Here is a 62,234-nt window from a genome sequence, read left to right on the forward strand (position 1 = left end):
TGCCTGCAACTATCCATCTATGTAACAGAGCAAGGGTTTAAACCTAGGCAATGCAGATTTAAAGACTTAACCATTACTCTATTCTCTCTCTAGTATATGACAGTTCTTACTATTATGATCCATGTGGGCACATAAACAAGGTAATTTATTCATTACCTAGCTCTGTTTATAGGAAATAAATCAGAGAAGATGGAGGAGAGGTAGGACTAATTGCTAGATTAGCAATGATAATCCCATAAATTAGATGCTGAAGCCAGTCCAGACATGGATCTACTTGGAGAGAGAATGAAAAACACATAAAGTAGATCCACTCTGGATGCCACAGATTTAAGAGAACTAAGCAGAATAACTGTAATCCCAAAGAGACTGACAGAGAATAATAACGAAGCAGATAAGATACGTGGATTCTTTCTGATGTAAAGATGGCATGGGAGAGAGAGCAAAGCCCTCCACATGTGAATGATGACCACCTTTTAAAACTACACAAAAATATACTGCTAATGCTTTCACAGCAGTATATTTTGTCTACACTATTATTATGACCTACTTATATAATATGACATGGATACTGTTCTACTCTATTAATATCCACCCATCTATCACTGTTCTCAAATTTTATAACTAGCAAAAATTTACATATAACTAAGAGAAAAAATTTGAGGAGAGTACATGTTTTGTCCTTTCCTTTTATCTCCCAAAAGCTCCTGGAACAGCATCTTGGCAATAATAAGCACTGAAGATGCTGAAGTTAAATCTATTAAAAACGTAGATGCCTTTCATGGGAGGAAATATTTTCCCAGAACTTTTGGGAAGAAATTACATGAAAGAGGAAATGGAAAAGTTTCTTTTAATTAACTCAGAAAAAATGGCATACAGCAAAGAAATGAAAGATATTAATAATTCTAAAAATATTAAGAGAAAGTTTTAGAAAGGAAAAGTGTCATCATGAAATAGGAAACGAACCAGAGAATGCAAAATTTATTTCAGATGGATACAAAAGAGATGGATCTTTAAAATGCAAAGTTGCTTTAGAAACAAAATGACTTTTTTTTTTTTTTGAGACGGAGTCAAGCTCTGTCGCCCAGACTGGTATTCAGTAGCACGATCTCAGCTCACTGCAACCTCTGCCTCCCAGGTTCAAGTGATTCTCCTGCCTCACCCTCCCGAGTAGCTGGAATTACAAGCATGCACCACCATGCCGGGCTTTTTGTATTTTTAGTAGAGACAAGGTTTTGCCATGTTGGCTAGGCTGGTCTCCAAGTCCTGACCTCAGGTGATCCGCCAGCCTCGGCCTCCCAAATTGCTGTGATTACAGGCGTGAGCCACTGCACCTGGCCTAAAGCTTCTAATCTTTAACCCCTGCCACAAAATCAAACTGGAAACTGGTTTTGGGGAGAGGATATCTCTTGGCATCTATGCTGTTGTATTTTAACATTTTTAGAGCTACCTGTTGTATCATGCACCTGTCTGCTCTCAAGTGATTTACTGAAATCAAGAGTTTATGTGTATTTTCTAGCTGCCTGAATTTAGCATCCTCTTCTCAAAAGATTTGAGAGAGAGGAGAGAGAGCTCTCCATTCCCATTCCATGCCCCATGCCCCATGCCCTCAACAATGATTGCTTTCTCAATTTCATTCTACAAATTTGAAAGTAGCCAATGTAACTAGCACAGTGTTAGCAATCTGTTCTCTGAAGAGAAAAATTGCCCTAGCCAGATAAGTTGGCACACTTGGTTGGCTTTTGTTCCATCATCACATGATAATTACACCGTGTATCTCTAAGAGCTTACTTTGTAAAATGAACTTCTTATCATTGCACAGCAAGCATAGGCTATCAATTGAGAGAAAACAAGACTTTTCTGGAAAACAGTGACACTTCTTTTGCTTTGAAAGGAAATGGAGGATATGGGAAATAATTACAAGTAAAATTACAAGTAGAGTATGGATTATTTATATCCTTACAGACAAAATATAGGCCCACCCACCCTTCTTAAAATTATCATTAGCATTTGTTAAGTAAGGATATATATCAAGCTAAAAAACAATGTTACAAATTATTTTCAAATGCCTTTTTAAGAATTAAAACATTGTGATACCAATGCTTGTATTTTAAAAGGACAGTTTGAACTATTTCAGGGCTCATCTTAGGAAATTGCTGTTTCTAGTTTATGAATGGTAAAGGCTAACCAAACATACGGCCCACAAGGACCAGCAGAGTTCCAAAGTGTGGGATTTATTGATTTAGAGAAGGAATTTGCAAATGCCTGTAAAAGACCAGAGAATCTCTCAATGATTACTACAACTATACTAGTTAACATTTCTGAAAAAGAATGTATTTTAGGCTTTATAGGTCATAAATTCTCTGTTGCAAGTACTGAATTCTGCCATTATAGCACAAAAGCAGCCATAGATAATACATAAACAAATGGGTGTGCCTGTGTTTCAGTAAAGTTTTATTACAAAAATAGATGGTGAGCCAAGTGTGGCTCATGGATTATAGTTTGCCAATCTCTGATTTAGAGTCACAAAGACAGCTGACAGAAATTGGACATCAATATCACCATACATGGCAACAGAGAGGATATTCCCTCTGCAAATAATAAAGGGAAAAAAAGTGGCACATAGAGTTTCTAAGCTGAAGTTAATATATAAGTGGTATCCTTGGTATATTTCTTAGATTTTACTTAATGCTATCTAGATAGGCAATAGTTAAATGATTTATTAAAGGTCAAAGTAATTTATTTATATGAAATGCCATCACCACAACAAAAATTCAATAGGCATGGTATTTGCTTATAATGCCGCTCACTAAAAAATAGTTGGAGGGAGGGGGACCGTGGGAGGAATCTCTCAGCGATTACTATAACCATAACATTTCTGAAAAAGAAAAATTTGTTTTTATTTATTATAAGGACATAACTAGGCCGGGCGCGGTGACTCACGCTTGTAATCCCAGCACTTTGGGAGGCCGAGGCGGGCGGATCACGAGGTCAGGCGATCGAGACCACGGTGAAACCCCGTCTCTACTAAAAATACGAAAAATTAGCCGGGCGTGGTGGCGGGCGCCTGTAGTCCCAGCTACCCGGAGCGGCTGAGGCAGGAGAATGGCGTGAACCTGGGAGGCGCAGCTTGCGGTGAGCCGAGATTGCGCCACTGCACTCCAGCCTGGGCGACAGAGCGAGACTCAGTTTCAAAAAATAAAAAAATAAAAAAAAAGGACATAACCAATTATGTAATATAATCTAAACTATTTAACATAGTCCCATCAGTCTTCTGAGCAACATAACAAAACCAAAAGTGCGTATGTGTATATATATATACCCCTATCCACACACACACATATTCTTTGTAACAAAGCAACCAATTACAATGATGCTGCTAATGATGATGATAGCGATGAAGGTCCTAACCATGTAGTTATCAGTGAGAGTACTTTCCTATCACATTTTGGGAATTATGCTAGACCATTTTACACAATTATTTCTAATCACTGGTATTTCTTTGAAGTAGGCACTACTACCCCAACTTACACAGACGAGGAATTGCCAACTCTAGGTTACAAATAATAATAAGTCAGCCAGGCATAGTAGCATGCACTTGTGGTCCCAACTGCTCAGGAGACTGAAATAGAAGGATCCTTGAGTCTGGGAGGTTAAGGGTGCAGTGAGTCATGATTGTGCTACTAAACTCCGGTCTGATTGACAGAGCAACTCTGTCTCAAAAGAAAAAAAAAATACTAAACATAAAAAGACGCAGATAAATGTAACATGTAAGTAGAAGAAAACTAGTCAATAGAAATAGACCTAGGAATGACAGAGCTTATGGAATTAGTAGACAAAAAGTTTTGGAAAGCTATCATAAATATGTTCAGAATTTTTTTAAGTGAAGATAATGAGGAGACAAAGGGAAGATTAAAAAAAATAAAACGTCTAGAGATGAAAACCATAATATTTGAAATTTAAAAACTACTGCATTTGCTTAACAGATTGTATACTGCACAGAAAAGATAAATACAAAACACTGCTGAAAGAAATTACATATGACACAAATGGAAAAATATTCCACGCTCATGGATTGAAAGAATCAATATCATTAAAATGGCCACACTTCCCAAAGCAACCTACTGATTCAAAGCTATCCCAATCAAACTACCAATGGCCTTTTTCACAGAAATGGAAAAACTATGCTAAAATTCATATGGAACAAAAATAAGTACAAGTAGCCAAGGAAATCCTAAGCAAAACAAACAAAGCTGGAGGCATCACATCACATATATACAAAACTTCAAACTATGCTAAAGAAGCTACAGCAACCAAAACAGTATGATACTGGTATAAAAACATATATACCAATGGAACAGAACAGAGAACCTAGAAACAAAGCCACACACCTACAATCATCTGATCTTCAACAAAGTTGACAAAATAAGCAAAGAGGAAAGGACTCTATTCAATAAATGGTGCTGGGATAGCTGGCTAGCCATATGCAGAATAAAGCTGGACCTCTACCTTTCACCATATACAAAAATTAACTCAAAATGGATTACACAATTAAATGTAAGACCTCAAACTATAGGAATCCTAGAAGAAAACCTAGGAAACATCATTCTGGACGTCAGCCTTGGCAAAGAATTTATGACTAAGTCTTCAAAAGCAATTGCAACAAAAACAAAAATTGACAAAAGGGACCTGACTAAACTAAAGGGCTTCTTCACAGAAATAAAAACTATTAACAGAGTAAACATATAAGCTACAGAACAGGAGAAAATATTTGCAAACTATGAATCCAACAAAAAACTAATACCCATAATCTATAAGGAACTTAAACAACTCAACAAGCAAAAGCCAAACAACCCCATTAAAAAGTGGGCAAAGGACATGAAAAGACACTTCTCACAACAAGACATATGAGCAGCCAACAAACCTGAAAAAACGCTCAACGTTACTCATCGGCAGAGCAATGCAAATCAAACCCACAATGAGATACTATCTCATGTCAGTCAGAATGGCTTTTGTTAAAAAGTCAAAAAATAACAGATGCTGGTGAGGCTGCAGAAAAAAGGAACACTTATACACTGTTGGTGGGAATGTAAATCAGTTCAGCCAGTGTGGAAATCAGTTTGAAGATTTCTCATAGAACTTAAAACAACTACCATTTGACTCAGCAATTCCATTACCGGGTATATACCCAAAAGAAAATAAATCACTCTACAAAAAAAAAACATGCATTCATGTATTAGTCAGGGTTCTCTAGATGGACAAAACTAAAACTGTGTGTATATATATACATATATATGCCCTTTTATATATATATATATATATGAAGGGGAGTTTATGGCTGTCATATGCAATATATATATATATATTTTATATATATAAACAGGAGTTTATTAAGTATTAACTTACATGATCAGAAGACCCTACAATAGGCTGCCTGCAAGCTTGAGGAGCAAGGAGAGCCAGTCCAAGTCTCAAAACTGAAGAACTTGAAATACGATGTTCGAGGGCAGGAAGCATCCAGCACAGGAGAAAGACGTAGGCTGGGAGGCTCGGCCAGTCTCCTTTCTTCACTTTTTTTTGCCTGCTTTATATTCACTGGCAGCTGATTAGATGGTGCCCACCCAATTAAGGATGGGTCTGCCTTCCCCAGCCCATTGACTCAAATGTTAATCTCCTTTGGCAACACCCTCACAGACATACCCAGGATCAATACTGCATCCTTCAATCCAACCAAATTGACACTCAGTGTTAACTATCACAACTCATGTTCATTGAACCACCATTCACAATAGCAAAGACAGGGAATCAACTTAGACGGCCATCAGTGGCAGATTGGATAAAGAAAAAATGCGGTACTTATGACAAAATCATGCCCTTTACAGCAACATGAACACAATTAGGGGTCCTCGCAACTAGTCAAGGTTCTCCTACCAAAAAAGACATTGGTAGTTTGATTGTGAAAGCATTGAACCAGTAGGTTGCTTTGGGAAGTATGGCCATTTTAATGATATCGAGTCTTTCAATCCATTATCCTAAGTGACTTAATGGAGGAACAGAAAAACAAATACTGCATATTCTCACTTAGAAGTGGGAGCTAAACATTGGGTACACATGCGCATAAAGATAGAAACAGACACAGGGACTACTGGAAGCAGGAGGGAAGGAGGAGTGCAGGGACTGCAAAACTAACTATTGAGTACTGTGCTCACTACCTGGGTGATGGAATCATTTATACCTCAAACCTGAGTATCAAGCAATAAACCCATGTAACAAACCTGCACATGTACCCTCTAAATCTAAAATAAAAGTTGATATTATAGTACTCTAATGTACACTCATGACAATCCTAAGGCATAAGTGATTATAAATAAAAATAAATAAACACGAAAGCAATAAAAAATAAAATACATAAGCCCTAAAAAAACCCTATAAACCCACAGATCCTCAAATATCAACAAACCTCAAGCTGGATAAAGAGATAATCTTAAGGAGCCAGAGAAAAAAAGATACTTTAAATACAGGGAATAAATACAAGAATTTATTTAAACAATATAAGTTGGAAGAAAATAGAATAACACCTTTCATACACTAAAGGAAAAGAAAGTCGGTAAGCCAGTTTAAAAAATAAAAACTCTCTGGAAATTAAGGCAAATAAAGATATTTTCAAACAAATAAAGACTTAGAGAATTCATTGCCACCACACCTGCACTATAATTCGTGTTAAAGAAAGTTCTTCCGGTTGGTGGAAAATTATACCAGATAGAAATTTAAATGTGCACAAGGAATAAAGAGTGCTGAAAGTGGTAAGTACGTGAGTAAATATAAAATATATTACTCATTTTAAAATTTACTTAAGTGATAACTGTTTAAAGAAAAATCTATAAGTCATGTTTATAACTTGTGTAGAAACAAAATAATAGCACAAAGGACAGGAGGTAAGAATGAAAACATATTGTTCTTATACTATGAAGTGCTAAAATATTATGTGAAAAGTTAATATTACATTATAAGTTAAAGATGTATATTGTAACCCTATAGAAACTACTAAAAATAAAACATATAACTATAGCTAATAGACCAACAGTTGCTATAAAATAAAGTACTGGAAGATACTGAATCCAAGAGAAAGCAGGATAACACGGGGGAAAGGAGACAATGTTGGACAAATCAAAGCTACCAGCAAGATCAAAACTTTATCCCCACTATTTTGATCATCCAATTAAATGTAAATGGTCTAAACACCCCAATTTAAAAAGCAGATTGTCAGGCTGTAGAACAAAGCCGGACCAACAAACTACATGCTATCTACAAAACAAACAAACAAAAAACCCATACAAACACACACATTTTTAAAATAAGCAAATAATAAGGTCCGATGATATTAAATAGTCACCTCCAGAAACCCTAAAACCAACGAAAGGACTCCATCCTTAATACTCTGTTCCTCTAAAACCACCCCTGGTGCCAAAATCTGTATTAGTCAGGGTTCTCTAGAGAGGGTTATCTAGTTCTCTAGTTCTCTAGTCAGGGTTCTCATAATTAGTCTGTGTAAAGTGAATTTGAACATTCATTTTATAAATGAAGATATACAACTGGTCAATAAGCCATGAAAATACACTCAACACGATTAGTCATCAGGAAAATGTAAATTAAAACAATAATGAAATAACAGTACACACTTATTTTAAAAGACTGACAATACCAATTGATAGAACTAAAATTCTGATACATTGCTAAGTAGAATGTAAAATAGTAGCATAACCACTGGAGAAAACAGTTTGCCAGTTTCTTAATAATGTTGAAAATATACAAACCATATGACCGAGCACTTTCATTTGAAATATTTCCCCGAGAAAAATGAAAATCTATTCCCATAGAAATACCTTAGCACTAGGCCTGGCACGGTGGCTCACGCCTGTAATCCCAGCACTTTGGGAGGCAGAGGCGGGAGGATCACGAGGTCAGGAGATCGACACCATCCTGGCTAACACGGTGAAACTCCGTCTCTACTAAAAATACAAAAAATTAGCCAGGCATGGTGGCGGGCACCTGTGGTCCCAGCTACTTGGGAGGCTGAGGCAGGAGAATGGCGTGAACCCAGGAGGCAGAGCTTGCAGTGAGCCAAGATTGCGCCACTACACTCCAGCCTGAGCGACAGAGCAAGACTCCATCTCCAAAAAAAAAAAACAAGAAATACCTTAGCACTAATGTTTGTAGCAGCTTTATTAATAATAGCCTAAAATGATAAACAACCCAAATTATCATCAGCAGATAAATAAATTAGCAAACTATGATATATTCCTACAATGGAATACCATTCCATAAATAAAAAATAAAAATGTACACAGTACTGATACTTACAAAAATATGGCAGTATCTTAAAACATACTTAATGAAAAAGCTATACACAAAAGGTTACATACTGTATTATTTCAGACAGGCAGGATAATTTATAGGGACAGCAGATTTGCAGTTGCCTATGGTTGGGGAGGGAGTGAAGATCAAAGCAAAGGGGCATGAGGAAACTTACTGAAGTGATGAAGCTGTTCTATATCTTGATTAGAGTGGTGGTTATAAGGGTACAGTTGTTCCCTTTTATTCACAGTTTTCTCTTCTGCAGTTTCAGTTACCTACACCAACTGTTTTCTGAAAATTGTTAAGAATGTATAAGATATTTTGAGAGACATAAACCATGTAATATAGTATATTGTTATAATTGTTCTTTTTTAAGTTATTGTTAACCTCTCACTGTGGCTAATTTATAAATTAAACTTTATCATAGTAAGTATGTATAGGGAAAAAACATAGTATTTATATGGTTTGGTTATATCTGCACTTTCAGGCATACACTGGGGGTTTTGGAACATATTTCCTGTGGGTGAGGGGGGAGTACTGCATACTTTCGTTAAAACTAATGTACTACACACTTAAATATCTTGGCTGTATGCAAATCATAGTAATAAAGTTGATTTTAAGAGAAAAAAAGAGATACCATTATTATAGAAATCCAATTGCTTGCTAAATATACAGAACCTTGGACAAGTTTTGTATTACTATAAGTACCCTCTTATGTAGTATTATGTAAAGTAGGTCCAATAATAATCCCTAATTCTTATATTCTCCCTCTACCACTTGTTAGTTCTCATCATGGTTATACTTTGTACTTTTTGATGAATGCAAGACAGATGGAAGTAATTGCCAAATTCATAAAAAGCTGATATACATCCTAACCATCCCCCACTTCAGAGCTTTTTTTTAGACACAGTCTTGCTCTGTCGCCAGGCTGGAGTGCAATGGCATGATCTCGGCTCACTGCAACCTCTGCCTCCCGGGTTCAAGTGATTCTCCTGCCTTAGCCTCCTGAGTAGCTAGGATTACAGGCATGAGCCACCACACCCAGCTAATTTTGTATTTTTAGTAGAGACAGGGTTTCACCACGTTGGTCAGGCTGGTCTTGAACTCCAGACCTCAGGTGATCCACCCGCTTCAGCCTCCCAAAGTGCTGGGATTACAGGCATAAGCCACCACACCCAGCCTAGAGCTGTTAACCGTAGGGATCTCATACTAATAGTAGGATCCAAAAAAGTAATGTAATGTATGATGGGACCCAATATTAGACAACAGAAATAGACTGGGGACTGATATCAAGATAACTTTTCAAAAAATTTAAAAATAACTTACATGCTGTCCAAAATAAGGAGGTTTTTTTTCAAATGCTTATAAGAAATTTAATATATAAATTCCATTTTAAAGCCAGATTTTCAGGAATGATTAGTCCAAAGAAAATGTATACATCTAAAGTAACCAAAAAGATTCCCTATAGTTATATTAACTTACGGATTTATAAGTTATTAATAAAAAATGTGAATATTTAACTATGCGATTATGAGAAGGAAATGAAGTCAGGTGACACTAAGGAAAATAAGGGTTGAGTCAGCCTATATTTGAGTTCTTCATAAAAGCAAAGTGAGGAATAGAAGAGAGACAAAATGCAGGTGAAAAATTCAAAACAAAAAAGAGACATTTTAAGCTGGGCATGGTGGCTCACACCTGTAATTCCAGCCCTTTGGGAGGCCAAGGCAGGAATCACTTGAGGCTAGTTCAAGACCAACCTGGACAACATAGTAGGACTCCATCTCTACAAAAATTTAAAAAATAAAAAATTATCTGGGCATGATGGCACACAAGCCTAGTCCCACATAATTGGGACACTGAGGCAGGAGGATCACTTAAGCCCAGGGTGCCCAGGCTGCAGTGAGCCATGATAATGCCACTGTACTACTTCCTGGGTGACAGAGTGAGACATCGACTCAAAAAAAAGAGAGAGAGACATTTTTGTCCTAATTTTGAACTTGGTCTAAATGATTTGGACGACTCATCTCTCTCATCTCATGTCTCTTTATATCACTGCAGGAAGTATTCATACAAAAAACAATAATAGTAAGTCATCCTTCCAAGTATACCATGAGTCTAGACTTCAATTTCCCTGTGATCTCTGATTCCCTGCTGCTGACAACGGCCACGTCCCAAAGTCCTGTTTCATCCACAGTAGGAGGGCTTAAGTTGCATCGCTTCGTTTTCAGAAACTGCAGTGCCTTTGTAGAAGCAACTAACACAGAAAAATTAAGTAGAAGTTCAAGGTTACATAAAAAATAGGTGGGTGCTCTGGAAAAAAAATACTGATCTATTAAGAACTGAAAACAAAACACTGCAGGTAAAAGAGAAATCTTTGTTAAACACCCCAGGTCAAAAAACTAGCTTCCTTAAAAATAACAGAAGATTACATACGTGTTTGCTCCTACGTGATCTTTCTTGTACCTAGATCTTATTTATTTTGCACGATGAATCTTTTTGGAATTCATTTATTTGACACAATTATGAAGCCATTTGCTAAATATTTCAATTTTAGGCACTGTACTAGACATAGGCAAGAAAGAAATGAATATGAAACTGTGGCTTCTGTGGCTTTTGTGGCTTTTGCCATTGAGAAGCCAGGAATAACCACTGGCAGCCCTGCTTACCTAGTGCAAATTCCACATGCTAACATTATCAATATGACAGGAACACTGAAATCAGTCTTTTCAGTTTACAAGATTTGGGAGCTGCCAGAATATCCTGTTACACCTTGGGCTGGTGACTGTGAAAGAGCACAAAACCCATTGCACATGGGTAGGAACTAGGAATAATTAAGGTGCCTTTTCAGACCCTAGCAGGAAACACTGATATGACCTTAAGGACAAATACCCACCAACTCCTGCTGAGATACAAAAAAGCATAATATGTTTTAGGCAAGGCATCAGCACTCAGCTGTTGTTACAGGCACATACTCCTAACTTAGGTATTCAATCTTGTCTGCCTCTTAAGCTAAGTTGCAGTTCACTCACGAGGACTCAAATATGGAAGTATGGAGTCCTTCTCAGGCCATATTTAGTTTGCTTTAACAGTGGATTCAAAGATTTTCTGATTGGCAATTGTCTGAAAAAGTTAAATTATTATCTAAAGACCTGATTCAATAGAAAGGAGTGTCTGGGTTAAGACCATGGGTTGTGGGCTGGGTGTGGTGGCTCATGCCTGTAATCCCAGCACTCTGGGAGGCTGAGGTGGGCAGATCACCTGAGGTCAAGAGTTCGAGATCAGCCTGGCCAACATGGTGAAACCCCATCTCTACTAAAAATACAAAAATTAGCTGGGCATGGTGGCAGACACTTGTAATCCCAGCTACTCAGGAAGCTGAGGCAGGGAAGTGGAAATTGCAGTGAACCAAGATCGTGCCATTGCACTCCAACCTGGGTGACAAGAGTGCAACTCTGTCTCAAAACAAAGAAAAAAAAAATAGATAAGGGATTGTAGAGACCAAAGTCTTTATTATATAGATAAAGTCTCACAGGTGGCTGCCCTTAGAGGCAAGAGATACCAAAAGCTTCCTATTGCGACCTTTAAAAAGTGTTAGACTCTCAGCTAATCTCTTCGGGATAAGAAAAAGACCTGGGAAGGGGATTCTCTACAGAGCATAAATATCTCCCACAAGAGAGTTTTGTGAGGCCATTTCAAAATATGTCAAAGAAATATATTTTGGTGTAAAATACTTTGATTTCTTTCAGGGCCTGCTATCTGTCATGTGGTGCTATACTAGAGTCAGATTGGAATTTTTTATCTTCTTAATACAAACAGTCAGTTTTGTCAGTCTAAAGATCCCTGTTTCAATGTTAGTGCTGGTTGATTGTGTTTGAATTCCAAAGGGAGGAGAGTATAATGAGGCATGTCTAACCCCTTCCCATCATGGCCTGAAATACTTTTGAAATTTCTTGGGAATCCCGTTGGCCAAGACAGGAGTCCATTCAGTCTGTCGGAGGGCTTAGAAATTGATTTTTGGTTTGCAGAAGAATGGAGAGAAGCTGAGTTCCCAGTTAAAGGGAGGATGGAAGGCGTTGGGAAGTGTGTGACAGGAAATACAAAGATAGGCTTCTGGATAAGTTACGACATGTAGCAAGTTAAGAGTAACTACTACTTATGTTGTAGAAAATCAGGAGGGCAAGCGAAACCTCAGGGTATAGCAGGAGAACCTTTTATTGAGCGCACTCCAGCCCAGCTGACTCAACGTCCAAAAACGCAGGCCCAGAACAACAAGGTTTTGCTTATATACCTACTCCTAAGTGGTGCAAATGCGAATGTACAAAGACAAGCCAAAGGCCGTTAATCAAACTAAGACAAGCTTATAACTCAGGTTTAGTATATGCCTTACTATGCAGCCCAAATGGTCGTTATCTGGTTAGTTCAAAGGAGTTTCACAAAGACTCATCTTGTGACCCCTACCATGGCCCCTAGCTGGCTACAAGCTAGACCTGCTCAGGCTGTACTGCTGAGATGAAGGAGCAGGAACCTACAATCATTAACTATAGGAAAAACAGAAACTCATAAAACTTACAGAGCAAGGAGCAAGTTACAGTTTACATAGCAGAGGGGATGGGATTCGAGGGGGAAGTTTACTTACACTAAATGAGAGATAGGAAAACTTATCTCTTCACATCCTTATGTTGAGAGAGTGTTGGGGGAGTCTTCAGTGCACATTCCTCTGAGCTGTGGCTCTTAGATAATGTTATCGAAATTTGCCTGTTACGGCCTTTGAAATGAACCAGCCTAACACAGGCAGCATTTTTCTCTTTTTTAATCTCTATTTCCTTTCTTTTTTTTCTCTTTTTTCCCTCCTCACTTACTAAATATTTATGACACTGTTAGAAATGCAAAATGCTTGCTCCTCAGTGCCGTGAAGAAATAGCACTTGAACGTAAATTTAATTCTCTCAGCAAGGCAATTTTTACTTCCACAGAAGGGTTTGACTCATGAATGGAGTAATGGTGACAGCACACCTGGACAGGGGAGGGGAAGGAGTTCTTATTTCTGATGCAGGTAGCCCCTACTGCTGTGTCATTCCCATATTGGCTAGGGCTGGACGGCACAGTCTTGGCTAACTCCGATTGGCTATTTTAAAGAGGGCAGGGGTAAAAGCCAGAGTGGCAGGGTGAGTAGTTTGGAGGGAAGGATGGTTAGGAACAGGTAACTAGAGGTGACTTAGGTTAGAGCAGGTGACCAGGAGTGACTTGGGTCAAAGCAGGTGACTGGGATGAGTCAGGATGGGGCAGGTGACCACAGGTGACTTAGGTCAAAGCAGGTGACCAGGATAAGTCAGGACAGAGCAGGTAACCAGGGAACAGATGTGAACTACTGATTAGGACTGGCAGGAAAGCTGTTTACTGAAACTGGAAGCAAGGAAGTTAAACTTTAAAATGGGGAATCAAAGAATAAGAGAGCTGAACATACTGACATACTGATTCTTTGAAGAGAAACTTGAGGTTCATTATATTTAATTGTCATGCACGCCCATGTGAAGAGACCACCAAATAGGCTTTGTGTGAGCAATAAAGCTTTTTAATCACCTGGTTGCAGGTGGGCTGAGTCCAAAAAGAGTCAGCAAAGGGTGGTGGGATTATCATTAGTTCTTATAGGTTTGGGATAGGTGGTGGAGTTAGGAGCAATTTTTTCGTGGGCAGGGGCTGGATCTTACAAAGTACATTCTCAAGGAAGGCAAGAATATTACAAAGTACCTTCTTAAGGGTGGGGGAGAATATTACAAAGTACCTTCTTAAGGGTGGGGGAGGATATTACAAAGTACCTTCTCAAGGGTGGGGAGGGTGTATCAAGTAAAGTACATTCACAAGGGCGGGGGAATATCACAATGTACATTATCACATTATTGCAAGGGCCTGGAGGGTGTATTGTCACAAAGTCAATTGACAGAGTGGGGCAGGAACAAATCACCGTGGTGGAATGTCATCAGTTAAGGCAGGAACTGGCTATTTTCACTTCTTTGGTGGATCTACAGTTGCTTCAGGCCATCTGTATGTATACGTGCAGGTCAAAGGGGACATGATGGCTTAGCTTGGGCTCAGAGGCCTGACATTAACAACACTGTGTTTGCTGAGCGTTATATACTCAATACATCCCCTGAGGAAGGCACTATTAATTATTACTATTGTCAAAGAAACAAAGCTTCTATCATGTTTGGATTTGAATCCACTGGAAGTAATTTATGTTGTTACTGCTATTGCTTGCTGAAGGCCCTCAGGGAAACTCAGGTTGGAGCCCATTCTGCTTACCCAAGGCTGGTAAGTTCATTTACAGCTCAAAGGAAGAAACGTCATTTCCTAAACCAAATTTATTTGATAAATTAAATGAAAATATAAGGCTTCCCAGTGCTTGCCTACGAAGATTAAGTTCCAGAAAAATTAAACAGGGAATTTTAAATGTCTTAAGAAGTGAAAAGGAAGCATCTACATTCCTTCTCAGGGTTATATCAAGAGACGGAGTCCATATATATTTAAAGCTAAGTACGGCCTTTTCCCCACATGTCTGCTCTTACAGGAGTAATCATCTGTGATTGTGTACCCCTGTGACATTTGAAATACCTGTTTGGTCTGTATCCCTGTTTCCTGGTATACAACTTTAAAAATCCTTGGAATCTCCAAAGTGCCGTCTTTTTGCAGGCTAATGTTGGCTGATAGCTTCAGGGTGGGGATGATCACCTGAGACAAAGGCATAATTAAAGGGTTGGGACTTTCAGCCCCAACCCCCAGACTCCTGAGAAAGGTGAAGACTGAAGGTCAAGTTGATCAGCAATGGCCAATGGTTGAATTATTTAGGCCTACTTAGTGAAGTCTCTATAAAAACCCAGGAGGACACAGTTCGGAGAGCTTCTGGATAGGTGAACATATGGAGGTTTCCGGAGGAGGGTACGCCCAGGGAGGACATGGAAGCTCTGTGCTCCTTCCCCCATACCTTATCCTATGAGTCTCTTCATCTGTATCCTTTGCAATATCCTTGACAATAAATGATAAACCTAAGTGTTCCCTGATTTCTGTGAGCCAATCCAGCAAATTAATTGAAACCAAAGAGAGGGTAATGGAAACCCCACATTGAAGACCATCAATCAGAAGTTCCAGGCCAGGCATGGTGGCTCACATCTGTAATCCTAGCACTTTGGGAGGCCAAGGCAGGTGCATTGTCTGAGCTCAGGAGTTCGAGACCAGCATGGGCAACATGGTGAAACCACGTCTCAACTAAAATACAAAAAATTAGCCGGGTGTGGCAGCGTACACCTGTAGTCCCAGCTACTCGGGAGGCTGAGGCAGGAGAATTGTTGAACCCAGGAGGTGGACGTTGCAGTGAGCCATGATCGTGCCACTACACTCCAGCCTGGGTGACAGAGTGACTTGGAGGACACCCAGTTAGTGTCTGTTGTAGAATTAGTTACTACCTTGGTGGTGGGGAAAAAACCACACAATTGGTCACAAAAGTCTTCTTCTGTGTCGATGGTTATTGTTATGGTGGTGTGACAGGAGAAGAAAAGCAAGGATTGAGAGTTTTTCTGAAACTACCTGTGATCACAGAATATAATTTTTTTTCCACCCCTTGTTCCACCCCTTGTGGGATGAGGAGCACAGGTGAGCAGGTGCAGGAGTGAGGGCAAGCACTTTTGGGCTCTGGCAGGGGCAAAACTCTGTGCATGCCCTGCAGCAGCATCTAGTGGGTTGCTCATGACCCCTGAAGCCCCAGAAGGAGTGTCACATTGCCTGTTTCGCTTTTCTGTCCGCAGACAGCTTAAGTGTTAACAGCTCGGTGGAGGGTTAGTGTGACAGCCTTTTGCACCTGCACTCGTGGCACCCAAGTTCTTGGGCAGTGTCCAGGAGGAATGAAGTCGCGTGAATAAACTGAAGATGGTAAACACAGGGGATTTTATTGTTGATGAGAGTGGCTCTCAATGGGAAGAACAGAGCAGGAAGGTAATCTTCCCCTGGAGTCCCGCCATCCCTGGACTCCTCTCTGCAGCTACACCAGACTCATCTCTGAAGCTACACTGTCAAGCTGTCCCTCAGAAGTCAAACTGCTTCTCTCCAATGTCCAACCATAGTTTCTGTCATCCGGCTGCTTCTCTTCTCTCCTGGCTGAGTTCTGGGGTTTTTATAGGCACATCATGGGGGCAGAGTGGGCTATGGGTGGTATCAGAAAAGACAACATTCAAGCAGGAAAATAGGGATGCACGTTCTCACTTTGGGCCGCAGTATTAGGCTTTTCGGCTTGAGGGTGGGGCCCTTGTCCGGGGCCAGCCCTCTTGTGCCCAGGATTTCCCTGCCTCCTGTCTCTGTCATTATCTCATCAGCACATTCTTTGTACTTCCAAAATTATTTCCTCCTAAACCTTATTCATTAGCATTATTTGTGAAATGTGGTTTCTTTTCTTTTCAGCCAACAGTGAACCAAGTTTTCTGTTTCATAAGTTCTATTTTCTCAGCACATTACATATGAAAAAATTGAAGCACAGAGAAGGTGAATATACCAAAATTCACACATATCTTAACTTCCAGGTTAGAAGTGCAACCCAGACCTGAGTCCCAAGTGATTCCCTGTCCCATTATATGACTCTGCCTCCCTCAAGTGCTGGTAGAACAGCTGAAGCAATGGGAAGTTTAATGTGAGAAAGAAGTGCAAAAGAGCCAACAGGCTGGATATGTTTCTACATGGGAGCTGGCTGTTCAATTCCAAGCTTTGGAACACAGGATATGCTAAAGACTCCAAGTTTGTTTCTGTACCTAGAAGGTACATGAAAAGTTTCAGCAGCTCTGCAAAAATATCCAGCATGAGAAAGCTGTGCCACTATGACTCATCTGAATAATGAAAGCCCATTAACAGTATAGTCAGGGCACATCTGCCAAGGTGAGGAAATGATCAAGAATAAATATATCAGTGTCCGTCATAGGCAGCATTGTGTAGTTGTTAGGAAAGCAGATCTTGAAATCAAACTACCTGGGTAAACTCATTGTTCACATCATTGTATTCTTGTGACCCTGAGAAAATTATCTAATATCTCTCTGCTTCAAATTATTTACAAGTAAAATAATAAGAAGAATAGTATCTACCTCACAGCTTTGTGTGAGGATAAGTTAATATATCTAAATTGTTTATAAACCTGCTTACTATTTAGCAAGCCCTCAATGTGAGTTATTCTTATCATCAATGAGGAAAATGAAAGCAGAGATTCATCTACCTTCTATTCTGCTTTTACCATCTTAGACTATCACACTTGAGGCACTGTAAACGGGTACACTGAATAATCAATAACGTAGTTAGCAACAGGAAGTGGTTTTAAAAATGCACAGATGCTATAGCAGGTAAGATAAGTATGGAAAGGCAGAGGCCCACAACCAAAGTCTTTACTCAAAGCCTGGAAAACCTGACAGGTAATCTACCGAACTTAAAAAAAAAAAAAAAAAAAAAAAAAAAACCGGCACATTCTGAATGTATTTCCATAACGGATTAGGGTCAGAATAATTCAATGGTCACACAGGTACTTATGCTGAGCAAGCTGAATACTTGAATTCAAGGCAGCAAGACTCATCCAGTGTAGACTGACAGCATTGAGGCCACTGAGAATCACTCAGACTCATTTAGGATACGCTTAGTTCAATGCACATTTGCTATATTTCCCACCAAGCTTTTACTGGTGTTATTTAGGGTACCACAGCCTGAATTTCTTTAGAGAATGACACCCAACTGATTCTCAATCTATCTGGTTCCAGTGGTGATCCAACCTCAAAAAGGGGGCAGAAACCCATGCCCTACTAGTTCTTTAGTTCGAGGTTAGACATGTACCCAGGTTGTTCCAATCAGAATGAAGGCCAGGATTTCATCAGAATACTCAGAAAAAGACGCTTTCACTTCTGTGGGATTTTAACCCAGGAAAATGTAGGCTTAGAACTTCTGTGTGACAACTTCCTTCTCCCACCCCTGAAGACTAAGAATGAAACCGACAGGGAAAAAGATAAGAAATAAAGAGGAGAATAAAATCGTATCACATTGTTTGAGCCTATAACCAGGCCACACTTAAAGTGAAACTATCCTCTGGATTTTCAAGTTATATAAGCCAATAAATCCCCCATCTTTTTAAAATGAGTTAGAGTTAGTAATCTGTCTTGTGCAACAGAAAGAATCCTAGCTGATACACTTAGGAACTGAAAGGGAAGACTTAGATGAAGACTGATTTCTGTAGCTGGCAAAAACTAGAATAGAACAGTCATGGAATGACATCAGTGAAATGCCAACTAGAGTTACCTGGCTTTCCCCACCTCAACAAAAAAGGACCAAAACAATTAAAAAAAAAACTATATTTTGAGTGGAGTGACTAATCAAGTACCCTAGAGAACACCAGGGAGTGGTAAAAACCCTGTGGACCACAGACACTTAGGATAACACCACAGAGAGGGGTGCAAGCTACCCTGCCACTTTACAATGTCTCCCCCACCAGGATAAGCTTGGAGACAGAGGGATTTCTTCTTACAGGAAAAAGAAAAGTTGAAGACACTCAGGAGTCCCATTCTCATCACAGATGCTGGTGGTCCCTTCTATAGAAGAATCCCCTAGGCCTCACAGGCCCCAAACCCACTTTGGAGAGTTGCTAGAAGTTGGCACAGCTGCATTGCTCCACACTAGGAACCCACACTGTGAATCCCCCACTCTTGTGATGTAAACTGCTACTACCTAGCACCATCTTAACACCAGACCAACTGCTAGAGTGTGTTCTGCCCTGGGGGCCAGAACACATTGCCTTTATCCATTGCCTAGGTCCCAACATCATTCTTTCATGTTCACATGCATGCCTGAAACACTATGACCCGGGGTACTAGGAGTATAGGCTGGACAAAATGATTAAAACCCCAGTGTCTGAAACCACATAGCAACCAGCTCTTCTGGGAAATAAGCAGACTTGCACAGCAGGGACACCACCAAACTCTCAGCCAGGTTACTGCTCCCACATGTGCCCCCGTCAGGCAGCCAGGCAGTTTACAGTACACGTGAGAGCCTGTGGATGGTTTAACAGCCACTTCAGCAGAGTCCTGCTTTGCCAGAGGGTCCATCACACTAATAATGGCCTGCCACATCTGTGCCCACACTGACAGCCAATCTGTTGGTAACCCAGCTCTGGGAGAGACTGCCACACTGCTGGCCGACCAACCATGCCTGCATGTGTCTGGCCCTGCAACCGGCTTGGCACCCCTTCCCTCAGCAAAAATGCACCCTGGTTGTTACAAACTCCCACAGCTAAGGCACCGAGGCAAACACAAATATCAGCCAATGAGAAATACGTTGAAGAAACTACACAGAGACCACATTACTGAGTCCACACAGACACAAAGCCAATGCACCATACCCAACTGACACCCAGGATCCTCTACAGAAAAAAAAAAACTTTCCCCCTACTAAACCATTCCATAAAATTCGAAAAAGCAACCTGTTCCACTAGATGTGTAGATATCAGTAGATATCATATCAGCGGATATGAGAAACAAACAAACAAAAAATCCAGGAAACATGACACCCCAAAAAACACAATAATTCATGAGTAGTAAAACCCCCACAAAGGATATTTACAAAATGCCTGAAAAGAAATTCAAAATAATTATCTTCAGGAAACTTAGCAAGATACAAGAGAATACTGACAAACAATTCAGTGAAATCAGAAAAGCAATTCATGATCTGAATGAGAAATTCAACAGAAAGAAAAAAAGCAAACAAAAATATTAGAGCTGAGGAATTCAAAAAGTATATTAAAAATACAGTAATACAATTAAGACATTCAACAACAGACTAGATCAAGCAGAAAAAAGAATTTCTGAACTTGAAGACAGCTCTTTTCAAATAACCCGGAGGGAAAAAAAAGAAATAAGAATAAAAAAGAATAAAGAAAGCTTATGAGACTTTGGGAACACCATTTAGCAAACATATGTTCACATTACAGGAGTTCCAGGGGAAGAAGAGATGAAAAAAAGGCACAGAAAACCTATTTAATAAAATAATAGCTTAAAACTTCCTAATCTTGTAATAGATATGAATATCCAGATCTGAGAAACCCACAAGTCCTCAGTTAGACTCAACCGTTTTCAAGGCACATAATAATTAAACTTTCAAAAATAGAGAATTCCAAATGCTGCAGGACAAAACTGTCAAGTTACATATAAAGGAATCACCATTAGACTATCAGAAGATTTCTCTGCAGAAGACTTACAAGCCAGGAGAGAATGGGATGATACATTCAAAGTGCTGAAAGACATAATTGTCAACTAATAATACCATATTCAGCAAAACCATCCTTCCAAAATAAGAAGAAAATAAACGCCTTCACAGATAAGCAAAAGCTGAGGGAATTCATCACCATTAGACTGGCCTTACAAGAAATGCTTAAGGGGCCAGGCATTGTGGCTCATGCTTAAAAATTCCAGGAATGTGGGAGGACAAGGTGGAAGGATTGCTAAAAACCAGGAGTTCAAGACCAGCTTGGAAAACAGAGTGAAACCCTGTATCTACAAATAATAATAATAATAAGCTGGGCATGGTGGCATGTGGCTGCACTTTCAGCTACTCATTAGGCAGAGGTGGAAGGATTGCCTGAGTCCAGGAGGTCAAGTCTGCAATAAGCCATGATCACACACCACTGCACTCCACTGTACACTCCTGGGTGGCACAGTGAGACCTTGTCTCAAAAAGAAAAAAAGAAAAAAAGAAAGAATGAAATGCTTAAGGGAGTTCTACAACTGTAAGCAAAACAACAATAATTGCTATCATGAAAACATGTGAAAGTATAAAACTCACCAGTAGAGGAAAATTCATATTCAAACTGAGAATGTTCCAGTACTGAATGATGCTTTATAAATCTTCCAGTTTACTAGCACGAAACGCTAAAGACACAATATTTAAAAAAAAATAGCTAGCAGATAAAAATGTAAATTTTAAAATTTTAGGGCAACAAAAACATAAACTGTGGGCAGAGGAAAAAATTCTAAAGTATTTTCATGCAACCAAAGTCACGTTGTTATCAGTGTAAAATAGCCTATTATAATTACAAAACTATGTTAGTCCATGGTAACTACAAATTTAAAAAATTATAACTGATGCACAATTCAGAAAGAGAAAGAAAACAAAGGGCAGCATCACAGAAAACCTACAAACCAGAGGAAAAGAACAAAGGATTTTAAAACAACCAGAAAACAATAAAGTTGGAGAAGTCTTTACATACCAATATATTTCTAAATGAAAATGAATTAAATTCACCAATTAAAAGATAGAGAGGCCAGGCACAGTGGTTCATGCTTCTAATCTCAGCACTTTGGGAGGCCGAGGGGGGTGGATCACGAGGTCAGGAGGTCCAGACCAGCCTGGCCAACACAGTGAAACCCCGTCTGTACTAAAAATACAAAGATTAGCTGGGCGTGGTGGCAGGCACCCGTAATCCTAGCTACTTGGGAGACTGAGGCAGGAGAATCGCTTGAACCCGGGAGGCAGAAGTTGCAGTGAGCTGAGATCATACCACTGCACTCCAACCTGGGCAACAGAGCTAGACTCCATCTCAAAAAAAAAAAAAAAAAAAAAGAGAGCGGCTAAATAATTTTTTTTAAATGCCCAACTACATGCTGCCTACAAGAGACTTACCTCATTCTTAAAAACAAAGAGTGAAAGTGAAGAGATGGAAAAAAGACATTGCTCATACATGAAAACCAAAACTGAGCAGGAGTGACCATAACAGATAAAATGAATTTTAACTAAAATACTGTAAAAATAGGCAAAGTCATTTCACAATTATATAAGGATCAATTTAATAATAGGATATAACAAATGCAAATATATATGCACCCAACACTGGAGCATGCAAATATGCAAAGCCAACATTCTTAGTCTGCAAATATAAGGTGTTATGTTCAACTTAGTGCCCCAGAACTGTTTTTTCCCTAGCTGAAGCATATGCCAGCCCATTTAAATAATGGACAGATCATCCAGACAGAAAATCAACAAAGAAAGATTGGACTTACACTGCACCATAGATCAATGGGACCTAACAGACATTTACAGAACATTCCATCCAACAGCTACAGAATACACATTCTTCTCAACTTCACATGTAATGTCCTCCAATATAGATCATATGTTAGGTCACGAAGCACTCTTAACAAATTAAGAAGATAGAGATGATCTCTGATATGATTTGGCTCTGTGTCCCGACCCACATCTCATCTCAAATTGTAATCCCCATATGTCGCGGTAGGGGGCTGGTGGAAGGTGACTGACTCATGGAAGTGGACTTCCCCCTTGCTGTTCTCATGACAGTGAGTTCTCATGAGATCTGGTTGTTTGAATGTGTGTGGCACTTCCCCTTTCACACTCTCTCATTCTCTGCTGCCACCAGGTGAAGAAGGTCCCTGCTTCCTCTCCACCTTCCACCATGACTGTAAGTTTCCTGAGGCCTCTCAGTCATGCTTCTCATTAAGCCTGTGGAACTGTGAGTCAATTAAACTTCTTTTCTTCATAAATTACCCAGTCTCAGGTAGTTCTTTTATAGCAGTGTGAAAACGGACTAACACAATTTCTTCTTTTCTGAGTAAAACCATGTACATCTGGAAATCAACAAGATAAACTTCAAAAACTTTGCAAATATATTAAAATTGAACAACATGCTCCTTAATAAGCAATGGGTCAATACAGGAGTTATAAGAGAAATTTAAAACTTCCTAGAGAAGTGAAATGAAAACACAACATACCAAAACTTACAGGACACAGCAAATTCAGTTGTAAAAAGGAAGTTTATACCAATAAACGCCTACCTATAAAAAAATTATAATAAAAAAACCTAAAGATGCACTTCAAGGAACTAGAAAAACAAGAACAAACTAAACCCAAATGGTAAAAGGAAATAAATAATGAAGCTCAGAGAAGACATAAATAAAATAGAGACTTAAAAAATTCAAAAGATCAATGAAATAAAGAGTTGGTTTTTGGAAAGATAAAAGGAATAAATTTTTAGCTATGTGAAAAAAAGAGAAGAGGCAAAGAAATAAAATCAGAGATGAAAAAGGAGACATTAGAACTGATATGACAGAAATACAAAGGATCATAAGATACTGTTATGAAAAACTATACACCAACAAATTTGATAACGTAGAAGAAATGAGTTAATTCCTGGACACATACAGCCTACCAAAATTAAATTATGAAGAAATAGGAAATATGCACAGACTAATAACAAGTAAGGAGATTGAATCAGTAATAAAAAGTCACCCTTCAGAGAAAAGCCCTGGACCTGATGTCTTTACTGCTAAATTCTTCAGAACCTGTGAAGAACTCAGCAATTCTCCTCAAACTATTTCAGAAAACTGAAGAGGAGGAAATTATTCCAAACTCACTTTACAAGAATAGCATTACCCTGATTCCAAAACCAGACAAAGACATAACAAAGAAACAAAACTACTGGTGAATATCCTTGATAAAACATAAATGCGAAAATTCTCAGCAAGATATTAACAAACCATATTTAATAGCACATTAAAAAGATCATTCGTATGATCAAGCGGGATTCATCCCAGGGGGTCAAGGATGGTTCACCATACACAGATCAATAAGTGTTATATATTACCTTAACAGAGAGAAAGGCAAAAACCATGTGATCATTGCAACAGATGCAGAAAAAGTGTGTGACAAAATTCAACAACCCCAACAACACTTCATGATAAAAACTCTCAACAAACTGGGTAGAGAAGAAATATACCTCAACACAATAACGGCCATATTTGACAAACCCACAGTCAATACCATACTGAATGTAGAAAAATTGAAAACTTTAAGATTAGAAACAAAACAAGGATGCCCACATTGCTATTCAACGTTGTACTGGAAGTCCTAAACAGAGCAATTGGGCAAAAGAAGGAAATAAAAGGCATGCAATTTGGAAAGTAGGAAGTCAAATTGTCCCTGTTTGCAAATGACATTATCTTATATGTAGAAAACCCTAATAACTCCACCAAAAAAAAAGCATTAGAACTAATAAAGGAATTCAGAAAAGTTGCAGGATACAAAATAAACACAAAAAATCACTGCCATGATAAAAATAAAATACCTGAAAAAGAAATCAGGAAAACAATTCAATTTACAATAGCTACAAAAAATAATCTAACTAGGAATAAAGGTAACTAAGGAGGTAAAAGATTTTCACATGAAAAACTACAAAATACTAAAAAAAACTGAAGAAGACAGAAATAAATGGGAAAAATATCTCATGTTCATGTGTTGGGACAATTAGTATTGTTAAAATAACTACACTACCCAAAGCAATCTACAGATTTAATGCAATCCCTATCAAAATACCAATAACATTCTTCACAGAAATGGAAAAACAATCTTAAAGTTTATATGGAACTACAAAGACCCCAAATAGCCAAAGCAATCTTTAACAAACAGAAAAAAGCTGGAACCATCATACTACCTGACTTCAAAATGTACTATACAGCTATTGTAACCAAAATATAGTACTGACATAAAAACAGAAACATAGACAAATGGAACAAAACAGAGAACTCAGAAATAAATTAACATGCCTAGAGCCAACTGGTTTTCAACAAATGTGGCAAGAACATATATTGGGAAAAAGACAAATTCTTCAAAAAATGGTGCTGGGAAAATTGGATATCCACATGCAAAAGAATGAGATTAGACCCCTATCTCTCACCACATACACAAACAAACTCGAAATGGGTTAAAGACTTAAATATAAAGCCAGAAGCTATGAAACTATTAGAAGAAAATATAGGAGAAATGCTTCATGACATTGGGCTGGGCAAGGATTTTGAAATAAGAACTCTAATGCACAGGCAACAAAAGCAAAAACAAACAAATGGAATTATATCAAATGAAAAAAGCTTTTGCACAGCAAAGGAAACAATTAACAGGAGAAACAACCTACAGAATAGAAGAAAATATTTACAAACTGTACATCAGAAAAGGGGTAAGTTTCCAAAATATATAAAGAATTTAAACAGTTCAACAGCCAAAAAGAAAACTCACTAAAAAATGGTTGAAATACTTTATGAGACATTTATTCAAAGAAGACACACTAATGGCCAATAGCTGTATGAAAAAAAATGCTCAATATCACTAATCATTAAGAAAAGGCAAATCAAAACTACAATTAGATAATCACGAATCACTGGGATGTTGTCACATAGTACATTCTTGTTTAATTATGCATAATCAAGTTTTCCTTTATTTTATTATAGCATAGTTTAATATCTCATTTATAGATACTTATAAGAAGAAATTTTTTTTCTAATCTCCCCAAAGCCTTGCAGTGATAGCACTGAGGAAAGCCGGTAGACCTAGAGGCCACTACCAAGTTCCCCTCCATGTGATTTGTTGAATTCCAGGTGGGTGCTCTAACTTTTGGACCATACTCTGAGACATGCATCTCACAACGCCAAGATGGTAGTGCCTGTCCTTGTGCCTGATATAGACTTTGGTTTTGCTATTTTATATCAATTATTTTAGACAATTAAATATTGCAAGATACGTAATCTGTCCGAAATCTTTTCTTTTTTCTTTTTTTTTTTTTTTTTTTGAGACAGAGTCTAGCTCTGTTGCCCAGGCTGGAGTGCAGTGGCACGATCTCTACTCACAGCAACCTCCGCCTCCCAGGTTCAAGTGATTCTCCTGCCTCAGCCTCCCAAGTAATTAGGATTACAGGCATGTGCCACCATGCCCAGCTAATTTTTGTATTTTTAGTAGAGACGGGGTTTCACTGTGTAGGCCAGGCTGGTGTCAAACTCCTGACCTCAGGTGATCTGCCTGCCTCGCCTCCCAAAGTGCTGGGATTACAGGCATGAGCCACCACGCCCGGCCTGCAATCTTTATATGCCATAGGATGTTATATTCACAAGACTATTGAATTTGATAATTAATAATTTATGATTCTGAAATTTCTAAATCAATACAACTAAAAGAATCAAAATGCAACCTTGTCCAGAGATAGGAGGCAGTTCCAAATTTGAAAAATCCTCAAAAAGCAGACAAATGTGCTTCTCAGTCTGAAATTTAGATAAGACATATTGAGGCAGACAAATAGGGTCTTCAGGCAGGGAACATAAGGCCAATTCACACTTCAGCTATGACAGGAAAATATCTTCTCCATAGGGTGTAGGCCAAGTAAATAACTTTGTAACTTTACTTCATCCTCATTTACATTTACTGCATATCCCAAGTAACCAATGGAATCCTCTGGAGGGTACTTAATCTCCCCAAAATTCTGTAACAGGGCCCTTGAGCCCCTATGCTTGAGCCCACTCCCACATTGTGGAGTGTACTTTAATTTGCAATAAATCTCTTCATTCCTTCCTTGCTTTGTTTGTGTGTTTTTTCCAGTTCTTTGTTCAAGACGCCAAGAACCTGGACACCCTTCACTGGAGACAATATGATGTGCAGAGTTTGAAAGTCAGCATATTAGCTTTTATTGAAGCATGGGATCACCTAAAGAAAGCTTTAAGGAGAGATCAAAATGATCACCTTATGTTGGGTTTCCTAGAAACAGTGTCTGAGATGGAAATTCTTGTTCAAGTTATTTATTGAAGGAGTGCTGTCAGGAGATGGGGAGTGAGGAACAGGAGTGAGGAAAAGGTAATGCAGGAAAAAAGCTATGCAAGTATGTGGTCTTAGACAATGCCTAGCTCCATGAGGATCTCTGAATCTGCAAGAAATTACAGAGTCGGCCCCACCTTAAGCAAGGAGGCCAACCTTTTAGAGCCCCTCTCCCATCAGAGAAGTGTTAGCTGCAGGCTGCACTGGGAAGGAAGCAGGTCATGGCTCCCAGGTGAGGTGGCTCCTTATTCAGACAAATATTTAGAGAATATTTGCTCAGTTGTGAGGCATTGACAGTAAACATCAACAGCAGCTGTTGAATTGAGTGCACTGGCAGTTAAAGAGAACCTGGATAGAGCATGAACTGTATCCATGACAAAAATTTAAAAATAAACTTTGGAGAATCGAAATGGAAAAATGCCATATGAATGAGGGACACCAAGGTCCACCATATGAATGAGGGACGCCAAGAAGTCTAAGAAAGACGACAATAATGAAAGGGAATGGTATTAGTAGCATCCATAATAGGTGTTTCTGACCATTGCAACAGAAATGGCAAAACTGAAAATAGAGCAAGGTGGAGTAGTTACAAACAACTACCTGTAGTCAATTTATTGTCAGATATATAAATAGAATACAGAAGTCCCCACTTATCCACAGGGGATACATTTCAAGACCCCCAGTGGATGCCTGAAAACTCAGATAGTACCAAACCCTTTATATGCTGTGTTTTTTCTTAAACATACCGATCTATGATAAAGTTTAGTTAGTAAATTAGGCAAACTAAGACATTAACAACAATAACTAATAACAAAGTAGAACGATTTAGTAAAATAAACACTGTAAGAATTAAAGAAAGAGGAGAGAAACACAAAGGGTGGCTTTTTAGTCAACAGGGACAGGATTATTTTAAATCAACCTGAGAGGGGCGGCTAGCCGAGTTAGGTCAGAGCCACACTCTCTTATAGATGAAGAGTTTTTAAGGATTCAGGGTGGGAGAGTTTAGCAGAGGCTTGGACTGCTTCTGTGTCTCTTTGTTGTGCTTATCTGGGAGGGAGAGTTGTGTGTCTGTTCCTACACATCTTTCTGCAGCTGCAGTCACGTCCCTCAGTCTGCTTTTGGCCTACCTATCTTAGTGCACCTGAAGGGAAAGGAATGTGCTTATTAAGGCCCACTGTTTTACTTGGGCCCATTGTATGAGGGTGAAGTTTGGCCGTTACACAAGAGACTTTCCCCCCACCTCCCTCTGTGCCCCATCTGTCTTACCTGTGTTTTACTGTCTGCTCTTTCTGGCTGCTTGTAATAAGAGAAGTGATTTCCTTGAAATGCATGACGCTAGAAAGGGGGCTGGAACTTAAATAGGCAGTGTTTGTCCAAGGTGATGGTCCTCCTGGTCTGTCAAACATAAGCATTATAATATCACAACAGTCAATCTGATAACTGAGAAGGCTACTAAGAGACTAATGGATGTCTAGCATACACAGCATGGATATGCTGGACAAAAAGATGATTCATGTCTCAGGCAGACAGAATGAGATGTGAAATTTCAACATACTACTCAGAATGGCATACGACTTAAAATTTATTATTTATTTCTGGAATTTTCCACTTAACATTTTCAGATCATGGTTGACCGTGGGTAACGATAACCAGGAAAAGCAAAATCAAGGATAAGGAGAGACTACTTTCCTTTTTTACGATTACATATCTTGCAATATTTAATTGTCTAAAGTAATTGATATGAAATAGCAAAACCAAAGTCTATATCAGGCACAAGGACAGGCACTACCATCTTGGCCTTGTAAGATGCTAATCTCAGAGTATGGTCCAAAAGTTAGAGCACCCACCTGGAATTCAACAAATCACATGGAGGGGAACTTGGTAGTGGCCTCTAGGTCTACCGGCTTTCCTCAGTGCTATCACTGCAAGGCTTTGGGGAGATTAGAAAAAAAATTTCTTCTTATAAGTATCTATAAATGAGATATTAAACTATACTATAATAAAATAAAGGAAAACTTGATTATGCATAATTAAACAAGAATGTACTGTGTGACAACATCCCAGTGATTCGTGATTATCTGACCCTGAAAAAAGTCATAAGTATTTGTGTTTAGAATGTAATACTCTATTACATGAAGTAGATAAAGAAATGTACTGATTGAAAATTAAGGCTTTCAATTGCCTTAATTTTCAATTCAATGAGGGGCCTTCCATGTAGAAAGTGGGGTCAGGAGGCCAAGAAAGGGAATATGAATGTATATCCAAGTCACTCAGGAACTTTTATGCAGGTGCTAGAAACATGTCAAAGTGGCCACAGGATTGTTTAATAGGAGACGAACGAATGTAACTCCATGTTTACTGCTAGAAACCAAAGCTTTGTGTAAAATCTTGAATTTATGGGGAAGGAGGGTAGGAAAGCCTTAACTGTCTGTTTTTTTCCTGATCCTTTTCCCTCATTCCTGAACTGCAGGAGACTGAGCCCCTTTGGGCTTTTGTGACCCCATCACTGGGCTGTGTTTATTTGATGGTCGATTTTGCTGTACTGGGTACTTCCTTTCCCATTTTCTAATCATTTTTTAACACATGCTGACTCTTCCTTTCCCTTCTCCTTTCCCTGGGAAAACACAATGAATAAATAAAGACTTATTGGTACTCAAAAAAAAAAAAAGAAAATTAAGGCTTTCAATTTCCAGTTTTACTAAATGTTGTTTCCTTATTAAGATTACACCAATTGAGCCAATAATAATTATTAACCTTTAGTTATTTAAGGAGGTCTTGGGACTTATGCACATAGTATCTTACCAAGTAGAATTCATGGGACATAATCAGAACACATTATGCTTTTGCCTCGAATGCTCTCTAAATGTATTATCTGGGGGTAGTTTTCCTCTCCCTTTGGCAAAACCTCAGTCAGGTCCCAGTTTCCTCAGTGCTTGTTGGAACTGACTTCCCACACTCTTCATCCAGCAGATATTGACAGCTGGCTTTATCTGATGCGGTGAATTTTGGAGTTCCTCAGAGATGTCCAGCATTAGTGTGGACTCTCACATGCAGCTCCTTGACCCAAACAAATTCACTCCTTCCCAGTGGTTTTTTACTCCTTCCTAAGTCTCTATAAATTTTGCAGTCACTTCTACCTTCTCTTGAATGTCCCATAGATCACCCTATTAGGTAGCATTAGGAGGAGCCCTACTTAAGCTCCCTTGAGCCTGACCCACTCCAGTCTGGGATAACCTTTCCTTGGATGTGGCCTTCACAACCTGTAGGTGTGTAGTCTGAGCCCAAAGTCCCCTTCAGCCCATTTATCAGCAGATATCCAAATTAAGCTTCCTGAATCCCCCCTCTCTTGCTTAAAAATGAAGGAAGACACGCCCCATGGGAAGAGAGTTACTGTGCAATTTTTTAAAATCCACTTTAATTTTTTTGTAGAGATGGCAGTCTCACGTTGTTGCCCAGGCTGGTCTCGCTTAAACTTCCTACAGTGTCATCTGTTTCATGACTAACATTGGTGTTTGATATATGGGTGTCTCTTTTAAAACCTCCAATTTGACATCCTTTTATATTTAAAAAAATGAGAATTAAGCTCTGTATCTTATATAAAAGCTTTGGAAGCTGCAACAGTGAGAACACCCCAATATTAATAAACCAAAGCAGAGGAGAGGATGATAGAAGCACAGGGATGAACCTTGGTGACAAGAAACAATCACGTAATGGTTCGCAGGAGATCCATGAAATCCTTTTAGCTCCATTCCACCTGTGCAGGAGAACTCTTAGAATGTGTGAGTAACCTGTCTCACAGCCTACAGACAGGGGAGCTAGCTAGCGGGCATAGGGAGTTGTCCACTAACTAGAAAGTCAGCTTTCTTCTACTTCTCGGTCCACTATCCCTTATAGAGGCCTCCTTTCTTTCTTTTTTTTTTTTTTTTTTTTCAAAAACATATTTGCATTAGGTACTAAATTTGGTTCGCTACTGTAAGTGGGTTAGGGAAGACTGGCTCAGAGGTTACCAAAAAGAAGATTTTTAACCTCATTAAACTTAATATTTAAGGAGAATCACTTTCTCACTTGAAGTATTCTGGTAATTATTTTAATTCTCTTTTTTTATTGTTACCAGTGTGAAACTATCCTAAGTCAACTAGAAATAAAGAAATCTGTGATGTAAATATATCCAACCTTAATAAGATTCGGATAATTACCCTATAGGATTGAGCCAATATACTTCCCCCAAATGAACTAACTTTTGCATTCAATCACAACTCTTAAAGGTTTCTTTATAATTCACATCCCCTTGTTTTGAAAACTGAATAATATACTCAAAACTTCACAGATTATAAACCAAGAGGTTGAGCTAATGTTTTATATTCCTTCACTGGTGCGAAAGACTATCATGGGGACCTATAAGGATATGAAATTTTTCTTCCAAAGTAATGACCTTATATTGCACCAGATAGCTAAGATACCACACTCATACATTTCATATTGCATCAAACTCCATATATACTTGAAGTTTTGCACTTTCTTCTAGAATAGTTTTGAACAAATAAAATCATTCTGAATAGAAATAATTTAGTCCTCAGTAGTCTATTTTTACACTTGTCACTTTAAAGAAATTTTAAAAAGGAAAAATCTAATCAATATAATGTAAGAGAAGATTATAGTATTTACCAAAAATGCCTTCTCCATTTACTAGTAAGCTTATGGAAGAAATTCTTGGTCATTTCTGTATCACCTGGTCAGACCCTAAACTTTTAACATGTGATAAATTCCAGTCATTTTAAAGGCTTAGATGAAAAACAGCCTTTTTTCAGGCAAATTTAAACGTCCCCCTCAAAATAATTATGTTCTATTATAGAAATTAATAATCAAACTTGTCTCCAGTGTGAATCACATAAAAATTATCTTTGAAGTATTAACAAAATAATTTCATTGAGGTAGCAATAACCAATTTCACTTTTTTCCACAACTGTCAAAACTGAAACATAAACGCATAAACCTTTTATACAGTTTTTTCAAGTTACCTTTTGCATAATGGAAAAAGTAATAAAAGTAGAGCTCAAGTGTCAAGAAGAAAAGTTTTGTAGAGAAAGGATTAGGCAGGGTGATGAGAGACACCCAGGGAAACTAGAAAAATGAAAGAACAGGAATAGAATTTTTAAATTTTTATTGATGGTCTTACAAGGCTTACAGCTGAATGAAGTTAAGCATGCTGCATGTCAATTATTTTTATAGCAGTAAGAAGAATGTAGAAAACAGTTACACATTCATCTTAACTTGTTGTCAGCCTACTGAGAGCAGTCTTCGGAGATTCTCCTCCAGTACCACCCGGCTTCATTTTTCTGGCCTCAACACTCACATCAGTATTCCTAAAAGCCTGTATATCTAAAATCAGAAAAGTTTATCACTTCTAGGTTTCTATATATTTACTCTACAGTAATACTTATCAAATATTAAAGTGCATAAATCTCATCATGTAAACGTGTTTAAAATACAGTCTAGCATATAGATTGTCACCATAACCATCTCTAAAGATTCTTAATCAATTAATCTACATTTTAATAAAAGTATAACTTGTTCAAGGTTTGAACCACACTAGAGAAACACTGATCTAATTTTGGGTCCACATTCAAATTATTTAAGAGCTTTTAATATTATGACAACTACAATCAACTTTAACCTGTTACATCTTGGAGGATTTGATATAAGAATCAAATTAAATACACAGAAATAGCTAGATGATAGGTGGATGGATGGATACATACATACATACATACATACAATGAGAAGTGGAAACGAGATGAGGAGGGAATAAGGGGAGATGAAAATAAGTTTTTTTTTTTTTAAAAAAAGGGTAGCTAAGACTAAGTCTGCAAAATGCAAAACAACAATTTTAAGTAAGTTTTACACTTAATTCATTGGTTGTTTAGCAATGTGTAGACACTTCCTTTAGCTACTTTAGAATCAGAACATAGTTTTGAGGGCTTTTTTTTTTTTTTTTGAGATGGAGTTTCACTCTTGCTGCCCAGGCTAGACTACAATGACACGATTTTGGCTCACTGCCACGTCCGTTTCCCAGGTTCAAGCAATTCTCCTGCCTCAGCCTCCCAAGTAGCTGGGATTACAGGCACCCGCCACCACACCCGGCTAATTTTTGTATTTTTAATGGAAATGGGGTTTCACCATGTTGGCTAGGCTGTTCTTGAACTCCTGACCTCAGGTGGTCTGCCCACCTCAGCCTCCCAAAGTGCTGGGATTATAGGCGTGAGCCACCATGCCCAACCCTCTGTCTCTTTTTTATTCCTTCTGCATTTCATGTCTCACTCATAACCAGATTCTCTCTCTCTCTGCTCAGCTTTCTTATCCTTTTGTGATTTCTTTCACTCTTCCCATTTTCTCTTAGTCACTTTATCAATTTACTATTTTACCATCTCTTGTTCCTATGCTCACCTTCATTATGGGTGGTCTCCTATATGGTATGGTTGAAAGTACTTCTGCTATTATTATGTCTTCCCCATGCCTTCTGGCCCCACTCTTAAAATCTTAGAACGCCTATCTTTTAGGTTAAGAATTGCCTTATTCACCAACTTCTCTTTTAAAATCTCTGTGCTTCCGGAAGAGATATATACTTCTGAAAGATCAAGTCACTAGCAGCTGGAGACCCTTTATTTCTGTCAGTCATGAACCACTAGGCTTAAATGGCTTTGGACTTCTAACCGACATGGACAAAAGGTGTCTTAGCCTTCCTTAAAATCTGGAGACATCTCACAATATGTACATACACACACTGAGCAACTTATTTTTCCATCTTCACTTAATTGCTTTGGACACAATTTTGATTGCTGGAAATAGCAAATTTTAACATTAAAACATTTTCCTAGACTTACAGAGTCAGAAACATTAAAGAAATAAACTAAAAAGATCAACAATCCATCCTTGAACTTCCTTCCTATCCCCATATTTTATAAAAAGAATTAAGCAATCTCTTAAAAATACAGCCTTAAAATACATGTACACAGACATACACTCACACACTCAGGCCAGGGACATTAATAGTCACATACCCATGTATCTTCACCTCTTTTCTTCTCTAAAAATGTTCCACAACTTGCATTAATTGCCCAGTCTAGCACTGCATTAGGCAATGATCATTGTTGAGAAATCTTTCCCATTATCAACTAAAAATTTCTTATAGTTTTTTCCTTTTATTATGCCCATAGTGAGGATGAATAGCTAATCATTATCCTTTAACACTTTTCCATACTCTGTGCTTAAAGACAAAGGTTATACCTATCTTTATTTGCCTTTTTATAATGTATTCGACACTTCAGCAGAGGTCCTGCTAAGGATTTTTATTGTCTCTCCTTCCTCACAACAACCCACAACTTGAATCATTATTAAAACTCATTTTCATGTACTGCTTATATTATCAAGAGATGCCTTCAGCATTTTAAAAATATTTTTAACACTTGGCACTTAAGAAATAGCATTCTTCAATATAAATGGAAACAGAAAATGATTAAAGTTTAAATTCATTAGGCACTCAATAAATGTTTATTGAATTTAGCTGAAATGTCATATTTTTCTATTTTTAATATTCATTATGATTTATTTTCTATTTTCATTTGTTATGAGAAAACTTTCCATATTCTGAAAGATTCATTATATTTAATTTTTTCTCCCTTGAATAATTTATTCCCCTGCTATTCTGTGAAATATTTCAAACTAAAGGGTTCTTACTACAAGTCTTCATGTGTCTTTTTCTTGGAACAAATAAACATATTAAATTTCTTCTCCTCTTACTAGTAATTCTTGCCACCTACCTGACTTACAGGAATATTGCGAAGATTGATGGGGCTATCAATAAAACACCTGAAATTCCTTGATGAGGTTTAAAAAAAAAACAGGAGTGTATAAGGGAAGATAGTAATTCTGTATTTGGGGGAGTGTTTATTTTTCTAAACATCCTACAGTAATTCTTTAAAGGATCATTCTCTCCCCTTTGTCCTTGTAATAAAATTATGAGTAAACATGAACTTGATTGAATATGGATCCCCTTAATAAAAGCTCATTCATTTCTATTTGTTACAGAAGATAGGTTCACCATTGTCCATTCAAATAACAACTAAATGGGGCATGACCAGACCAACAGATTTCAAATTAAGAGATAGCTGTTTAATAGTATATCGCAGCAGTTGGCTTCTTTATAGCCTATCAACTAACAGAAGAATGCTGTCTCTTAAAAAACAAGAACTATAAGGCTCCATTGCCAGGAAATTAAAGATTTTCAGGTAAATTCTTTACTGCTCTCTCTGCTGATTCTCCTCTCATAGTATTAATCTGTTAAAATGGTTACATCTCTGTCATTTTGCGTGTGTGGTGTAGACTAAACCTGACACCAGAAAACCTGGGTACAAATCCCTTTCCGCCACTTACCAATTAAGTAACCTTGGCAAGTATTTGTAAATCTAAATTACCACAAAGGGATAGAATCTTTACTCACACTAATTTATAAAGTTTTTGAGAGAATGGAATTAGAAGATATCTGTGAAGGCAAGGAATAAATTTTTGATTGCTTATACGTATCAGATATGATGCCAACCTACCTAGCTTTTTGGCACTCTACTCCACAGTTCTATCAGTTGTGAATAGAAGTGTGATTCTATTCAATCACATCATAATTCTCACATAAGAAACTAGTAGGAAAAGATCACTGGCACATTTAATCAGGTCTTCTTATGTACTCAGAGCTGATCTACATGTAAATGTAAAGAGACTGTGATTTTACAAGGGGCTTAAAACACCTCTCAGTATTTTGCATACTCCTTCCAACTTCCTGACCAACAGTCCTGTCCGTACCCTTGGCCAGCCCTGGCCTTTCCACCTGGAATAGCTTTTCTCTTGTGCTTATTGGAATGATATTAACCTTTGAAAGTCCAGCTTAAAAGTCACCTCCATTAAATAGCCTTCACTTTCTCAATCAGAAATATTTTTAATCTATTTTTGTTACTGCAGCACCTATTTTTGTAGTCCATGCACTCCAGACTCCTCTATAAGACTATGACCAAAGTGAGTCATAATATTTATATTTAGTCATATTTATTCACCACTAAATATTAGTACCAAATAGAGGAAGCTTAATATGAAATTTACTAAACAAATCACTGTTACTTTTACTGATGTCTCATACAAAATTATGAAATTAGTCTTTCATTTGTTTTTCTGACATATGATACACAAAAATATCTGTAAATATAAAATTTTACATCACCTATGACTCTAATTTAAATGTCTCAGTCCTAACCTCAAAGACTTACATTTCTATTCACTTCCCTCTCCATCTTTCTTTTTTTTTAATTTTATTATTATTATACTTTAAGTTTTAGGGTACATGTGTACAATGCGCAGGTTTGTTACACATGTATACATGTGTCATGTTGGTGTGCTGCACCCATTAACTCGTCATTTAGCATTAGATATATCTCCTAATGCTATCCCTGCCCCCTATCCCCAACCCACAACAGTCCCCGGAGTGTGATGTTCCCCTTCCTGTGTCCATGTGTTCTCATTGTTCAATTCCCACCTATGAGTGAGAACATGCGGTGTCTGGTTTTTTGTCCTTGCAAAAGTTTGCTGAGAATGACGGTTTCCAGCTTCATCGATGTCCCTACAAAGGACATGAACTCATCATTTTTTATGGCTGCATAGTATTCCATGGTGTATATGTGCCACATTTTCTTAATCCAGTCTATCATTGTTGGACATTTGGGTTGGCTCCAAGTCTTTGCTATGGTGAATAGTGCCGCAATAAACATACATGTGCATGTGTCTTTATAGCAGCATGATTTATAGTCCTTTGGATATATACCCAGTAATGGGATGGCTGGGTCAAATGGTATTTCTAGTTCTAGATCCCTGAGGAATCGCCACACTGACTTCCACAATGGTTGAACTAGTTTACACTCCCACCAACAGTGTAAAAGTGTTCTTATTTCTCCACATCCTCTCCAGCACCTGCTGTTGCTTGACTTTTTAATGATTGCCATTCTAATTGGTGTGAGATGGTATCTCATTGTGGTTTTGATTTGCATTTCTCTGATGGCCAGTGATGATGAGCATTTTTGCATGTGTTTTTTGGCTGCATAAATGTCTTCTTTTGAGAAGCATCTGTTCATATCCTTCGCCCACTTTTTGATGGGGTTGTTTTTTTCTTGTAAATTTGTTTGAGTTCATTGTAGATTCTGGATATTAGCCCTTTGTCAGATGAGTAGGTTGCAAAAATTTTCTCCCATTATGTAGCTTGCCTGTGCACTCTGATGGTAGTTTCTTTTGCTGTGCAGAAGCTCTTCAGTTTAATTAGATCTCATTCGTCAATTTTGGCTTTTGTTGCCATTGCTTTTGGTGTTTTAGACATGAAGTCCTTGCCCATGCCTATGTCCTGAATGGTATTGCCTAGGTTTTCTTCTAGGGTTTTTATGGTTTTAGGTCCAACATGTAAGTCTTTAAACCATCTTGAATTAATTTTTGTATAAGATGTAAGCAAGGGATCCAGTTTCAGCTTTCTACATATGGCTAGCCAGTTTTCCAAGCACCATTTATTAAATAGGGAATCCTTTCCCCATTGCTTCTTTTCACCAGGTTTGTCAAAGATCAGATAGTTGTAGATATGCGGCATTATTTCTGAGGGCTCTGTTCTGTTCCATTGGTCTATATCTCTGTTTTGGTACCAGTACCATGCTGTTTTGGTTACTGTAGCCTTGTAGTATAGTTTGAAGTCAGGTAGCGTGATGCCTCCAGCTTTGTTCTTTTGGCTTAGGATTGACTTGGCAATGCGGGCTCCTTTTTGGTTCCATATGAACTTTAAAGTAGTTTTTTCCAACACTGTGAAGAAAGTCATTGGTAGCTTGATGGAGATGATATTGAATCTATAAATAACCTTGGGCAGTATGGCCATTTTCACAATACTGATTCTTCCTACCCATGAGCATGGAATGTTCTTCCATTTGTATCCTCTTTTATTTCATAGAGCAGTGGTTTGTAGTTCTCCTTGAAGAGGTTCTTCACATCCCTTGTTAAGTTGGATTCCTAGGTATTTTATTCTCTTTGAAGCAATTGTGAATGGGAGTTCACTCATGATTTGGCTGTTTGTCTGTTATTGGTGTATAAGAATGCCTGTGATTTTTGCACATTGATTTTGTATCCTGAGACTTTGCTGAAGCTGCTTATCAGCTTAAGGAGATTTTGGGGCTGAGACAATGGGGCTTTCTAGATATACAATCATGTCATCTGCAAACAGGGACAATTTGACTTCCTCTTTTCCTACTTGAATACCCTTTATTTCCTTCTCCTGCCTGATTGCCCTGGCCAGAACTTCCAACACTAAGTTGAATAGGAGTGGTGAGAGAGGGCATCCCTGTCTTGTGCCAGTTTTCAAAGGGAGTGCTTCCAGTTTTTGTCCATTCAGTATGATATTGGCTGGGGGTTTGTCATAAACAGCTCTTATTATTTTGAGATACGTCCCATCAATACCTAATTTATGGAGAGTTTTTAGCATGAAGGGTTGTTGAATTTTGTCAAAGGCCTTTTCTGCATCTATTGAGACAATCATGTGGTTTTTGTCTTTAGTTCTATTTATATGCTGGATTATGTTTATTGATTTGCATACATTGAACCAGCCTTACATCCCAGGGATGAAGCCCACTTGATCATGGTGGATAAGCTTTTTAATGGGTTGCTGGATTCGGTTTGCCAGTATTTTCTTGAGGATTTTTGCATCAATGTTCATCAAAGATATTGGTCTAAAATTCTGTTTTTTTGTCGTGTCTCTGCCAGGCTTTGGTATCAGAATGATGCTGGCCTCATAAAATGAGTTAGGGAAGATTCCCTCTTTTTCAATTGATTGGAATAGTTTCAGAAGGAATGGTACCAGCTCCTCCTTGTACCTCTGGTAGATTTCAGCTGTGAATCCATCTGGTCCTAGACCTTATTGGTTGGTAAGCTATTAATTATTGCCTCAATTTCAGATCCTGTTATTGGTCTATTCAGAGATTCCACTTCTTCCTCGTTTAGTCTTGGGAGGGTGTATGTGACTAGGAATTTATCCATTTCTTCTAGATTTTCTAGTTTATTTGTGTAGAGGTGTTTATAGTATTCTCTGAGGGTAGTTTGTATTTCTGTGGGATCGGTGGTGATATCCCCTTTATCATTTTTTATTATGTCTATTTGGTTCTTCTCTCTTTTCTTCTTTATTAGTCTTGCTAGCAGTCTATCAATTTGGTTGATCTTTTCAAAAAAACAACTCCTGGATTCATTGATTTTTTGAAGGGTTTTTTGTATCTCTATTTCCTTCAGTTCTGCTCTGATCTTAGTTATTTCTTGTCTTCTGCTAGCTTTTGAATGTGTTTGCTCTTGCTTCTCTAGTTCTTTTAATTGTGATGTTAGAGTGTCAATTTTAGATCTTTCCTGCTTTCTCTTGTGGGCATTTAGTGCTATAAATTTCCCTCTACACACTGCTTTGAATGTGTCCCAGAGATTCAGGTATGTTGTGTCTTTGCTCTCATTGGTTTCAAAGAACATCTTTATTTCTGCCTTCATTTTGTTATATACCCAGTAGTCATTCAGGAGCAGGTTGTTCAGTTTCCATGTAGTTGAGCGGTTTTGAGTGAGTTTCTTAATCCTGAGTTCTTGTTTGATTGCACTGTGGTCTGAGAGACAGTTTGTTATAATTTCTGTTCTTTTACCTTTGCTCAGGAGTGCTTTACTTCCGACTATGTGGTCAGTTTTGGAATAGGTGTGGTGTGGTGCTGAAAATAATGTATATTCTGTTGATTTGGGGTGGAGAATTCTGTAGATGTCTATTAGGTCTGCTTGGTGCAGAGCTGAGTTCAATTCTTGGATATCCTTGTTAACTTTCTGTCTCGTTGATCTGTCTAATGTTGACAGTGGTGTGTTAAAGTCTCCCATTTTTATTGTGTGGGAGTCTAAGTCTCTTTGTAGGTCACTCAGGACTTGCTTTGTGAATCTGGGTGCTCCTGTATTGGGTGCATATATATTTAGGATAGTCAGTTCTTCTTGTTGAATTGATCCCTTTACCATTATGTAATGGCCTTGTCTCTTTTGATCTTTGTTGGCTTAAAGTCTGTTTTATCAGAGACTAGGATTGCAACCCCTGCTTTTTTTTGTTTTCCATTTGCTTGATAGATCTTCCTCCATCCCTTTATTTTGAGCCTATGTGTGTCTCTGCACGTGAGATGGGTTTCCTGAATAAGGCACACTGATGGGTCTTGACTCTTTATCCAATTTGCCACTCTGTGTCTTTTAATTGGAGGATTTAGCCCATTTACATTTAAAGTTAATATTGTTATGTGTGAATCTGATCCTGTCATTATGATGTTAGCTGGTTATTTTGCTCATTAGTTGATGCAGTTTCTTCCTAGTATTGATGGTCTTTACAATTTGGCATGTTTTTGCAGTGGCTGGTACGGGTTGTTCCTTTCCATGTTTAGTGCTTCCTTCTGGAGCTCTTTTAGGGCAGGCCTGGTGGTGACAAAATCTCTCAGCATTTGCTTGTCTGTAAAGGATTTTATTTCTCCTTCACTTATGAAGCTTAGTTTAGCTGGATATGAGATTCTGGGTTGAAAACTCTTTCCTTTAAGAATGTTGAATATTGGTCCCCACTCTCTTCTGGCTTGTAGAGTTTCTGCCAAGAGATCCGCTCTTAGTCTGATGGGCTTCCCTTTGTGGGTAACCCGATCTTTCTCTCTGGCTGCCCTTAACATTTTTTCCTTCATTTCAATTTTGGTGAATCTGACAATTATGTGTCTTGGAGTTGCTCTTCTCGAGAAGTATCTTTGTGGCATTCTCTGTATTTCCTGAATTAGAATGTTGGCCGGCCTTGCTCGATTGGGGAAGTTCTCCTGGATAATATCCTGCAGAGTGTTTTCCTACTTGGTTCCACTTTCACCATCACTTTCAGGTACACCAATTAGACATAGATTTGGTCTTTTCACATAGTCCCATATTTCTTGGAGGCTTTGTTCATTTCTTTTTATTCTTTTTTCTCTAAACTTCTCTTCTCGCTTGATTTCATTCATTTCGTCTTCCATCGCTGATTCCCTTTCTTCCAGTTGATTGCACTGGCTATTGAGGCTTGTGCATTCGTCATGTAGTTCTCATGCGGTGGTTTTCAGCTCCATCAGGTCCTTTAAGGACTTCTCTGCATTGGTTATTCTAGTTAGCCATTCGTCTAATTTTTTTTCAAGGTTTTTAACTTCTTTGCCATTGGTTCAAACTTCCTCCTTTAGCTCGGAGTAGTTTGATCTTCTGAAGCCTTCTTCTCTCAACTTGTCAAAGTCATTCTCTGTCCAGCTTTGTTCCATTGCTGGTGAGGAGCTGCGTTCCTTTGGAGGAGGAGAGGCGCTCTGATTTTTAGAGTTTCTGGTTTTTCTAGTCTGTTTTTTCCCCATCTTTGTGGTTTTATCTACCTTTGGTCTTTGATGATGGTGATGTACAGATGGGTTTTTGGTATGGGTATTCTTTCTGTTCGTTAGTTTTCCTTCTAACAGTCAGGCCCCTCAGCTGCAGGTCTGTTGGAGTTTGCTGAAGGTCCACTCCATACCCTGTTTGCCTGGGTATCAGCAGTGGTGGCCGCAGAACAGCAGATATTGGTGAACCACAAATGCTGCTGCCTGATCATTCCTCTGGAAGTTTTGTCTCAGAGGAGTACCTGGCTGTGTGAGGTGTCAGTCCGCCCCTACTGGGGGGTGCCTCCCAGTTAGGCTACTCGGGGGTCAGGGACCCACTTGAGGCAGCAGTCTGCCCATTCTCAGATCTCAAGCTACATGCCGGGAGAACCACTACTCTCTTCAAAGCTCAGTTGGAAATGCAGAAATCACCCGCCTTCTGTGTCGCTCACACTGGGAGCTGTAGACTGGAGCTGTTCCTATTCGGCCATCTTCCATCTTTCTTAATTTCTTATATATCATGTACCCAGTGTTCCTCCTCCTTAGCCTCATGGTGTTTTAAATTGCTATCTCCATTTTCCTATATTCTTTGTCCTTATAGAATAATCTATTTTATTAATTATTTACAAATCTAGTATAAAAGTTAGCTCTTCCAAAAGACCTCACCTGATTAATCCTTTCATATAGGTCTTTTATAAACTCTAAGCTCTCAGACACCAGGACAGTTTCCTTATAAAATGAAAAAGAGCATATGACTTCATATTAGAAATGCATTAGGATAAATGGCCTAAAAGCATAATTGCCTTAAGGCAACTTATCAGTACCCTTCAGGGTTTGTTTCTACAGCATGAAACCAATAACAGCAGAGAATAATTTTAACCATATATACGGACAAATATTTTTCATTCTTACATTTTTGTGTGTATAAATAGCATTTCTTGAGATCAGAGCATTTTGCACTATCCCAAGATTTACACTATGAAGATAAAATGTACAAGTAATTCCTGCTTATTTATCATATCTTTCTGGAAATTATTTTGTGAATAACATTTTCAAAAGTGAATCAAAATTGCCCATTGAAAGACTACCATACCAGTAGTGAACCTGACAAAGTCTCCAGCATCAAAGAAGTCATAGATATAACTAACAGTACTTTGAAGACATAGTTAGAAGTTTAAAGTTTTTTAACATTAAAATAATATTTTAATTTAAACAATAAAATATAATTCATGTTCTATAAAATTATTTAAAATCTCTAAATAATACTCTAATCATTAAGGATTCTAAATGACATGGAAAATATTCTGAAAAATTGAATCTACTCTGCTGGATATAATAATATTTAACAGTTATGTTTCAAGAAATTTGGCAGGTGGCTCCCATCCAGGGACAATGGCTAAGCCTTGGGCCTGGCAACACATTCCCTCCATGCTAAACAGCAAAAGGCCCTTAATTTGAACTCTGTTATGAGATCTATAATCTGTAGGTCAGATGGTGAAATGCAAAGATGAAAAGGCAAATGTTGTTCTTCCCAAATAGACAAGAATACAGACTTTCCTATTTCCACCTGGGTGTACATTCTACCTTGTAGGTGTGCAAATGTAAGTAAGCTCTTTAAACTCTTGTTTCCATAGTTGCAAGTTGAAAACAATTATACTTAATAATAACTAAATGAATGTCAAAAACTAAATGAAATAAAGTGCATAATGTGCTTAGCAAGTTTCAAGTATATGTAGTAAATATTCAGTAAAATCACTATTATGATATCATTATCATTATCATCACATAGGGTACACTTGCCCACTGACACATTGTAGATTACCTAATAGATGTAGTCCATTCCTACCTCACACCTAGGAGAACAATTAAGTGCTCTCCTCAATACTAGGGATATGATCTAATAGACTCACACTGGTCTCAAGAGACAAAGGGCCTGGTGAGCTAACAGCACAAGGAATGCTGACTCTCATAAATTTTGACAGATATTTGTCATATGAATTGACAGAAAACCTCCTTTAGTTACTAAGGAGTAATTTAAGCTATGTATCACTGGCCAGCCACTATAATTAAAGTTAGATATCCTGAGTAAGATTTTTTTATGGCCTAATGATCAATTAATTATTTCTGCATGGGAAATTTTCCAAACTACAATAGTCTCAAAGATGCTCTAAGGCTTTAAACTATGAGGATTCAGTCTCTAATTTGTTCAAGTGTTGGAGCCAACACAAAAATGAGTCTAGTTTTAGGAATGTTTTAATTTGCCTGTGGTTGGAACTATAGACTTCTATCTCTTCAATACAGACTTAAACTCCTTTATTTTAATAAAAGTATGAGAACTTTATCCTGTACTCAGTAAATATTTAAGACTTATGAATCTTCCCACTATCACTAACATAGAATAACAATACTGAAAGATTTGCCAGAAATTACCCAGGGTACCTCTCCGCTGCATCCTCAGAGGCCCTTGTAGAGCATGGCCTGCTGCATGTATGGTACAATTTTGCTGCTCTCTTGTTCCTCTGTGTTTATCCAACCAATAAATCCAGACTATATTGTCTAGGCCTTCCCAGACAATAAAAGAATCACTTTTTAAAAATTGTGCTTTGTTTAATGACGTATCCTATACCTAAAAATGCTATAAAAATGTTGTAAGAAAATCTTGTTGCACACTGTCTCACTCTGTCTCCCTTGCAACAACTATGGGGGAACTTCCTTTAGACTTCAAGGCCACAGCCTCCCCTCAAGCTGGTATAATATGGACAATTTGAATCTTGCAACTTGTCCTGATTCCCTCTTGGTTTTGGCTCATTAGGAAATTCAAAATTGATGTGCTGTCCCACCTTCAGACACTGTGAGAATTTTATAGCACATATCTCTAGTTCTCTCTCTTGTAGCCCCATTTCATTGTTCTTCCTTATTTTCCTTTCACTTTGTCTTTTATATTTTTTTTCAGTCATTATGGCTTATGCACTATACTTTTGCTTGTCTCTTTAGAACTTAGAAGAGGTATTTGTAAGTGCGTCATGATTTTTTAAAAAAAGAAAAAAAGGCTCTCCAGGGAAATGTTTCCCAGATTCTCAGATATATTTGCCAATGAACCTCCTCTAACAGTACAGAACCATTGACCCCAATTTCTGCACCAATTCTTACTAAGCTAAATATATCACTTGTCTACCTGGAATTATATTGCGAATGAGTCCTAGGTTCTCTTATGGTATGTATAGCTTGTAAGCTGTTTCTTCATCATCATTTTTACCACCAAGCCCTTGCCACTCCTATCAGACTACCACTGGGTGGCATTCTGCCTTGAGTGGACAGATCACCTAAATAAAAAAATGTCATTACCTATCTTATTTCAACCAACTGAATATTTTCTGTTGCTTGGCTAGTACCAGCCAGATTTCAAGTAGCTATCAGGATGTTACCATAGATAACCCAATACACACCTGGTCTTGCTGCACACATTATGCATTGTGCGTTGAACTACCCTGTACCTTGTGACAAATGGCTTGTAAAGGCCAATTAATTTTCTCAGCACCTATCTTATGTTGTTCCTGCTTTATCCTTCTACACAGGAATCAAATCCCCACACACCTGGCACTAAAAACCTCTACCACCACCAAAATTCAGAAACATGAAATTGGCCACCCAAGCACTCCATTTAGAGATTATAACTGACATTTTAAAAATAGCCTATTGTTCCCTTACGTCAACACTAGATAGAGATTGGATTCCTGGACTGAATAGAAAGATGACCTTTGTTAGAAAACTGAAAACAAAATGTTAAAAGCAACGAAGCAGAAGTGGATTGCTCCTATATACTTATATCTATGAAATGTATACATTTTTCATGTACGGTATAAATACATACAGTTATAATTTTAAGGGCACATCTTAATGTCAACAGTAAAGAGAAAGAATAGTAAGTTCATAATATTTCTTTTATTGTGTTTCCAAAGCTGTTGAGTAAGTTATAATGCCATAATTCTGGGAGAATTGTCTATTTTATATAAAATTTTTAAGATTTCCCCACAAAGAGGCAGGTTCAGACAACATACTGATGTAATAAAAATGTCTCCTAGAAATAGGAGTGCTTTTTAAAGATATTACTAATCCACAAAAATTACTCAACATTTCATTTTCAGCCATAAAACGTATTTACACATACTTGTACAATACTAACTATGGAATTTAACCCAACAGTTTCCAATTATTTACATTAAGATACACAAGAAAGGACTAGAAACTAAAACTAGCCCAATCCTTGAAGATAACTCTTAAAGTGTGGTCTACAGACTACCTGTTTCAGAGTGACCTAGGAAGTCTGCTTAGAGTGCAAATTCATGGGACATAGTCAGACTTCTAGAATTAGAATTTCTGGGGTTGGAACCTTAGAATCTGATTTCTTTATAAGTTCCCTTGAGTGCAGTAAAGTTTAAGAATCGCAGCACATGGAGAAGGCAAGTGAAATAAAAAACACCCAGACTTGTAGTGAGAGTCCTTGTAACAGGCACTGCATAGCACACAGGAGCGCAACAAGTTACTGTAGTCCACATAGGCAGTTGGCAAAATGAGGTAGGGTATCCACAACTGCATCAATGCAATTGGGTTTGAAGCTTCACTACATGCTATGTGAATTACAAGGTTTTTCTTTTAACTCAATGACTTAACTCAATGACTTCTGCATTTGTAAAACAAGAATAATAATCTAACTTAGGCGTGGTTGTAAGGATTAAACAATATAACACATGTAAAGCACTTAGAGCAGTGATCTGGGAGAATATCAAATAGGAAAGAATCATTCTTAAATGACTGTGTCATTACCTATCAATACTACACTGCTAGAGGTAAGTAACCATGATTATCCATATTCTGGGCTGTTTAGGCAAAACTGTGAGATGAAGTTCATCTTCATATCGTCCCCTTCCTTTTGGATATTTTCCATTCTTAGTATAAAGAGCTGCCCTTCCTAACCTATACACTGTGTTTGTTCTCACCCGCCCACAATGGTGGTTGTTACAATTTTACCCCACTGGAAATTATCTGTTGTATATTACATCATCTTATGACTTACTGTTTCAATAATGGAGCTAAAATGATGTACTATGTTTTTAGAGGGACCGTTGCCAGGTACACATATCTAACGGAGGTTTGAGGAGACTAATCCTTTCCCCCATAGTTTTCTAATGAACTGAAGAGTGTAATAGTGAAAAGGAAAGGAAGGTGAAAAAGATATTTCAGAGTAGGCATATCTCTTAGCAACCATCCACGAACCAGGGGTTTCATACCTGCAAATAAAACCTTGCAAAGAACAGTACGCCAGGAGAAAAGCTACTTATACCAGATTAATTTTACCATGAAGAGTTTATCTTTTATCAGCTTTCCCACTCCCATTCAATTCCGGGATTAGGCATACTTTTTCCTTTCCTCCTGAATTTCACTCCTTCACTCTGAGTACATGATATTAAGAGTTATCAAGTAACGTATATTTCACCTTCCTGCTCTGCAACTTTAGAAGCTATCTGTGGTGCTGCTCCCAGCTGTTCCTCTTTTCCTTGAACCTCAGGGTCAAACATCTTCTTCCTCCTTTTGAAAGTTGTTTCCACTTGGACTCTGAGTCCGATGTATTTTGATCTAACTTGGAGCTTTTTAAATTTAGTTCCTTCTCTCTCTTCCTTGTCTTCAGATGACTCCTTCCCCTTATGCTATGTTCAATCTTAAAAATTCCCTTGATTTTTCACCCATTCATACCTTCTTTCCCACAGCTTTCCTTACTTTCTGTCAGATTTTCAAATTCCCAACACCCTGTTTTTGCTTTTGATCATTCTACACACACACACACACACACACACACACACACCCCACGACACTTAAATTGGCAATGGCCACCACTGACTTTCACATTGCCAAGCCCAACTGACGGAAAATTCCAGCATTTGACACTGTGGACTAGTCTTTCCTCTAAAAACACTGTTCTCCCCTGACTTCTCTAACTTCATCCAAAAATAAACATATTTATTTCCCATCTCTTTTACTAGATCTTCTGACTCTGCTCATCCTTAAAATGTTTGTGCCCACTTGTCGTTTCACCTTACAATTCTTCCTTAATGTTTAAATTTCGTCTCGTGAATTTACATCTATAAATGTATGACTCTCAAATCAGCACCTCTAGCATCAGATACTTCTGAACTCCACAACCAAATATCTAGTAACCCACTGTAATTTCTACCTTGATATCTTTTGTCCTGTGGGTCATATCTTGATAAAAGAAATTATCTATGTAATCACTCATGCCAGAAATCGAGGAATCATTTTTGAACCCTCATAATTCATCACTTCCCATATCTCATCAGAGCACTAGGTCTCGTCAGTACAAAGCCTATATACTAGGACTTGTCAGTACAAAGCCAGTACACTAGGTTTTGTCAGTACAAAGTCAGTATAAAGCACTCTCTACTTTACTGCCTTCCCTCCATCTGCGTGTGCTACCGCTGCCTTCATAGGAAGCACATTGTCTCTTCACTTAGGACAGACAAGTTAAAAAAAATTTAAGGTCACATGATAACATACAACTATAAAATAAACATGTGTCGTAGATTTTATTTAACTAATTAATGAATGAGGGAGCAAGTAAGATGTTACAATGAGTTCAAAGGAGAAGTTAAAGTACTACACTTATATAGGTTAATAAGGGATGCTGAGATGAATTTACTAATATATTCACGCCTGGCTTTTTCCACAGTAGGGAGGAAAATTAATTTTCCATTCTCCAGAAAATTCATTTGCACATCTATGAACAAGAGTCATTTGCATCGACATGGTCTGCAATTTACAGAATTTTGAATAGCTCGGAGACAATGAAAGATGCAAATCCCATAGAATCAAATAACTCAGAAGGGTGTGCTCTGTCCTTTAGACAACATATATTTCGAATGAAGACACCTAGTAAAGTTTTTTGTCTATTTCAAAGTCTTTCACAACTTTTTCTGAAAGAGTTTCTCATTGTTTGTAAAACTAAAGTCTAATAAAATCTCTGCCCAGTTAAAAATTCCTCATTGTCTCCCTACCAGCACAAAATAATATCTAGCCTAGCTTTAACTGGCCATTCTGATCTCCTGCCTCACCACCCCACCCCACCCCACTTCACCCCCACTTCATATCAGTTAGAGAAATAACAAAATGCTCATTCTTTCCCTAATACACTTTGCTGTTTTATACTCATTTTATTTCACATGCCAGATTTTTCCTGGAATGTACTTTTGTCCAACTAATAAAGCCTCATTATTGTATCTTTTTTTGAATTTTTTTATTTTTAATTTTTATGGGTATATAGTATGTGTATATATTTGTGGAGTGCATGAGATGCTTTGATACAGGCATGTGGCCAGGCGCGGTGGTTCACACTTATAATCCCAGCACTTTGGGAGGCCAAGGTGGGCTGATCAGTTGAGGTCAGGCATTCGAGACCAGTCTATCCAACATGGCAAAACCCTATCTCTACTAAAAATACAAAAAAATTTAGCCAGGTATGGTGGCAGGTGCCTGTAATCCCAGCTACTTGGGAGGGGGAACAATATACAGGCAGGAAATGTGAGATAAGCACATCATGGAGAATGGGGTATCCATCCCCTCAAGCATTTATACTTCATGTTACAAACAATCCAGTTATACTCTTTTAGTTTATTTTAAAATGTACAATTAAATTATTATTGACTATAGTCACACTATGCTATCAAATATCAGGTCTTACTCATTCTTTCTATTTTTGCACCCATTAACCATCCCCAACTCTACCCCAAGTCCCCATTCCCCTGCCCAGCTTCTAGTAATGATCCTTCTACATTGTTTATTCATGTGTTCAATTGTTTTGACTTTTAGATTCCACAAGTAAGTGAGAATACATGATATTTGTCTTTTGTGCCTGGCTTATTTCACTTAACATAGTGATCTCCATTTCCATCTATGTTGTTGCAAATGACAGGATCTCATTCCTTTTTATGGATGAACAGTACTCCATTGTGTATAAATACCGGATTTTCTTTATTCATTCATCTGTTGATGGACACTTAGGTAGTCTCCAAATCATGGCTATTGTGAACAGTGCTGCAATAAACATGGGGGTACAGATATCTCTTCAATATACTCATTTCCTTTCTTTTGGGTATATACCCAGCAATGGGATTACTGGATCATACAGTAGCACAATTTTTAGTTTTTTGAGGAACTGCCGAACTGTTTTCCATAGTGGTTGTACTAATTTGCATTTCCACGAAAAGTGTACACGTGTTCCCTTTTCTCCTGACTTTTAGTTATAAGCCATTTTAACTGGGGTGAGAGGCTATCTCATTTTAATTTTGATTTGTATTTCTCTGATGATCAATTATGTTGGGCACCTTTTCATATGCCTGTTTGCCATTTGTGTTTTGAAAAATGACTATTCACATCTTTTGCCCACTTTTTGATAAGATTATTAATTGTTTTCCTATGGAGTTGTTTGAGCCCTTTGTATATTTCTGACTATTAGTCCCTTGTCAAATGGGGTCAAATGGGTAGTTTGCAAATATTTTCTCCCATTCTGTGGATTGTCTTCTCACTTTGTTGATTGTTTTCATTTCTATGCAGAAGGTTTTTAACTTGAGGCGATCCCTTTTGTCCATTTTGCTTTGGTCGTCTTCACTGGTGTGATACTAGTCAAGAAATTTTTGCCCAGACCAATGTTCTAGAGAGTTTCCCCAATGTTTTCTTGTAGTAGTTCAATAGTTTGAGGTCTTAGATTTAAGTATTTAATCAATACAATTGATTTTTGTATATGGTGAGAGATAGGGGTCTAGCTTAATTCTTTTGTATATGGATATCCAGTTTTCCCAGCACCATTTATTGAAGAGACTGTCTTTTCTCCAGTGTATGTTCTTGGCAACTTTGTTGAAAATAAGTTCACTGTAGGTGTGTGGATTTTTGTTTCTTGGTTCTCTCTTCTGTTTCATTGGTCTGTGTGTCTGTTTTTATGCCAGTACCATGCTATTTTGGTTACTACCGCTCTGTAGTATAATTTAAAGTCAGGTAATGTGAATCCTCTGGTTTTGTTCTTTTCACTTAAGACAGTTTTGGCTAGTCTAGATCTGTTGTGGTTCCATATAAATTTTAAAATTTTTTTCTATTTATGTGAAGAATATAATTGGTATTTAGATAGGGATTGGATTGAATCGGTAAATTGCTTTGGGTAGTATGAACATTTTAACAATGTCGATTTTTCCAATTCATGAATATGGAATATCTTTCCATTTCATGGTGTCTTCTTCAATCTGACTATTTACAAAGCCAAGTTCAGAGGCCATATTTTTCAGGAAGACTCCAGTCTCTCCAAATAATCATTTCCTAACAATGCCAATTATTCATTTTCATATCTTACTTTTCTAACAGACTGAGAGCTGCCTAGGGACAGAGACTGAAAAGGTTTGCTGTATGGTGAGTTAACAACAGAGCCTTTACAATCAGATCTGGATTCAAATTCTGAATCCATCACCTACTAGTTGAGTGGCACGGGCCAGTTACTTAATCTCAATTTGCCTAAATTTCTTCCCCTGGAAGTGAAAGCATTATTGTTCAGAATATTGGTTTGAATTAGAACAACTGTCTGAATGTCTTTCACTCTTTACAATTACTCTCCTCCAAGGCAAAACGCTTATCCTCCTTTCCTCAATTTCTTGATCTGTAAAACACAGTTGATAATAATACCTCACAGAGTTGCTAATATACAATATAAGTAAAGCAGTGTGGTGATTAACCTTATGTGTCAACTTGGCTAGGCCATAGTACCTAGACATTTTGTTAAACACCAGTCTACCTATTACTATGCAATCTATCTTTGGATAAAATTAACATTTAAATCAGTAGCCCTTTAGTGAAAGTAGATTACCCTCCATGGCCTGAGTGGCCACATCCAATCAATTCAAGACCATAAGAGCAAAAGATTTAATCCTCCTGCTTCCCCCACAGAGGAAGAGGGATTTCTGCCTTTGGACTTGAGCTGTAATGTCAACTCTTTTCTAGGTCTCCAGCCTGCTGCTTTCTCTGCAGATTTCAGACTTGCCAATTTCCATGACCTCATAAGCCAATTTTTAAAAATAAATTTCCCTCTCCCTCTCTTTCTCTAACTCTATCTTAATACATACACATACATGCACATACACACTGTCATCCTTCAATATCCATGGGGAATTGATTTCAGGACCTCTCACAGATATCAAAATCTGCAAGTACTCAAGTCTCTGATATTAAATGATACAGCATTCAAATAACCTATGCATATCTTCTTGTATACTTTAAATCATCTCTATATTACTTATAATGCCTTAAAAATGTAAATGCTATGTAAATGATTGTTATGCATAATTGTTTAGGAAATGACAAAAAAAACTACACATGTTCAGTATAGACAAAATTTTTTAAAAAATATTTTCAGTGTGAGGTTGGTTGAATGCATGGATGCAGGATCCATGAGGACAACTACACACACACACACACACACACACACACACACACACACACACACATCCATGTAGGGCCAACTACATACACACACACACACATACATTCAGTTGGTTGTTTATCTAAATAACTCTTTTATACAATCAGTCATGCAATATCTAGTGCATTGGAAGTACTTAATACATGTAATTTTTATTATTAGAACTTTGCAGAATAAATGAATTAATGTATACAAAACATAGCACATCTGGAACATGAGTCAATATATTATATATTCATAGTTCTTTATCATTTTTTATTTCCAGGGCCTAAAATAGTACTTAGCATAATTAATTATTGGAAGTTTGCTCAGTGAGCAAATAGATGAATGAAAAAAATAAAATAGGCAAAATATAACAGTCACTTTTTTAAAGCTCACATATATAGTATATATTTTCATGTTTATTATATGATATTTTATGCTAAATACTAAAGGTTTGTGTAATAGTCCATTCTCACACTGCTATAAAGATACTACTTGAGACTGGGTAATCTATAAAGAAAGGAGGTTTAATTGATTCACAGTTCTGCATGGCTGAGAGGCCTCAGGAAACTTACAGTCTTGGTGGAGGGGGAAGCAGGCACATCTTACACGGCAGCAGGAGAGAGACAAGAGAGTATGAGAGAGCAGGAAAAATTATCACTTATAAACCATCAGATCTCGTGAGAATTCACTCACTATTACTAAAACAGCATGGTGGAAATCACTGTTCCAATCACTTCCCTCCCTCAACACATGGGGATTACACTTCAAGATGAGATTTGTGTGGGGACACAGAGCCAAATCACATAAATTTTATTCAGCATATTCTCCCTGTGGAGTATAAGAAACCCAAAGAGATGAAGTGCTTGAAGAGAGGTCAAAAGGTCAATTGTATTTTGTAAAGAGGACTGGGCTGGGGTTAGAAACAAGATATGCAAGTACATTTTATTTTAATTTTTTTTTATTGTTGATTCCAGGGGTATATGTGCAGGTTTTTTTTACATGGGTATACTGCATAATGCTGGAGTTTGGGCTTCCAGTGAACCCATCCCCTAAACAGTGAACACTGTAACCCATAGGTACTTTTTCAACACCTCATGCCCCTCTCATCCCCTTTATAGATTTCCCAATGTCTATTATTTCCATCTTTATGCCCACATGTACTCATTGTTTAGCTCCCACTAATAAATGAGAACATGTGGTATTTGATTTTGTTTCTGAATAAAAAATATTTATATATTGGCTCTAACTCCATCCATATTGCTGTGAAGGACATGAAATGAATAAAAACACATGAATATTAATGAAAGACATTATTTTATTTTCTGTGTCCATGCAGTATTCCATGGCATATATATACCACATTCTACTCATCCAGTCCATCACTGATGGATACTTAAGTTGATTCCATGACTCTGCTATTGTGAACAGCCCTGTAATAAATATGCAAGTGCAGGTGTCTTTCTGTAAAATTATTTATTTTCCTTTGGGTATATATAGTGGATTGCTGGGTCAAGTGGCAGCTCTATTTTTAGTTCTTTGAGAAACTTTCAAACTGTTTTACACAGGGATTGAACTAACTTACATTCCCTCCAAAAGTGTGTAAGTGCTCCCTTTTCTCCATATCCTCGCCAATATGTTTATTTTTTGACTTTTTAATAATAGCCATTCTGACTGATGTGAGATAGTATCTTATGATGTTAATTTACATTTATCTAATAATTAGTGACATTTTTCATACATTTGTTGGCCACTTGTATGTCTTTTTTGAGAAGTATTTGTTCACGTACTTTGCCCATTTGTAATGAGGTTATTTGTTTTGTTCTTGTTTTTTTATGTTCTTTATAGCCTCTGGATATTAGTTCTTTGTTAGATGCATAGTTTGCAAATATTTTCTCCCATTCTGCAGGTTGTCTGTTTATTCTGTTGTTTATTTTGCTGTACAGAAGCTCTTTAGTTTAATTAAGCCCCATTTGTTATTTTTGTTTTTGTTGTATTTGCTTTTGAGGTCTTAGTCATAAATTATTTGCCTAGGACACTGTGTAGAATTTTTCCTAGGTTTTCTTCTAGGATTTTTATAGTTTCAGGTCTTACATTTAAGTCCTTAATCCACGTTGAGTTATTTTTTGTATACAGTGAAAGGTAGGGATCTCATTTTGATCTTCTGCTTGTGGCTAGTCACTTTTCTCAGCACTGTTTATTGAATAGGGTGTCCGTGCCCATTGTTTATTTTTTGTCAATGTTGTCAAAGATCAGTTGGTTGTAACTATGGCTTTATTTCTGGGTTCTCTATCCTGTTACATTGATCTATGTGTCCATTTTTGTATCAATATCATGTTGCTTTGGTTACTATGGCCTTGTAGTATATATAGTTTGGAGTCAGATAATGTGATGCCTCCAGCTTTATTATTTTTGCTTAGGATCGCTTTGGGCATTCAGGCTATTTTTCAGTTCCATATGAATTTTACAATTGTTTTTTCTAATTTTGTCAAAAATGATATTGGTAATTTGATAGGAATTGTATGCAATCTGTAGATTTGGGCAGTATAGTTAATTTTAATGATATTGATTCTCCCTATCCATGAACATGGGAGGTTTTTCCAATTATTTTTGTCATGTACAATGTCTTTCAACTGTGTTTCATAGTTCTTCTTGCAGAGGTCTTTCACCTCCTTGGTTAAATGTATTCCAATGTAGGTCTGCCAATTTCTTCTTCTAGCCATGGCCCTCTGTTATGCAGGAAGTATATAGTTCTTTTGGGATATGCTTGATCTCAACATTGGTAACCTCCATATTCTATATCTCCTTATATTAATATCAATTATTCCCAATCCTTACATTATCTACCTCTTAATTTAAGTTCTTCACCATTTGTAGATAGTTGCTCCCTAAAGAGAACTCTCAGGTTATCTGCTTCACTGACACTGTGGTTCCGAATTCTGAGTGAATCTGAGAATCATCTAAAACCACTTGTTAAAAATAAAATTTCTTGAGTTCCATGTCTGGAGATTCCATATTTTCAGTAAACACTCAAGATAATTCCAATGTATCTGATCCTAGAATTAGAATTTTAAAGCCACTTTTAAGGGAAAGATTCTACTTTGACTACTTTTTCATTTTGTCACTGATATTGTTAGCTATATATTTATTTCCGCTCTTTTTTCTTATTGGTGATAGACAAGTAAACTTCAGATAAGTTCTGCAATTTGAGTTACAAAGCCCAAGTTTTCTGGTTGTAAAATCATAATACATATGTCTTCAGGAGCCCAAACACATTTTTCTCTGAAATGTTTCCGTGTTGAAACAACTGCAGGACATTGAAAAAGGCATCAAAGAAAACCAGCTAAAAATCTGCGTGAGATTTCTTTTTTTCAACTTAATACAGAAAAGCTATCTGCCCATTAAACTTTGTTTGTGAATGTATTAAAACTATCTGAGTCACTCAATAGCTACTAGAACCAACAGCCCAGAAAATTTTTAATAATTTTAACTACAAACCGCAGAAGAAGATAGCAATCAGTTTAAGTGGGATAGCAGAGGAGGACAATGGTCTTGGAAAATGACATGAATTTTGGTCTGACAAGTAATAGACAAAGTTTGTTTCTGTGCAAATATTAAGACCAAGTTTTTTGTTGTTGTTTTTTCAGACAAAGTCTCACTCTGTTGCCTAAGCTGAAGTGCAGTGGCACAATCTCTACTCACTGCAACCTCCGCCTCCCAGGATCAAGCGATTCTCCTGCCTTAGCCTCCGAAGTAGCTGGGACTAGAGACACGCGCCACTATTCCTGGCTAATTTTTGTATTTTTAGTAGAGATGGGGTTTTATTATGTTGGCCAGGCTGGTCTTGAACTCCTGACCTCATGATCTGCCCACCTCGGCCTCCGAAAGTGCTGGGATTACTTGAGCCACCGTGCCTGGCCAGGACCAAGTTTTAAAATAGAAAGTCACGAGTGATTCTCTAGGTCACAATAACTTTAGATTCAGAAGGAATGTGCTGTAATAGTGATGTAAACTAGGATAATTACCCTAACACTATAGTGTCCAAGATTCAGGGGAGGCATAGAAACACATCTTTAGCAGTTAAGAAGTCAGTAAGATTGTGCTGCTTTGTAAAGGTACCATCATGACCCAAATTTTATTCAGTCCCTGAGAAGACAAAACCAGTCTGTCCAATGACAAATACAATCACAAACCAAAACTATGTAGGCCTGGGCACTAGCCAAAACAAATTTTCTGATTTGTCGTATGGACATTCATTTTAGGCACATAAACAAAATGCTTCTTAATTGTCTTTATCATGTCAGGCTAACAGAAGCCTTTCTAAGCATCTATTGAGTCCCAACAAATCACTGGCAATATTTTCCAAAGGCTGGTCATGTGTTCTCAGCTGATTCCAGGGTCTTGTGAATAATGCCTTTCATGATGTTTGTACAGCTTTGAGATCAGAAGAATCCATGGAACTTAAAAAGCTAAGTTCAAATTCTGGCTCATCTGTTACTAGCTGTGTGATTTTGATCATGGGTATTTCTGATAAAGTTTTATGTTAAATTTAAATATTTTAAAACTAAGATGAATATAATTTATGTGAAACATTGGTCTTGTAAAATGGAAAACTGGTCTGACAACTCATCGTAATAATGGGAGACATTCTACCACTATTTAAACACAGACGCTGATTTAAGTTTACATTTTAAAAAATAGTAATAATAATGCTAGTTGAGCACATGTAATCTGAAAATGTAATATCTGAAATGCTTCAAAATCTGCAACCTTTTGAGTAGTGACATGACACCACAAGCGGAAATTTCTACACATGACCTCATGTGAGGGATCACATTTAAAATACAGTCAAAACTTCTTTCATGCACAAAATTATTAAAAATATTATATCAAATTACGTTCAAGCTATGTATACAAGGTGCATATAAAATGTAAATGAATTGACTGTTTAGACTTGGGTCTCATCTTCAAGATACTCATTATTTATATGCAAATATTACAAAATCTGAAAACAACCTGAAAAAAATCTGAAACCCAAAACACTTCTGGTCCCAAGCGTTTCAGATAAAGGATATTCAACTTGTACAACACGAAATAAGATTGTTATACTTGTGGCCTCTAATACTATGGCTTATCTTATAAATAGATGTAGGATTTCAAGAATAGTATGTGTGGAAATATCAGAAGCATAATGAATTCTTAAAAATTACATACATATGTATCATACTTAGGCTCTATAAATAAGTTTGTATTGCTCAAATCTGCAGTAAAGAATTCGACCTTGCCCAAGGAAAGGCCTGGCTTTTGCCTTCAATTTTTGGGTTGTAATATATGTCATAACTGAGAGAAGTATCTTTGCTTGGGGTAGGGGCTGGCCACACCCTGAATTTTACTCCCTAAAATGTGGTTGTCTTTGGAGTGTGAAATTTGGGTCATGCATCTGTCAACCTGGCAACTGAAATTAAACACAAGGGCAATGAATCAATCAGTCATGCCTATGTAATGAAGCCCTAGTAAAAACTCTGAACACTAAGGCTTGGGTGGGCTTCCCTGGTTAACAGTACTCTGTGCATAAGTCACACATCAATGCTAAGAGAGTAACACATCCTGAAGACACCAGAAGTTTCACATCTATAACTGTCCCAGATTTTGCCCTATTTGTCTCTTCCTTTGGCTGAATTTCATTTGTGTCCTTTATCTGTAATAATCCATAATCATGAGTATAATAGCTTTCAATGAGTTCCGTGAGTAATTCTGGTGAATTCAAAACTGAGGGTGGTTTTAGGAGTTCCCCAAAGATGCAATTGGTGTCAGAAGTAAGGACAGTCTTGGGGACTGTATCCTTAAAGCTCACATTTTGCTAACTCTGAGTAAAATGATATTGTATCATTTAAGTTCGTGTAAATGACAACCCCTGACACAAACTTTACCATTTGTTGTAAAGCCTTAAACAAAGACAAAATAAGTGAATTACTGAACATTTCTTAAACATTACTGTTATACCAATTACACATTTTTATTACAACTATAAGTTAACCAATAAAAAGATAAACCTCTAATAACAATCTCTGGTTGGCTGAAGATATGTTTATTTAATTGTGTCTGAAGGCCATTCCCATAGGATCAATACAAATATTAAAGTTTTTGCATAATTAAAAAAGAGTTAAGCCAACAGCAAAATTTTGTCTTTCTATAGAATCATGATGAATTAGTCAAAGTTGCCGTATCCAGGCCACATTCCTGTGACACCTCGCAGATTTTTTATATTCAGGAAACTACATCCTATCTACTTCTTTTCTGTATTTGGAAAGCATTTATATCCCACCAAGGTCAAGCTTCACAGTCTATATAATGTCCTGGAACTATCTAAAGGGGTAACAAGCTAAAAGACCAGATGATTACTACAGTTTTTTTTTTTAATTTTCAGTACAAAGATTGTTAAAGTTTTATTAAATTACAATCAACGCTGTAGCGTTTCTCTAGAGCAGTGGTACTCAAATGAGTGTGATTTTTCCCCCAAGGACATTTGGCAAATCTAGAGATATTTTTGCTTGTAAAAATTAGGTGGTGGGTTCTACTGTCATCCAGTGGATAGAGGCCTGAGATGCCACTAAACATTTACAATGCACCAGATCACCCCTCCACAACAAAGAATTGTCCAGCCCCAAATGTCAGTAATGCTAGGTTTGAGAAACCCTGCTCTTAAGATGAGTCTTAGTTTCAAACTGAACTTCCATCGCCAAGATTAGTACAAAGGAATTTTATCACGGTTCTTTCTGAATATATCACTCTTCCCTTATTTAAAGGGGGCAATTTAATCTACAGACCCAAATCAAATATTCTTCCTTATTTGAAATAAAATTCTGAAGTATTTAAGCTTCACAGGGGCTACACATCAGTATCTGCTGAGGAAATTGAAACTAGATTTCTTGGCCCGGGCTCAGTGGCCCACATCTGTAACCCCAACACTTTGGGAGGCCAATGCAGGTGGATTTTATATATATATAAATATATATATATATAGCCAAATTTGGCCCATGAAATCCCAGAGGAGCTGGGACCATTAATTTTTTGGTTACAAAAATAAACTGAAGTCTGATAGGACTCCACAGGATAAAATTCTTGACCTCTCCTCTCTGGAGGTATTGTCCCTGGTTCTGTTATAAATGTACTTTATACAGAGAAGTGTCATCAGTAACTTTTCCTTCTTATGGATATTGTCAGGAGAATATTTAGCCACTACATTGGATTCTATAACTAGAATTGTAAATATTAACATAATGGTCAGTAAAGACAATTAAGAAAATCAGACAAGGGCTCATGACATGCTCAACTCTGCCAGTGTTGAAGCCCTTCAGAATTAGAATTCCCAAGTGAGCTTATCAGACACGGGTGCAATAACTCAGCCTTGAAGTACACTTCTGCTAATATTTCTCACTCAAGCACTTCAGACACAGCTCGGTACTGATGAGTATCTAGACAGCTCACTTGTGTCAGGCTTCCTACCGTCTGATTAAGATCCAATAAATGAGTCATATTTCACAAGCAGTGGCCACATCCAGTACTGGGCAGCCATAGAAAATAAACTAATCATCCAGAGGCCAGCTGTTCATAAAGCTGTAAGAAGCAGACAGCACTCATTGAAAACTACTGCTGTTGATCTTCAGTATGTGGTCAACTGCAGACACACAGTATCAGCTTGAAAAGAATATGAGCTATCATCTAATTCAGCCACCAGATGTTCAAATATTCACTACATGAACCAGCTCAGTGGTCCCAAATCTTGCTATGTGGCAGATTTTGTTTTCGTTTTGTTTTTATTTTTAAAGATTTACCTTATTTTTAATTGACAAATAATTTTGCATCTTTATGGAGCACAAGGTAATATTTTGGTACATGCATGCATTGTGAAATGACCAAATCAGGCTAATTTACATATCTATTATCTCAAATATGTATGATTTATTTCTGGTGAGAACATTTAAAATCTATTTTTTAGCCATTTTTAAATATAGAGTACATTATTATTAACTATAGTCACCATGCTATGTAATCACCTGAACCTATTCCTCCTGTCTAACTGAAAATTTGTACTTTTGATACACATTCTCCAGCCTCACCAGCTCTGCTGCACTAAAAATCTCCAGAGGTGGTAGAATATCTAGCTTAAGGCTGCACTTTCTATCTTTAGGCAGCTTTTTAAAATGCTTCATTATATAGTCAAAAAATGGTTCTGCACAATTTCCAATCATTGGTTCATGTTCAATCACCTGAGGCCTGTTCTGTTTTCCTTTCTCTCAACCAAATGTTGCCAATCTTTCCACTGTCCAATATGTGACATAATATTGAGTCAAGTTCTTAACATCTTCTTGGTCTCCCATGAATGTTTTCTAGTTAGACTATTACAGTCCAGAAGAAATGAACATTCTAGTACAGAGTGGGGCAGGATAGCCACCTCCCTCACACTCTAGATAACCTGCTTCTATTCGCACAACCCAGCTGTTCCATTTAGTTATCACATTGACCTTACCTTAGCTACAGCTGAATGTCTCTTTGCAATCATTATACATTTTCTTCTTTCCCATTTCACAATGCACACTAGTCAAAGTCTTTAACATTCGATTTAAGTCCCACCTCCAATCCCCTTCTCTTAGCTGAGGGCACGGTTTTCACAATCTGTGGAGAAAATATATGTATTCCAACACACCAAATTAAAATACCCTATCCTATTCCGCCCAATTAACATCTGAGCACCACAATGAGTATCAAATTACCAAATCAGAACCACACATATCAGAGACTTTACCTAGCAGCAAGTTTTATTAACAATGTCAAGCACATAGGCAATCAAGAGGCACAAAGGGAGAAATCAAGAATATCCTGCGTGATCTCTCAGACAAAGGGAGAAATCAAGAACATCCTGCATGATTTCTCAGACAAAGGGAGAAATCAAGAACACCCTGCGTGATTTCTCAGACAAAGGGAGAAATCAAGAACATCCTGCGTGATTTCTCAGGTCCTTTCTTTCCACATTGGACAGGAGTCATCTGGCCGAGAAGAATAGATGAGGTCTCTAAGTGAGGTTTGGTGGTCACTTTCCACATACGGGGGAGTATGATTACAAACCATTTCTATTTTATGCCCTCAGAGAGTTGTCGAACATATGCGATACTTTTCATGCCTTACAAATCCGTAAACTATAGATGCATTTATTATAAGTAATCTGAAGTCAGAGACAACCTCTAAAGGACATTCCATAGGTAAGAACTCTTCTCCTAACAAATGTTAGTCTATTTACCCAAAATATAGTTTACATGGAGATTTGACTGGCTCAAGGGCCTTCTTTGCTTTCCCTCAAAAGCGTGAGTCTTGGTAATCAGGGCAGCAATGAATCATAGGTCTACAGCTTTAACTCCTTCCTCCCCCAAATCTATACTTACCCATATTTATTCTTGTCATAAGGGAAGAAATCCTGCTTTACACTAATCAGGTGCTCTGAATACAATTCCCTCAGCTATTCTCCTTCATTATACCTTCCGATATAATTTTGTTTTCATTTTTATTATGTTCCCTTTCTCTTTTACTGTGCCCTCTAATACAGCTTTAATGTATTCCTACCTACAAATATCTTTTCCTTACCATATAGATATATTAATTATCTCTCACTTGAAAATGATTCCTTAATGGTTATTATTCCAGAGACACCTAACATCTGTCTTTACTATTACAACTAAAATTGTTGACACCTGCTTAGACCTAAATGTGACTGTTATCCCTAATATGGAACATTTATTTATGTGTTACTTAAACCACAGAAGACATTTTTAACTGCCTACTGAATACAGTCATCCCGCAGTATCCTTGGGAGATTGGTTCCAGAACCCCATGGATATGAAAATCCATGAATGCTCAAGTCCCTTAAATAAAATAGTGTAGTATTTGCATATAACCTAGGCACATCCTCCCCTATACTTTAAATCATCTCTAAATTACTTATACCTAACACAATGTAATGCTATGTAATAGTTATTCTACTCTATTTTTTATTTGTATTATTTTTATTGACAATGAGTCCATGTCAGAGAAGGTGGCTACTTGATTCAAGGTGGTTCTCATAGAGAAGATACTGGCTGAACTAAGAGTCGAAGGATAAATGGGATCACATAAGTTGGAGATAATGTTGACAAAAGCATTTAAAATAAGAAAAACAAGACTTTTAGTTCTAACAAGATTTCTCTCTGTTTTACCATGCTAAGTACAACTATAAACACTGGA

General features: G+C 37.5%; 1 long non-coding RNA gene across 1 annotated transcript; it reads right to left on the reverse strand.

Moving 5' to 3' along the window:
- Positions 1–32,139: 32,139 nt before the first annotated feature.
- Positions 32,140–60,610, reverse strand: LOC131381524 (uncharacterized). The gene is made up of 2 exons (XR_009210335.1): positions 60,490–60,610; positions 32,140–32,372 (listed from the first exon to the last, which is right to left on the reverse strand). It is a non-coding gene; the product is annotated as an uncharacterized LOC131381524 (long non-coding RNA).
- Between the last annotated feature and the right edge of the window lie 1,624 nt (positions 60,611–62,234).

The sequence above is a fragment of the Hylobates moloch genome, unplaced genomic scaffold (assembly GCF_009828535.3).
Source record: "Hylobates moloch isolate HMO894 unplaced genomic scaffold, HMol_V3 SCAFFOLD_16, whole genome shotgun sequence".
Taxonomy (NCBI): domain Eukaryota; kingdom Metazoa; phylum Chordata; class Mammalia; order Primates; family Hylobatidae; genus Hylobates; species Hylobates moloch.